We start from the raw sequence: 72,089 nt of genomic DNA on the forward strand, positions 1-72,089 counted from the left end.
CTTTTTACTTGTGATTCTGGGGATCAAACCTAGGGCCTTGCACATAGCACTTTAGCACTAAGCTACATTACTAGCCCAGTGTTTGCAAAAACTCCTTAACCTTACTATATACGAGGATGTATACTCAAAGCTCCTCTTCACTTCTATTAAGCAATTTTATTTAACACAAAGTATTAACATGCATGGCATTTTCTCCATTCAGTAGCAAGAATTCACTTTAGAATGCTTAAGCAATTAACAAAAAGCATACTCTAGAAAAATTTCTCCTTTTAGTATTACCACAAAAAGGTATAATTTATTATAAAATATACAAAGGATATTTTTATTTCTTCCTACCAATATGCATTGATTTTTTTTGAAGTAGGGTTTCATTACTTTAAGGCTGGCCTTGAATTTGCAATCTTCCTACCACAGCCTTCAAGTACTGGAATTACAGGTGGGTGTCCCCATACTGGGCCCATTGATTTCTTAATATAGGCTCAGTAACCAAAGAGTTTATCTACACGGTATTTTTAACTTTGAAATAAAGACAAGTTTTTTTTCAAGTTTTTCAACAACCCTAAACTTTTCACCCTGCTAGCATTTGATGCTGCTCTTCTGGCTGCCTTTTTTAAGTATTTTAATCATTTACACCCTTCTTTGTTTTTTTATGGCATTAGAAACATTCATGTTCTTTCATGTGCTATAGAAATGTTAGAGATAAATTTCCTTTTTAAAATTTTCTTTCAGCAGCATTACCTCATAAACAATGGCCTAATTTTATAAAGCATCCGTAGATCAGGGATCTGGCATATGTTGTTTTATTTTTAAAAACAAATTTCCAGCAAATGCAGTTTTCAGTTTACACTTATGAAGTCAAAATGTCAAGATGACTCAAAATAATATGCTAAATTGCAAGTGAACTTTACATATTTGATTTGGCAATGATGACACAAGAGTCAATGAGACGGCGTGTCTACAATATGGCTGAGTGAGCAATCAAAGATCATTCAGGAAGACAACGTCAAAAGCCAGACCCACACCACTTATGCAAATACCTTAGGGTGCAATTAACCCAATAGAATGAATATTTTTTCTCAAAAAAAAATGTCAAGGCATGTGGGAAATGTTACTGAAATGTATCCTCTGAAGAGAATTTCTGTAAGGCTTAGTATGGAAAGCACACACACATAGAGGGACAGCAGTGAACATAAGGTCCCTCTCCTACTTCTACCCAAAGGCAACATTGCTTATGCACCTCCCACCCCCAGGCAGAGGAATGGAAGTTTCAAACACCAAGATAAAGTTTTGTCAAGCAACACATTTGCCCTTGACATGTATCACATTAGAGCATCTCCTCATTTCAAAGTATTTTGGAAAGGGGATGAAACAGTAAGTTCTACATTTTGTCCAGGAGAAATGGGTTTAGCAAATATAGAGGTTTATTCTTAAGTGTTGGAGGACTGAAATCCTTGAAATGATGTGGTCCAGATTTTGAAATGGGAGAGAATGTGGCGACTTTTTAACCATTGGCACAATAGTTCTACAGTCCGATTTCACAAGACATTCCTGGTTGAGGAAGAATATGCCCTTAAAGCCCATCAAAACATGGTCTTGGTTCCCATGTGCCATTTTACATCCTAAGAAAAGCAGAGCCAGGAGAAATCATCCCTGTCTTTTAGTGAAGGATTGACAAATGCTGGTTCTAATTTTAGCACTTTTTGCTCCAGTACATTTTAAAAACAAGTTTGTCTGAATACCAAAATGTCAATAAACAGAGGCACTCCTGAAGGGATCGACTGAGACCTCTGAAAACTTTCTCCTCCTTAAGAAACTGTGGAAATGCTGGTGACATTCCTCTGGAAGTCAGTGATTTGCAACAATAAGCATTTATTCCAGAAAAATGACTGAATCTTGGTGAGAACTATGAGTTTTATGACATTTTTAACGTGCCTATTCTCAGCAACTTCCTGCCAGGTGCATGGTAAATTTGAAAATCAACAAGCTTATGCATGCATGTAAATATCACAAATTGTAAACCCCTTTTTGGGGGGAGTTGGGGAGACTGGGGTTTGAACTCAGGGCTTCTTGCTTTCAAAGCAAATGCTCTACCACTTAGGCCATGCCTCCAGTTCATATTGCTCTGGTTATTTTGGAGTTGAGGTCTTGAAAACTATTGGCCTATGCTGGCCTCAAACTGTGATCCTCCTGACCTCAGCCTCCCAAGTAGCTAGGATTACAGGCATGAGCCATCAGTACCTGGCTTATACAACCCTTTGTACAATTAATTTATGCTATTATAAAAGAAAGAAAATCGGCAGGCTTTACACCATAGTGTCTGTAAAAAACTGTCACCGCTAACAGTCACTAGGAAAGTCAAAATAGGTTGGAGCATCTCAAAAAGACCTATACCCCAGAAAAGTCATACTTTGACCTGAAAGACAGCTCTTTAACACCTCATTCATGGGGCTTATCCTTACAGAATTTCATTCAGACCTCACTAGGTATGTGACTCTCTTTCCTCAACGCATTTGTTGAAAAAACAATCAACGGTAATTGTTTAATTTTTCAACTGCCCACTCCAGAATTGCTATGTGGACTAAACAGAGACTGGCCAGAAATGATTATAAAGAAAATATGGGGAATGATGTGTCCACAGGGTGCTTGAAAAAGCTCCAGCGTACTACTAGACTCTAGAAATTTGCACACACAGAGGAAGGCTGTGCACATAACCAAAAAGGATCAGAGAAGGCTCTAAAGGCTCACTTCGAGCTCACTTTGAGGTTCTGCTAAGAGGGTCCATTTTCAGGGACTGTGGCTGCTGGCATTCTTCGGTTGGTGGCTGCATTGCTCCTGCCTTTGAGGCCAGCATTTTCAAATCTCTCTCTATTTTGTCATCACATCATCTCTTCTATGCAGCTCTTTCCTTTCTTATAAGAACACAGAAATAATCCAAGAGAATCTCCTCACTTCAAAATCCTTAATACAACCACAGCTGCACACTTCTTTTTTGGGTAAGGGGACTGAACTAGGGATTGAACTCAGAGCCTAGTTAAACCATGCCCACACTACTACACAAAGCAATTCTTCAAATAAGATTACATTTATGTGTTTTATAGATGAGAACCTGGTATTTTGCGGGAACCATTATTCTGCCTACCACAGGCGTGTTTAAAGATTTCCATGCAATGGTTTGTAGAAATTTTATTCAAAATAGCCCCAAACTGGAGTTAGGTGTCTGTCAATAGGTTAATAAATATAGAAGTGGTACTATATCCATTCAGTGAGATTCAATGGGATTATTCAGCTATAAAACCGGATGAATTATTTAAACATGTAACAGCAATGATAAATCTCAAGACACTTATCTTGAATGAAAGAAGCCAGCAACAGACTATTACATATGATACAATTGAATCCATTTCTGAAAACTAGGTGAATCTAATCTGTAATGGAAGAAAGCAGATTCATTTGGCCCAAGACTGGGAGTTAAGAGTGGGATTGACTGGGAAGGGGTGCCAGGGAAATTTTGTGATGATGAAAGTATTAAATAACTTGATTTTGGTATGGTAGCGAGATCGTGTGTGTACTTGAATCTGTCAACTCTGTGCTTAAATGTATACAGTTTATTACACATAAACTAACTTCCAGGAAAGCTTTCAAATATAGCTTTAAAACAACTAGTATTTTCTCATCTTTGAAAAACAAGCCTTCAAATAAAATAGTCTGAAATCATATAATCCAAAGTATCACTTCAAAAAGCTTTTTATCATGTAAATATTTTGAAATCTTTATCTATTCTTACTGCATCTAATTATTTACTTTTAATTTCACATTCCTCATTCATTTTGAGCTTATTTTGAGATGGATAAGAGATTTTTTTTTTCTCTAGGACTCTCCATTTTCTCCAAAACATTAACTCAATAATCAACTTTTCTCACTTATTGGAAATGATACCCTCTTCATAACTAATTTCCCATGTATGCCTTGTTCTATTTCTATTTCTGTCTGAAAAACATCGAATGCAAAAATTAATTGAAAAATTAATGAAAATCTTAAAATACTGAGCTATCATGTTCATAAATAAAGCAAATGTGTTGAAACAGGCTTTTTCATTCCTCACTCTACATGCAATTTGTTTTATATAGAGATGTGTGCTCTGCTGCTTACCACTTAAGACTTGTAGCTATTTATAACTTCTTGGGTTACATTCTTTAATAGTATAAAATAATATTCTTTGTCATATTTCATCATGACCAACTTTTCCTGGTAGTCACACTTTGTCTATCCTTTTACTTTCAATTTTTCTGAGCTACTTCATCTTAGACAAGATTTATGATTGGCTTACAGTCGGAAATTTTTGATGCAATGGAAGCCTGTTGCTTTTCTCTCTTCCTCTCTTTATCTTATCATATTTAATTTTTTATAAGGAACGTAATTCATTTTATTTTAACTGATTTCTTGTACTTTCCCTTTTTATTTTCATTACTGTTTTCTACCATTTTCTATATGATCTGTGATTTTTCTATATACCCATTTTCCTAAAATAAGTAATTTCACTAGAATTTGATAGTATAATCCTACATAATATGCTTTATATACATATTTCTCAATTTATCAGCTTTAGAAATAAAGCAGTATATATTAAATCTCTATATTGGAAACTTTTTGGCAAGATATTGTAATCCAACCTAATATTACTTATATAAAAATGGGAACTTGATAGAAAGTTATGGAGGTATCTAGTGGATTCCAAGGATGGTGGTTTCATTACCCATCCCATAGGAAGAAGAGAGATGTAACAAGACTTCAGGAATTACAGGGACTAAGTATTTCAATGTGATTGGTACTTCATTTTCATTTCTTCTCTCTGTGGGTTATCTTAATTCCTGTCTCTTCGTGTTACTGAAGAAAAGGGCCCTTAAATTACTTCTTACAATTTTAGCCATCTGGAAGATACTGGTCTTACTCTATCCAGATCCCTACTCCCAAACACTTCACAAAAGCCAGTCCATCTGCTTGGTCAGGAGCCTTCTCTGGACTAACGGATGAGATTACATTCACTGTAGTGGTTGTAGGTTAGTTACGTTGGTAAAGAGCATTTGCACTTGATATCAGAGTGAGCTGATTCTTAAAGTTTTGCACATTGGTTTCGTGTGTGTGTGTGTGTGTATGTGTGTATGTGTGTGAGAGAGAGAGAGAGAGAGAAAGAAGGAGAAAGGGAGAGAGGGAGACTTTCATATGTGGCTGGCGCTCTTTTTCTTAATTCAAGAAATTTTACTCCTGATTGCTTCAAAACATGAATATCTCTCTAGACTAGGTATTCAGATATGTAAGAAATATTCCCACAGTATCAATATTGCATCCCTAAGCTACACAGGGTATGTTGTTCTTTCTGCCCCTTATCAATCATCAAAATTGTACAGCACCTTGTTATTTTTCATGAATTCTTAATAAGGGTTTTAAGTTTTCCTTCCTTTGGGTGCAGTCAGTGGTTTGTTTGCATTTTTTTATATTTAGGATTCTTTCTGCTCATTTTTACCATTATCTTTCCTAATTTCTCCTTCGTAATGCCCACTGATCTTATGAGCTCTTTATCTAAACAGTATTGACTCTGTCAATTTGCTCTTTATCTTTGAACAAACATTTTTGGATTGCTCTGTCCTTCCGTGCACAACTTCACTCTCAGGTTCCCATTGACCTTTTGACTATTAACCTGCTGACCTTCTCTCTTTTTTTTAAAGCATTTTTATTACCATATATTAGTTGTACAGGGATTTCATTGTCACACTTCCATACATCCTTTCAAATGTACCTTGGTTAGATTCATTCTCTCCATCATTCTCCCCTAACACCCTCCCCAATTGAAAACAATCTCAGCAAGTTTCATTGTTCTATTTTTATAAAGTATATAAACTGCATTGACCTTACTCATCCCCCTTCACCCTCTCCATTAACTCTCGCACTAGTACTCACCCCCAATAAGACCTGTTTTTTATTCTGGTCTTTCACTTTTCAAGTGTATATTCCTTGTTCAACAGGGTTTCCCCATAGTATTTCACCCATTAATAGATTGTACTTTAATCGGATTAACCCCTTTATTATTCTTCCTTACCTTTTCCTCCTATGCCTTATTATCCAACAGTCTTCAGTGTATTTAATTATGCATCTTCATACACAGATGAAATGTATCTCAATGTTACTCATTCATTGTCATTCTCTCTTCCTCTCCTGAGTCCCCTCAAACAGTTCCTCTATTACAGACATGTTATGTCTATCTATCTATCTATCTATATATGTATATGTGTATAATCGTATTTGTCTTTTGGATCTGTCTTTTACATGTGAGAGAAAAGATGGAACCTTTGTCTTTCTGAATCTGGCTTACTTTGCTTAACATGATGATCTCCATTTCTATCCACTTACCTGCAAAATGATATAACTTCATTTTTCTTTATGACTGAATAATACTTCACTGTGTCTATGTCTGACCTTTCTTAATTCATTGATCTGTTGTAGGGCATCTGGGCTGTTTTTATAACATGGCTATCGTGAGGAATGGTGCAAAAAACATGATATACAAGTGTATCCTGACTTACATTTATTTGGATAGATGCCTGGGAGTGGTATGGTTGGGTTGTATAATAGATCTAGTTTTAGTTTTTTGAGGAACCTCCAGACAACTTTCCATAGTTGTTCTACTAAGACTGAAGAGATAACCTGGAAAATTTTTGCCAGCTATACATTTAACAAGGGATTAATATTTAGAATTTACAGGAAGCTCAAAAAACTTAACTCCCAAGGAATTAGCAACTCATTGAATAAATGGGCAAATGAACAGAACAATTTTCAAAGGAAGAAGTACAAATAGTCAATAAATACATGAAGAAATGGCCTTAAAATAAATATAAATTAAAACAACATTGATATGTCACCTCACTTCAATCAGAATGGCTATCATGAAGAACACAACCAAGAAGTGTTGGTGAAGATGCAGTGGGGTGGGGGGGTTATCCACTGCTGGTGGGAGTGAAAATTAGTACAACCTTCTGTTCCTTAATGGCAGCCCCAGCTCCTCTTGCCTTTATTGCAGTTGACAATCCAAATTAACTTGCAGCATTCCCACTGTCTGTGTATCCAAGCAGAGTCTTACCTCCCAAGCTTAATTTTTCAATAAAAATCCTCCAAAACCCTGGCACTCTGGGAATCCCATAGTTCATAACTGTATTCCTTTCCATGGTTTCTTTTTCAGTAGATTTAGAGCTTAGGGTACAACTAGCAATAACTTGTGGCTATAATGTGTCTTATGGTCAAGCATCTTGGAACAGGACCTATCTTTTTCCCAACATACCTTGCAAAGGCTGCCATGTACATTAGTACACTGCCATGGCTACTTCCTCTTTCACTTGCCCTATAAGAAAGATTCAATTAAATCTCTGCCTCTTCATGACCTCACCTCTTGGATTCATTCAAAATCTATACTAATATTCACAGGTCTTCAGTAAACACACTGTACCTTAAGGATCAGAGATAACACACATTTTACGTAAGAAATCATGAACTGCTTGCTTTCCAGATCACGTCGGGAAAAGGCTGTAAACCTCTCCACATTATCTCAGTACAGGGACACACCTAGGGTGTGTGAGGCCCTGGACAAATACTTTTTGCAGAGTCCTATCCTAGATGGAAAAAAAAATGATTAAAATGTTCTATAAAATTTGTGGGCACATGTAAGGAATAGTGATCTTTCCATGCTATTTTAAATGGGAAGAGAAAAATATTTACATCGTTGTTTAACGTCCTATAAGTGCACATGAAAATTCATTATAAGTAAAGAAACCCCAAATCAGCATGTCAGCCCCTTCTGGTGCTCCAATATCATGCAGTTTGATGAAAGAAATAGAGATACTTTTCAGAACTGGTATTCTACCATGGAGTTGAAAGTCATTGGGCTCCTGAGACATTTAGTCATCTCTGCCTGCAAGGTGGCAGTGAGGGGGTGGGCGGGGGGAGAGTCTAGAGAATCAAAGGACACCTGAAAGGGGAGAAGTGGGGGCTCAGGTCCACACAGGTCTTGATGAAAGCTCAGGTTTCCTGTCCCAATAGTGCTGCCCTGGCTGCCCTGGTCAGTCTTGCACACTGGATTCAGATTTCCATTTAAAAGGAAATGCTCCCAAGTAAGGGTCCCTGAGAGGCCCCAGCTTGCCTGGGTTGGGGCATGCATAGTTTCTAAGGGCCTACTTCTCATCACCTGTTGCTTGGATTGGCTTAGGGGTTGAATCTCTTTCAAGTTGTGGAGTCATAAAAATATAAATCTTATGTTATAGAAGTTGGAATAAAGGATACTGCTGCCTTTTTACTCCAGTTTCTGCTTTTCCACTATCTCCTTGTCCCTGGAGGTCACCCTGGTGACAATTCTCCTGCTCTCTCCCTTCACCTAACTTTCTCACTGCAAAACAGGACAGAGTTACTTTAGCCAGTTGCTTCTCCTCTGTTAAGGAATGCTTTATTTCCATCACGCATGGTCAGTAGAGCAGGATTGATCTCCCTAAAATGCACTGCCACTTGTCACAAAGAAAACTGCATACCTGGTTGGTGTCTTGAAATGTTGTGGTCTAGCCATAGCAAGCCTCATGGTGCATTTTATCAAGTTCTCTTCCAAAACTTCAGCAGAAACACATGTGTGCCTCTCTTGCTTAATTGTTTGCCAACAGTGAGGTCATTCAGGCTTTTACAAATGATTAACTAATGTGATAGACAAAAATGCTAGAGTGTTGTCTAAATGAACGCGGGTATTTTCTCAGAAGGAGCATTGGATATTTTAGCAATAGCCAATCAATTAAATTTAATTACCTTTTTAGGTCCTTTACTTACTCATCTATTTTGAACTAAGTATTTTAATATATTTGTGAAAGCTATCATAACCTTAACGATCTTGGCTCTTTTTTTGTCACTACTGATAGGACAAGTTATTTTCTTGCTCCCTGTCTTTTTTTTTATTTTTTACCTTCTTTGAAAGTTTGGATAATTTTATTTTTTCTAAATTCTTTTTTTGGGGGGAGAGGGGAGCAGTACTAGGGTCTGAACTCAGGACCTTGTGGCTTATCAGGCAGGGCTCTGCCATTTGAGCCTCACCCCAAGCCCTAAATTTATTTTTTGACAAACAAATTGCAGAATTTTTTAAATAATCAAAGCCATTAATATTTTCCTTTGTAGGTTATTTAATCTTTTTTGCTCTTATAAAGTGCCATTTTATTATGTCATTGATTTGCTAAACAAAAGTTAAATAATTCAGAAATCTAAATTTGTCTTTTAAACAAATAACTTAGTAAATTCTTTCTTCAGCATTAATTCATTAAAAACTATTGAATTTATTTGTGAGAGAAGACATAGATAGGAATTTTAAAGAACAGCCTGCAAAAGAAAAGTAGTAGGCTCCAGGCAAATGGCTCAGGAGCTAAAAAGTCCACCAAGCTTTGGCTTTGTCAGAGGGGCATGTGGGAGGGGGGTCCTGAACAGTGGATGGGTCAATGTACCTACAAAGTAACCTACCCCTAGGATATGGTTTTTCTTCCTGTGACTTTTTGTAGTTATTGTTTCAGGATATTGATGTTGACACATCATATGGTGGATAACTTAAAAATCTCTTGTGATTTCCCGTGACCTTGGTGAGTTATTTTGACACTTATGGAGGCTGCGAAGTGTTTTTCCTCTCAGAGACCTTAAAGAATCCTCCATTTTTCGGTTGTCTTTGCATATCTCCATTGCTTTTTTGAGGTGGGACAAAGAGGAGTTTCTAGCCTTCCTTACTCCTACCTTTGACTTCCTAGTGCTGGGTTTATAGGCTTAATGAATTTTAATAAGTGCAAAACTCTATAGCACAATATTTGTTCATTAAAAGTATTTTTCTGTGTCCAGGCATTGTGGTACACACCTGTAGTCCCAGCACTCAGGAGGCTGAGGCAGGAGAATTGTGAGTTCCAGGCCAGCCTGGACTACATAGTGAAGCCCTGTCTCAAGAAAAACAAAACAAACAAAACCAAAAAAAAAGGAAAAAAAGGAAAGTGTTTTTCTGATTCATATCTTAGCTTTATATTTTCTTTACTTCTTGCTGTTTAGAAGTGTTTTTATAACTCAGTGAAGAAACTATGATAACTCAATAAAGAAAAATTGATATTTTATTTTATAATCAACAAAACATTTCAAATAAAACAAATGCAACTAAAAACCTCTCTAGTTTTCACTTTAACTTCACATTTCATACACTGCACAATATTTATAAGATGGTTATTTTGATTATTTTGATTATTTTCTAACTAGGGCTGAGGAGCAGGCAACAAGCCTGCCAAACAGTTAAATGCACCATGAGGGTTCTGCTCTCATTTACCTCGTGTGAGAGATCAAAAGCAGTTCTAACTCCCAATACAAATCCTAGAAAACACAGGGTTTACTTACTTCTCATGTTAAGCATTAAGAATGACATGCAAGTTAAAATTAGCCTTGTTACTAAGTTAAAACGCTCTTGAAATCTTAACTTGGCTGTATTACAATATTTAAATCACCATATTTAAAAGCCAGCTTACAAACAATGGCTTATCCTGTTGGCTGTTTTTTTTTTTAAGTTCAACTTTTCTTCTTCCGTCTTTCTTTCTTCTTTCTTTTCTTGCATATTAATTAGAGAGCATCTTTCTATAGACATTGTGAAGAATAATTTCCCTTGAGGAGCATCAATGGATAAGACAAGCTATACAAAATTAACAGAGAAAATGCTGTATGGTTCACCTTATTATGTAAAAAAAAAAATTACATTCTTGAGCTATGTTTAGATATTACCTGTGACCACTGTGCTGTAAAAACTACAATGAAAGTACGTTTTTTCACTGAAAATCCCAGTGTTCAGATGAACAAGCAGATAGCAACATAAGCTAAATACTTGCTATCAGAAATGAACGACGAGTTTTCTGAACAATTCTCCAGTGAATGTCTGTCCATAAAAGAAAGGGCAGTCAGTGACATCTGCCGACTGACACTCTCTGTTGCTACCATCTAGGGACGTCTCCTCCTTGATGGGTGGCCACCTGTGAACCTGGACACCTTAAATAACTATCTGCACCAGTGACCATATATCCTGATTTAGTCACTGTGCAAAGACTCTTCAAAGAGGTTGGGACTGAAATTCTTAGAGAAGCAAATGAGGGAGGTGCCTGGTGGCTGTCAATCGAGAGGAAGGATTCATGACCACACCATCTATTTCCACAGCAGACTAGCTCCCCCTAGTGACGCATTCTTATTTGTCTGCAAAGTTATCAGAGAAGATAAAGCAATTTCCCAGTCAAGATCCAAGTCTAGGAAAGAAAATTATCTCTTAAGAAAAATGTGAACTTGATGTTAAACTCAAAGTATGTTTTTAGCACAAATGATTTGGAGGTGTTATTGCTTTTGTAACAACATCACAAGGGTAAAAATGTTAAACCTGCACTTAGTATATCCAAGAATTTTCCTTCAATGATGTGGATATTTTGGGAAAAGGAATGTGTCTGGGAAAACAAAGCAAGTGTCAGAATTGAGCCATTCCAGTACATCAAGAGTTAAGCATTTTTTGTGTGTGGTCCTGGGGCTTAAACTCGAGGCCTACACCTTGATCCACTCCACCAGCCCTTTTTTGTGATGGGTTGGGTTTTTTTGAGATAGGGTCTCAAGAACTATTTGCCTAGGTTGGCTTTGAACCATGATCCTCCTGATCTCTGCCTCCTGAGTAGCTAAGATTTCAGGCATCAAGCTTTTTTGTTTGTTTGTTTGTTTTGGCAATACTAGGGTTTGAACTCAAGGCCTTGTGCTTGTGCTGTACCACTTAAGCCATGACTGCAGTCATTTTTTGCTTTGGATATTTTTGAAATAGGGTCTCACATTTATGCTCTAGCCAGCCTTTATTCCATTCCTCCTATTTTCGCTTCCCCATACCTGGGATGACAGGTGTGCACCAACATACCTCATCGGTTGAGAGGGGTTCTCACAAACTTTTTGCAGGGGCTGGTCTCAACCTCAATCTTCCTGATTTCCACCTCCTGGGTAGTAAGGATTACAGGTGTAATTTACCATGCCCAGCTCTCACACTTTTTACAATGAATGAATGAAGGGGCTTTATGTGCCCATATGGATCCATTAAAAAAAATCCAAGATGGTAGAATACCGATATGATCCACATGTCATTTCTAAAGAAAGTAAAATTAAAATTCCTAGAAGAATTTTCTGAAAAGTGACACAGTGATTTTTTCCTCTTTACAATCACATTGCAAAGTGAACGAGGATTGTAAACCACCAATGTCTAACGTTTTTATTTTAATCTAAAACACATAGACTGCATCATAGCAGATCCCTAGGTTGGAATCACTGTCTTTAATAAGCCTCATATTGAACTTGAAATACATACACACGAAACTATTTGAGAGAAGACTATTTGTGAGGCATAACTGCAAATAACTGTGTCCCCAAAAAAATGTGTCTTCCGTAGTAATGTCCAATTGGCAAGAGCACATTGGGCCATTCCCTTAAAATTCCTTTCCATAAAAGACAAAGATAGATCACGAAAAAATGTAAGAACGGAAGCACCCTCCTCAGGAGTCCGGAAACGCCTTGATGATGGACTCATAGGCCGGTGGCGGTGGGGTGGCCAGGCCAGCCCGGAGGCTGTGGCTGGACCAGCGCAGGTCGGGCCGGCTCAGGCTGTGCGCGTTGGTGATGGGGGAACCAGCGCTGCAGGTGGACAGAGTCATCAATTGACTCTCTGTCTCCACGGGAAGGGGTGGACATTGCAGAAAAGGGTGGAAAGTGGAAGCCCTGAAGCTTGACTTTCTCGGGAAGGAATTTGCCAGTTCCAGGGACGCTTGTCGCTGGAAGGTCAGACTGGCCAGGCTGAGGTTGCTCCGACGTTCACAGCCACTGTGACGGTAAAAGCCAGTTCTGTTGAGGCCATGGGAGTAGGAAGACCTCGATCGCCTACTGGAACTCCATTGGGAGATGGGAGCACTGGCTCTTCTTCTAGACAGACAAACGAACAGCGCCCAAATAAATCCTCCAATTACCAGCCCAATTGCCATGGATACCGTGAAGGATATTATAAGGTCCTCTGAAACAAAGAAAACCAATGACTAAATCAATTTTTAAACAGACATTCAATTAAAAACACAGGGCAAGGTATAAACTGTAATTCATGGAAAGCTTGATGAAACACAGTTTGATTTGGGAACTAGGAAATGTGCTGGGTGGAAATGAATTTATGATACAAGCTAATCATGCATCCTAAATAATCTTATTAGCTGCAGACTTCCAGGTTGCTTATGCTATTTGATCATCTTTAAGAAATAAGAAGTAAAAATAGTCTCACTGGGTTCATATCTTATTATCTCAATTATTCTGATAGCTCTGAAAATGTTGTTCAAAGATCATTTCCTTTTGAGTTACAATTGTAACCAGTGTTCTAAAGTTGATAGAGAATCTGGTCCTGGCTTTGTGCCTGCCTTTTCCTCTGCCATAATTGATCACACTGATTCTCCCACCTGCAGGCCCCCTGATGCCTCACTCCTGCGCTCATTCTAAGATAGGAAGTGCTGGTATAGCACCATCTGGAGAGCAGACTGATTTATGTAGTGTTTCCTGAACTCCCAGACCGTCATTCATAACCCTGACTCCAGGATGGTGTGAGCTGGGTTCTTATTCCCCAAGTTCCAGCTCATCCTGCTGTCATGCCCTTGCTATGATAACGAAATTCCTGCCACCTGAATCTCCAGAGAGTTGCCCCTACATCCTACACACCGGTATCCTCCAATTCTTAGAACTTTCATCTGTTCAGATTTCCTGTTCTGGCAAATGTATGTGTGTATACCTTCCCCAAATGGAAACACTACCCTAGTACCTCTTGCAAAGTAAACACATGTTCTTGAATATCCCTTCCCTTGCGTGGTAAACCTCTCTGGATATTACAAGACCCCACCAGTCTCACCACCCACCACATTTCCTATCTTCTACCCATTGTAAGATGAAGCCCACAAGTCATGCTGATTTTCTTTCTGTCCCAAAGCCTGTCATTTCCTCTAAAACTCTGTAGTTTCCCACATATTTTTCCTTATATCTTGACACAGTTTCTATTTATTTGGCAGTACTGGAATTTGAACTCAGGAACTCCTGCTTACTAGGCAAGCACTCTACCACTTGACCCATGCCCCCAGACCTTTTTGATTTAGTTTGCTTGTAGATAGTGTCTCACACTTTTTCTGGGGTCAGCCTCAGACTGACATCCTCTCACCTCTGCCTCCCCAGTAGTTGGGATAACAGGCATGATCCACCATACACTACCTTCTGGATACAGTTTTTTCACCTGTCTAGAAAATTCATTCTTCAAAATCTATTCCAAGTATTGTCTCTTCAATAAAAATTTCTACATTTCTGAGACAAAAAGTGAGTTACTATTAGGTAGAGAGGTAAGCTATATATTTAAGTGCTCATTGGGAGATTCTGTATTGAATCTCCCATATATTGATCCATAGACTGGAAATTAGCTGATTGGGGTAGTAAGATTGGGAAGGGGGCACAAATTCTTTGCTGTTCTTCCCATCAACAAGTGAGTCTATTTCCTTTCCCTCTGAGTTGGGGTAGCAACGTGACTGACTTCAAACAATTGAATGCAGTAGAGTCAAAGCCTTGTAAGTTCAGGCCTAAGCTACAAGAGGCTTTCAACTTAAAGCCAACATAAGACAGCACACTTTGCTGCAATGAGGAGAATTGGAACCTGGTATCTCGGGATGGTGGTATAGGCACACAGGATCCTAGTTTCATTCACCCGGAGAGGAAAGGTCAGAGGGCGAGACGAGAGTGAAGTTAATATTAAAAGGTGTTGAATTTGAATATATCTGGGGTATTCATTTGGGAATAAAAGGTTAAATTCATATAGATTTCAATGGAGAAACTAACAGTGGCAATCTTAAAGCCATCAGAGTTTCCTCCATCTATAGAAAGCCCTGACACTAAAAATAAGAGTGTGCTTAAAGAAATGAGTTGAGAATAGACTTCCAGAAAAAAATAGGATTTGCAAGGTGGCAGAAATAAACAAGGAAAGGAAGCAGAACTAATCAGAGAGGAATGAGGTGACAAGAATGATCACTAGTATTAAATCAATGTGAGGAATAGTAAGGTAATAATTAGATTAAATCTCTGTTTCTGATCACTTCATGATCACATATTTTAATTGTATTACAATCACTAATATTAACTTTTTTGCCACTTGTAATCATGATATCAATTCTTATTTCATTGGAAATTCTCTAGAAAAGAGCTAAATAAAAATCACAAACTGCTCAAGTATGTCATAGAACCAAATCCTTTGTTTCTTCTTCTGAATAAGTACATAAGTAGAGGCATTTCACTAAATACCTAATTTTACTTTATTTGAGAGAAGTTTTGGCAGGCTTTATTTTTGTGAGATTCCTTGCGTGTAAGTTGGGTAACTTGTTATTTCACATCATTAAGTAATCAGTTGTCTATCCTTGGCCATAAAGAAATGCAAATTAAAATAACATTGAGATTTTGCCTTGCTCTAGTCAGGATGGCTATCACCAATAACACACACACAACCACAAATGCTGGTGAAGAAGTGTGAAAAAAAGGAACTCTTGCTCATGGAAATGTAAATCTGTGCAAGCACTATGGAAAAACAGTATGGAAGTTCCTCAAAATACTAAAAATAGAGCAGCTATATGATCCAGCCATACCACTCCTGGACACGTACCCAAAAGAATGTAAGCCAGGAGACAATAGAGCCACTTGCACACCCATGTTAATTGCAGCACTATTCACAATAGCCAAGCTGTGAAAGAGCCCAGATGCCCTACAACTGCTGAATGGATTAATAAAATGTAGTGTTTATATACACAATGGAGTTTTATTCAGCCATAAAGGAGAATGAAATTACGCTGTTTGCAGGTAAATGGATGGAACAGAGAACATCATGTTAAGCAAAGTAAGTCAAGCTCAAAAGATCAAAGGTTACATGTTTTCTCTCATGTGGAAGCTAGGCCTATAAGATAAATGTACAGATTTGATTATATATCTCTATACGTTTCTATTATATATCCTTAAATATGATTATACATATATATATAGAGAGAGAGAGAGAGAGAACATGATTACATTAGTAGATCTGTCTGAGGGGACTACTGGGAGGTGGGGGATAGGGAGTAAAAAATAGTGAAACATTGCATCTGTGTAGGAAGATACTATAATGCATACCACTCCACTGTAAGCTGTTGAATAATATGAGAATGGGGCGATAGAGAAAGAGTAAGTAATGAGGGGTTAATCTGATTAAGTCACAATACATACATTGTGAAATACCAAGACAAAAGCCCCCTGAACTATCAATATACACTTAAAAACATGAATGACAGGAAGGTAAAACTGATCCTGTTTGAGGGTGGGTACCAGTGGGAGGAAAGATGGCATAAGGAGAGAGTGAGGGAGGGTGAATATGGTACATGTATTTTGTATTCATGTATGAACACAGTACAAGGAAACCTGTTGAAATTGTTCTAAGAAGCAGGGGAGGAAGGACTAAGGAGAATGATGAAGGGGTGAATCTAATTAAGATGTATTGTAAACACATATGTAAATGTTATAATGTATCCCTCTGTACAACTAACATATGCTAATTAAAAAAAGAAAATGAGGGGAAAAGTGATCAGTTGTCCCTGGAAAGGAATTTTCTCATTCACAGATGAGTTTATGACCTGGAGAATCCATCAGTTAATTATCTTGAAAAAAATTTTAATTAAGAGAATATGAACAAAGCCATTCATGAATTCTGTCTTCTTCCTGTTTAGGATAAATGAATGAGTGATGCCCATGGTCCATCTTAATGTTGTGTTTCTCAATAGGAAAATCATACCTTGGGTTGGGAACCAGTGGATAAACTGAGAGCTCTTTCTACATGTGAACCCAGAAAAGTTTCACTAAAACTCTGATTTTTAAAATTTGATGTTTGGTGTAATAGTTTATAAAATGCAACCCTCATTTTTAAATCCATTTTGCTATTAAATAGCAGTCTCTAACTTCTAATTTAACCTTCCTAGTGCTCTGTTAATATAACTAGTCATGACATGGATTCATAGGTCACATGAACTGATTTAACGGCATATATGACTTGATCTTCAAGCACACCCATAAAGGGAACATGGGTGTTATTACTATTGAACTGTTACTTGGGTCACTAAGAGACGTAATTAACAAGTCCATAGTCACACACCTGGCAGTGGTCAAGTGAAGATTTGAGCCTGTGGTATTAATAGCTAAATTGCTTATTGATTTCTTAGGTGTAAGATAAAAAAAAATTAATCTAAAGTGAAAGTGAAGAACATAAAATACCTTAAAATTGCATCAATTTAATTCCAGAATCTCTGCTAGCCTTTTACAAACATAAATACTTGGGGAAATGGTGATTTAAAAAAAAATAGCATGTTCTACAGTTCTAATTTTCTGAATCAATAGCATCCAGTGGAGTATTTTACATATAAAGAACTTTAAATATGGAATCAAACAATGGGGTTTCATCCAATACAAACTCTTATAAAACACCTTGGTTCAAACTTCTCATTTTATGGGTAGTGAAACAAAAACTAAGCACTATGTGGTAGAAATAATGCTTGATTTATTTTAATAATTTCTTGACATCTATCACTGGTCATGGGATTATTACTTAAACTCACGTATGACATAAAATGAGGAGACAAATACTCAAATTCACGAAGTGTATGCCCTTGTTTTTGTGTATAAACCAACTTAATCATTACTAGGGTATGATTAAAGACTCCATTTCAAGATATAAAGAGGGATAATACATTAAAGGGATATATCTGTTTTATTTCAGCACAATGGAGTAAAACCAGAATCCGAAAGGAGAGAACAGACTCAGTTACCCAATACAAGCATGTCAAAGCTCTGGGAGCTATTAAAGTGATTGACGACATTAGCAAAACAACCAAAGTACATTGAGTGAAGATATATATATATATATATATATATATATATATATACGTATATATATATTTCATTTCAGAAATATATTGTTGTTTTTGTGTAAGAAAATTAAGGTAATACCAAGCTCCAGTATGTAAATTATTAAAGGATACGCTGGACTATCATGATCGTCTTAAATGGCAAATTTGAGTTTTTGTGAATAAAAAGATTATTTTGGTGATGCTAAAACTAGAATAATATTTCCAGGAAAGCAATTTGGCAATCTGTTTATTTAAATGAATCATTATCTGTAACTTGATAACATTTCTATTTGACACTATACAGCTTTTTTCTGTGCTCAAAACTTTAGGGAATGACCCCAAATATCATCAAATATGGGGTGATATAGATATCTAAAGAGAACTAAATAATATACTAAAAAAATATAAGAATCATGAGAGTAATAAATGTACCTCAATAATGATCAATTTAAATTGTGAATAAATATAAGGATAAGATGAAGTTATAAAACTCATAAAAATGACATTGAAACACATATTCATGTAGTAGATGGATTTGCTTAGTATTTGCTCAGTTGAGTATACAAACCAGGAAAACTACCTCCTAACCCAAAAGTGAACCAATTGTATCTTAGAAACCATTGTACTAATTTTACAAATTGCTGTATGTGCAGTTTTAAAAACAGTTACAAATGATAATGTGGACAAAAGAACTTCCAAGATTGCACAATATATATAGTTGAAAGCTTTATCTAGCATGTGAAACCTCGGTAAGTCCAAACTGCAAAAGAAGATGTAGAAATACAGAAAAGCAATAAGAAAGAAATGCGAGAGTCTTAATTGAAACACAACCTGTTCCAAGGTAGTCTTCTGTAAGGATTCTTTCCATTTAACTAAAGTTAGTGTTTTCTATGACCTGCCTACACTGCAAAATTCAGAAAATATGTAATGAGAGCTGTATTTATTGGTCATACAACTTTAGCCTTTTTGTACATGGAATTTCATTCTGGTAGGCTTTTCACAACAACTTTTAGGAACCTTTTTAAAAACCTAATAGAAAAGAAAATGTACCGACCTAAAATAAAGACACTGGCACAGATAATGTTTGTTTGACAAATGTCTGTCTTCTTATTTCTCAACAACCTTGGGGAAAGAAAATGGAGCAATAATTTTACTTCTTATAACTTTAATGTACTGAAATTAATAAGACCAAACAATTACCCTTAAAAGTGTAGTTCTCTCTTGGGAGGAAAAAGGAACAAACTGTAAATTAGTAAGTCATGTCATATAAACTAAGCACTGATACTCTAATTTGTAATTTGTGACTACACAATTAGCAAGTGTACCCTGGCTATACTAGAAGTAGCTGTGTAACTTACCCAAGTCATTTCTCCTTCTTGGACTAATAATAACAACAGCCATGACAAGATCTTCCAACTCTAAGATCCTGAAATCGACTCTTGTTTTCAATAAATATATCCTTTCAAAGTCCATTCATTGGTATTAAAAATTAGCAGAGGCCACCATCTAGTGGCCTCCAGTTGAACCAGTCCAAACATCTGAAAATGATTTTATCAATGACAGTAGAATGGAACATGGATTAAAACATTCCAAACTCTTTGTAGTTCTGAGGATCATCAGCTCACCTTTTACCAAAGTAGGTCCTGCAGTTCTTGGTTTCTTAAAATGAATTAGAGGATAGTTCTGGCAATAGTAAGTGACTTGGTGGAAGGATTTTTAGGGAGAATAATATTTAGGGCACACAAATTTGATTAATCATATTTAATTAGTTAAAGAATAAATATTTTTTCTACATTTATGCTATCTGCTGGAAAATCCTAATGTATCTGACTGTCTACTCTGCTACTTTTATGGTCCAAACCATTTGGATCTGGAATATTGTGACACTTCCAACCATCTTCCTGTTTCTATCCTTGCTTCCTCTTCCACCTCTACACAGAACTACACTTGGTTCTCGGAGCAGTCAGAGTGAACCTTTTTAAATGTAAGTCAAATCATATCATTCTTCTGTTCTAAAATATTCATTCTTCCCAGAGTAAAAGTAAACTAAACATGGCCCAAAAGTCCCTAGCTGCGAGGTCCCCAGTGATCCGAGCTCATCTCTTCCATGCCACCTCTAGGTCACTGGGTTCCATTCACTCTTCCTTCCTCACCATTCCTTAAAAACACCAGATGTGCTCCTGATTTGGGGCTTTGCATTGGTTGTGATGTCTTTTTTAAAATATTTCAGCACTTATTCACACAGTTTATTTCAGGTTTTTTTGTTGTTGTTCTTAATCTAACCTTCTCATTGAAACGTACCCTTGCTTCTCTATTCAAAATTATATCCTATGTCATCTCTAATGTTGAACTGACATTCCTCATTTTCTCTTCTTTTTTCCTGGTTACTGAAAGTTAGACCCATTAATTTATACTCTTAGAAAAGAAGTAAATGAGATGTATAGATACATTTGAAAACCAGGAAGATAGCTTATATTTGGTATGGCTAGTTAGAGCTTCATGAAAGACATAAAATTTGAGGTGCTTCTTTGTACAGAGGTCATGGCAAAACACACAAATTATTGGAAGTAGTTTTGATGAAAAGCATAAGGCATAGTAATATTATGAATGACTTTAGTCAACAACATTACAAGAAAAAGGATAAAATAAAAAGGGACAAGGTACATCCCTTTCTGTGTATGATTGGATAGCCTCTGAAAACAACATAAAATAGAAATTCAAATATTTTTGAAGTCTCTTTGTTACCACCAGAGACCTACCAAAATGCTAGCTTGAGGGAACAAATTCTAGGAGAAAAGAAAATCTCTCATCACAATAATTTCTAAAAAGAGTAAAAAAATCTGAGTAGTAATATCATTAAGTTTAGAAAACAAAAATTGGAATTCAGAGGCTGCCATGGAAGATGGACCCTAGGAAACATTCTGGACTCTGAACAGGAAAAAAATCAGACCTCGGAAGATAGATATACAGTGATCATAGATCACACTCAGGTGACTTGTCCCTAACTAACTGCCAAAAGAAAAATAAATGATAGATTAAAAGGCATTCTAAGACAGAAAATCCAACAGCTATTAGACAATGGGAAAAGACCAATTACCAAGCTATTAGAATTATCAGACATAAATGTTAAAATAACTGTAAATTAAAATGTTCAAAAATAAACAGCAACTTGAAAATTTGGGGCAGAGGCAAAACCCCTTGTTCCTTCCTATTAATGCTTATACTCTCTCTACAACAAAATTAGAGATAAGGGCAAAATAGTTTCTGCTGGGTATTGAGGGAGGGGAGCGGGAGGGGGCGGAGTGGGTGGTAAGGGAGGGGGCGGGGGCAGGGGGGAGAAATGAACCAAGCCTTGTATGCACATATGAATAATAAAAGAAAAACGAAAGAAAAAAAAATTTGGGGCAGAGACTGAGAATCTTTAAAAAATTACCATGTAAAAATATCTGATGGAAAATTAGAAAATGTTTAACTGAATGGTATTTAAAATATGAAATATCAAAACATGTGAGAGACACCTAAAGTCACATTTGGGGGAAAATTTATAGTCATAGAGGCAAACAATTAAAAATAAGAAAAGTTAAAAATCAATATTTTAAATAAATATCCATACAAAGAGTCAAACAAAAGACCACTAAATTTAAATTAAATAGGACTGAGAAGTGACTCAAGTCATAGAGCACTTCCCTAAGAGGCATGACTCTCTGAGTTCAATACCCAGTACTGCAAAATGGAAAACAAACCAAAAACCTAGAAGTTCCCAGATTTCAAAGCACCAGGCATGGAGGTGCACACCTGTAATTCCAGCTGTTTCAAAGGCAGTGATAGGAAGATTATAGTCTGAGGCTGGCCTGGGCAAAAGCTCCAGACTGTATCTGAAAACCAAACTAAAAAAAATTAAAAACACAGAAGAACTTGGAACCTGGCTCAAGTGGTAGAGTGCATGGCCAGCAAGCAAGAGGCCCTGAGTTCAATCCCCAGTACAATAAATAAATAAGTTAATTAATTAATTAACTAATTAATTAATAAAAGAAAATAATGAAAGCAGCACTTAATGAAAGACCAAAAAAGTGAAATGAAAAGAGACACAGAAATAAATAGATGTGATTCCCATGGAAAAAAGAACAAATAAAAATTCACCAATTACTAATAAGAATAACCTAGATGGAAAGAGAAGTAGACAGAGAGAGACAGAGATAGAGATGACGGACTTACAGAGAGCAATAAAGAAATAGACTATAAACATTGAAAACAATACAAGAAAAGGAGCCTACAAAATAGCACTGAAGAATGATCAAGGTCTGTTATCAACCATAACAACAAAAACCCTGAAGTAAAATCTGCAGCTATTTATGAACAGCTGCAGAAATAATTTCATTGAAAATACTCCAAGTTTTCACTTTGAATTTTACCTGTCACACATAATTCAAAGTGAGCCTGACCCAGTTTAGAAACTTTGAACCACAGGAAACATGCCTAGTGCTCACTATTGCTCTCTTGAGAAACAGGACAAAGGTTGTGTCAAACAAAGCTGCCAGAACCTGGGTGGAAATTTCTGGAAAAGAGAAAACCAGTGAGCAAGAGCCTCAAATATTTTTAAAGATACTTCCCATACCCATGGCAGGTATGGGACATATTCCAAACAGCACAGATAGAGATAAACACAAACTAAGTAAACTGAGATTTGAGCTGGTGTTCAAGAGACAGGCTTTCCAGGTTTGGAGGCTGAGATTCCACTAAGTTATCGAGGGTAGGGGAAAAGTGAAACACTCTTAAGGGAAATATAGTAGAATCCATTCAAAATGTCCCGAATACAATATAAAGTGATTTGACACACAAAGAAGCAGGAAAATGTGACCTACTCTCAGTAGAAAAAACACCAACACAGACTCTAGTATGACTCAGAATTAATGAAGATGCTAAAGCAACCAATGTATCTATTTATGCTTCATGATTAAAAGTGAAGTGCTCATAATGAATAGAGAGGTTGAACTCTCAGCAGTGAAATGGAAACTAAGAAACAACCAAAGGATAGTCAAGAATTAAAAAGAATACTAAAACTCAAAAAATTTACACCATGAGTTTAATAGTGAGATTAAGATGGCAGAGGAGTCAATAAACTTAAAGATAAAATACTGATAGAACTCATCCAGCTTAAATAATAGAGAAAAATACTTGAGAAAAAAAGAAGAAAGTTTCTAAGGTTTATAAAAATACGTAACATATAGTCCCCAAAACAGAGAAAAGACAGAATGGAACTGAAAATGTTAATAAATAAGGCTGAAAATTTTCATCATTGTGAGAAAAATTAACCTATAGATCTAGCCTCTTGGTAACACAGGCAGAAAATATGTAAAGAACCATGTTAATGTGGTAGGTGAACAGATGAAGATCAAATGTAAAATAAGTCATCAAAAATAATGATAAATTACATACTACATTCACTGAAATAGTTATTTGAGTAACGCTTCTCTAATAAGGAACAGTATCTCAAAGTGACACTAAAATAGTGAGGTAAATACTCTCAGGTGAAAGGGAACTCAGGATCTTCAGTAGCACACTTACTTAAAGTTCTGCTAAAGAACATTCTTATGCTGAGGGTGATGACATCAGACTAACACTTGAAGAAATTAAGGACATCAAGGGCTGGCTGAGTGGCTCAAGTGGTACAGTGCTTGCCTAGCAAGTGTGAGGCCCTGAGTTCAAACCCTAGTACTGCCAAGAAAGAAACAAATGTTTAAATTTAAAAAAAAATCAGAAACAGTATTATGGTAAACAAAAGACTCTTTTCCCTTAGTCTTTAATATATATGTGTGTGTGTGTATTTATACTCACGTGTGTGTGTGTGTGTGTGTGTGTGTGTGTGTGTGTGACCATAAGACTACTAGAAGAAAATATAAGGAAAATTCTTGACAGTGGTTTGGGCAATGTTTTTGGATATACAGAAAAGCAAAGGTAACAAAAGAAAAAATAGACAAATTGGATTTCAACAAACTATAAAGCTTCTGCACAGCTGTAGCAAGAAAAGGGAAGCCAGAAAAGAAACAGACAGGCTGTGTTCTGACAATGAGACAAGGGGAGGGGATGGCAAAGCAGAGAGATGAAACAAAGAATTGAAACATGAAGGTCACGTAGCACTGGGAAAATGAAATAGCCAATGAAGTCACATGCAGCCATACGTGGGTTGACCTTTGCTTTTTGCTTCTGTAATCTGCCTGCAAGGGTATATAAGGTGAGACCCCTTTGTTTTGGCAGCTCAGCCTTTGGATATGAGTCCATTGGGTCTGTGCTGGCACAATAAATGTTGCTTCTTGCTAATCTGCCTCAGACACTCGTATCTCAGCTAGCAAACTCCACAACATTTCTTGGGGACTCATTATCTGCGATTGCGGAGATGGTGAGTTATCACCTCCCTTGTCACCCGGGTGCATCCCCCAGACCACCAGGAGGAGATCCAACCAGGCACAAACGGACAGCTTGATCCAGAAGGAGATTCATCCTTCCAGCAAGTCGGGATGAGGGCCTCACAAAGGAACCCACTGAGGCACAGGAACCAACTTAGGAGCGCTGCTCTTCATACTGGTAAGAAACTGGGTTCAAATTCAGGCCTGCCTTAGGAGGCAGAAGGGGAGACTGATCACCTCCCAGAGACCACAAGTAACTGCCTGTTGGGATGAAACTGTGTCTCTCAGGTTTACAGAGCAGGGTGGAAGAATTGTGCCTCATGAGAGTGTATAAAAGTGCAAGCCCGAGACACAGCCCAGCTGCGAAGTGATGGAGGAGTCCAGATCCTCAGCTCTGTAGTGAACTCATAGGGTCGAGGGTGAGACCTAGTGGGGCCTCTGGTCTGGAGTTTATACGGACTCACTAGAGCCAAAGAATCACCTAAGTTCCCATGAGGGGAGCAGCAGGAGATGGAGAAAGCAAGTGCTTTTCCAAACCCCTCCCCCTCTGTGTCTGTCTTGCCATCTGGTAACAGGAGGGGATGGGTGGAAATAAGAGTAAAAACACTCCCTCAGAGTGTGTGATTAAAAACTTCAAAAGGGATTTAATGGAGACTATGGAGTTAACTCCTAACAAGCTAAATATCCTTTGTAAAGAAGATTGGCCTGCTTTAGGCATAGGATGGCCCCCAGAAGGGTCACTAGATAAAACTGTGATTAATAAAGTTTACAGAGTAATTGTAAAAATAAATAAGTAAATAAATAAATAACCTTAACACCCAGGAGAATGGGAAAAGCCAAGAGGCTAAAACTGGTCTTCAAAAACCGGACTCTGTTGTCTATTTAAGTTCAGGTAGCAATTTATTGGGTGGACTGAGAAGAAATCAGAGTCTTTCAGTCTTGATGGGTAGCTTTGATTTTGCACATCTTCTCTCAAAATGGGCATCCTGAAGGAGGACTGAGGCTCAGCAGTAACTGAGCTCTTATAAAAATTAGCACATGAAGGATGAACTTGCACTGATACATAAGATCTGGTCAGACTTGAAAGAAAAGGAATGTTGCAGAAGAGTTGTGAATGTAGAGAGGGGAAAATGGAGGAATGGGAACAAAATTGGGATGAGGTCTTTATGGATGAAGTGAGGATAAAGAGAGAAAAAAAAATGAAATGTCGTAAGATGTTTGGAGACAGAAAACGATGAAAGGTTTAATATACGCCTTCAGTTGAGTTTTTATGTCTTAAAAATAAAACATAAATAGAAAACAATTTAGGATTATTAAAATATGCTAGAAATACTGAACTTGCCAGCACCTTTACTTCTAGGGAGCATAAATAGGGAGAACCTACTTAAAAGAGTGAAAAAAAGACCAACTTTGACTGTTGCTAGCAGAAAAAAAAAGCTGTTCCAAAAGGTTGGTGCAGTAGGCTTGGTCTGTACGGAGACAGTCGCGAGATGCTTATGTTTCCCTTGCTAATGGCTGGTTGGATTATGCTCACAGTGTGTGTGCATGTAATCTTCTTGAGAACGGTTCTTATTATAGAGTCAAAGTAAAAATTACACCTCTGTTCTATTGCTACTTTTAAGAAATCAGGTGATTGAACTTATTTCAATCAGGTCTCACTAAGATGCAGGCATTCAGGGGTTCACACTCCAGCTCAGACCAGAGGAGAGAGAAGAAGAAAAGCAAAGGGGGGGCCACGGCCCGCAACAAACATCTTGGAGTTTGGGTACTTAAAGAAGTGACCGTCTCATGCTTCATTCTGCCATGAATACAATCTGGAATGGAATTCTCTCTTATAATATACGGGTCTTGTTAACAAATGAGCTTTCTATAAATTGCTTTTATATAAAAGTAACTTCAAGGTTGCTTTCTTTCTTGTTTTTCATGCAAACGTAAGGCTCTAAGGTAAAGGTTTTATGAGTTGTTTTCAACAAATAACAAAAATATATAAAAGATATTAAGGACATGGTTTTTAAAAAATAAAAGGTAAAAAAAAAAAAAAAACTTTTGGACAAAGAAAGGATAATGACAAGCTCCCCCAGAGGGGTCAGATTAACTTGTCACAAAGATATAGATGCTTATGGAAGTGACTAAGTTAACTAAAATCTAGGTGTTACATTAAAGGTTTCATAAGGTAAAAATTTCATATTAAACTGAAACTTAATTCTCTAAGCTTATAACAAGGCTATCCTTAAAATCTTGTATTGTTCCTAATAACGTTTACAAAAAAATTATCTTAAAAACGGATTTTGTTTTGTCAAGATAACTGTCAAGAATTTTTGGTGCTACACCCTCCAGATAGGATAAATAAATAAATAAATAAATAAAAACCTCAAAAGGAGCACTACACTAAAAGTCAAGACCTCCAATTTTTATTGGACTCAACAGAATAACGATATTAGTCCGACTCTTTCCACATGTTGGGTGGAGGGAATTTTTGGCCTGGGATGACCACATCGGGCCTGTTATTTTAGGGGGGGCTCCATTGACTACAGGGGGTGGGATCCTGCTTTATGTCATGAGCCATGTGTTAATGTCAACAATCTGGGATGTGATCTCTTATCAACATCTGGGCCATGATTCTTGGCCACTGTGTTTCCTAACTCCACACTTAGTCCCCATGAATATTTACCTGTGTTCTCTGGTGATTTTGTTGGGGTTTTGACTACTAAGGTAACTGAGTCATGTTCATTTAAGAGTTGGTTTATGTTGGGGTTAACAATGAGGACAGCCATGTTAGGACTAGACCCCCTTCCCCTTGCTGATGGCTTACCTTTATCTCCCTGGATAGATGCCAAGGACAGTTGGACAGACAGTGACCTAACTACAACTTGTCTTTCTTGGTTGCCCAGCAACAGTATCCCTTAGTGACCTTCCTGATACTTTTCCACTAGCCCCATATCTAGCCCAAGCCTGTGTGTGGAAATGGGCTCTAGCTCTCTTGCTGGGTTCCCCCTCCACAGGGCTCCTGCCTAAACAATAAACCCTGTACTGATGTTTGAGCCATCTCTCTGCCTCTTCCATGCCTCTTATTTTCTAACAGTTTATATAAAACTTTCTAGATGACCTCATGGTTAAACAACTGTTGTCTTGGGTGAGTCTAATACAGTTGGTACCCTACATGTGTCTGTGACTGGGTTATTTGGGGTCACTGACACTGTTCCTCCCCACAACTGATAAAAATCTAAGGTTTTACTTCAAAAACAACTAAACTAATATGCATATATAACCTCTATAGAGTTGTGACGCTGTTGCTGCTTCCTATATTTATGTTTTTCAAGTATATCAAGCCTTCTAAAATACAAAATTTAGATAAACATGATAACAAAAAGTTAGTGGTACTGATATACTGTTCTGTTAGTTGATAAATTTTCCATCAGAATTTTAACCTGAGTCTTAAGTTTTTGTCATTCCAGTTCTGATCCTTCTGGGGCATTTACAATCAAGTCCATAAAAAATGATTCTAATAACTGCTTATGTCAACCAGTTTAGCTTTTTAAACGTCTGCTTTTGTTGGATTTTGTTTTGCATTGTCCTTGTTTAGAAGCCCACTGCCTAAGAGTCACTCCTTCTAAGCCTCTTTGCTGCTTAAATTTGGCCAAAAGGGTCTAGTTGGACTGACTCCTGCCTGATCTGTTCATTATTTACCCCCCCCACACACACATGGGACCAAAACCAACCAAACAAACGAAATCCAGAAAAGTATGACCAATCAAGAAAGATCTACAGTCTATGGCCCTGCAACCCTGAACGCACCCTGGTCTTGGAAGCTAAGCAGGGTCGGGCCTGGTTAGTACTTGGATGGAAGAAAGATCTTCAGAGGAGACTGCTCAGAGACAAGCAGTTTGGAGACAAAGGGGGAATGCCACAAAGTTCAAATGGAGTCACTGGTGCCAGACCTCTCAAAAATAACCAAGGCCAAGAGGATTAAAGAAACGGTTCTTATGCATTTGTGGCTACCTGGCGTTAAAGCCCTTCTAGACACAAACTCACATTTTTAGATAGGGTCTGCTACTTAAATAGAGACAAAATAACTATTTTTACTGGCTCTAAACATGTCCTTTGTTACTTAAAGATAGTGGTTTTAACTTTTTTTAAAACAACAGGTTTTCTTGGACATATACACTGATAATATATTGTTGCCATGGTAATTCTACTCAGTTTAAAAAAAAAGACATTGTCTACATAAATATATATACATATATATATATATAAAATGTCAACCCATTAAAACCCCATTGGAAGGGCCCTTTTGTTTTTATCTTGTCTACTCCCACCACAGTTAAAGTAGCAGAGATTGCTCCTTGGATCCACTACAGTTGAGTCAAGCCAGCTGATCTCGAGTGGGAGTACATCCCTGATCCAGCTTCACCATGCAGGATCACCCTCGGGGACCTGAGCAACCTCCCTTGCAGGACTCCACTTCCCAGGAAACAACAGGGAACCAAAAACAGTGGGATGACAGCTCTGCTCTAGTCACTCTCAGGAAGCTGACTAGTCAACACACGTTAGAAGCTTGAGGAGTTGACTCTCCAACAGGACAACTGGACTGTTTTTACACCAGTTATCTCACTGTGATGCATTGTCTGCCCTTGTTTGTATCTGTTGAATAATTCTCACGATAATCTTTGCCATAGGCAGAAACCACCCCCTCTGATTGGACTCACAGTGAAAGGTTTTTATTTGCTCTCTTCTCTCTCTTTTGGGAATTACTATTTATTGTTATTGATGAGGTTTCCCTTCGTGGTCTCAGAGCCCTCCTCCTGTGACCGATGTATGCACACTACTTGGTCAGGAAGTATTGTCGCTAGGACTTTGCTACTATTCCGTACTTACTATTCTTGTGCAGGCACTGTTATTGGGTCATGCACTCACAACTATACCATATATTCAGTGTGTTCCCATGGTAATCAGTATATGTGCTTCAACCCCCCTTATTGCCCTCAGGAACAATGGTTAGAGATCAGGAGCGTCCGCAATCCTGGGAACCTTGTCAGCCACACCCAGGAGTATAGCCCTGACAAACCAGTGTCAATGCTCATTGTCTCTGCATGTGCGGCCAGAGACAAAGGTGGACATGGAGGTACAGGCTGTAGCTGTGGAGGCCTAGCTTGAGAGCCTGTACATCAAATGATAAGTGTATGTGCCTGGGAGACAACCCTTGGCCATGTGATGATGTGAGTTCTTATTATTGTCCTTATTGGAATTGTGTTCCATGGGCCTCATGGCAGAGGGCTGAGCACGCAGGCCTCCTTCACAAGGGGACAGCTGCTCCTGACTGCACCATGGCACCTGTAACCCTATAAATTTCACTGTACTTAAGCCATCAGATTGGACATGGGGTGCCTTACAAATTGGCAATTGAAAGGGTAACAAATGGCCTCCTGAGCAAATTATCCAATACTATGGTCCTGCCACATGGGCAGAAGACGGGTCCTGGGGCTATCACACCCCTATATTGATGATTTTAAAAAGAAAAGGTCATAAAAGAGATAACAGACAAAATAAAAAAGCTCACCCATGTCCCCATGTAGACTTGGAGAGGATGGATCCCAATGTGTTTGGAGGGTGGTTTTCTGCCTTAGGTGGATTCAAAATGCTGATAGGGGCAATGGGCCTAATCCTAAGAGTACGCTTAATACTGCCCTGTCTGGCTCCCCTGATGCTACGGTCTATCAAGACTATTATGGAGGCCAATATAGAAAGGAAAATGGCCACACATGTAATGATGCTATGGAAATACAAACCCCTAGATCAGGGCTCTTTGACCCCGGGTGGGTCCGAGCATCAAAGAGGGGAGTAATGTAGCAAGAGAGGGGAGGCCGGAAAAGAAACAGACAGGCTGTGTTCCGATGATGAGACAGGGGGAGGGGATGGCAAAGCAGAGAGATAAAACTTAAAGAATTGAAACATGAAGGTCACATAGCACTGGGGAAATGAAATAGCCAATGAAGTCACATGCAGCCATATGTGGGTTGACCTTTGCTTTTTGCTTCTGCAACCTGCCTGCAAAGGAGGTGAGAGTCCTTTGTTCTCAGGGCTCAGCCTTTGGATACAAGTCCACTGGGTCGGTGCTGGCAGACCCAGTTGCTTCCTGCTAACCTGCCTCAGAAACTCGTATCTCAGCTAGCAAACTCCCACAATGCAGCAAAGGAAAAAGCCAACAGAGTGGAGAGATAACCTACAAAATGGGAGAAAATACTTGCAAGTTGTATATCTGGTGAAAGGTTAATATTCAAAACATATAAGGAAATCATACAACTCAATAGTAAGAAAACAAATTTAATATGGGCAGAGGATCTGAGTAGAATTTCTCTAAAGAAGACAATAAAAATGGCCAAAACAAAGATGTGAAAAAATGTTCAACAACACTAATCAGGGAAATGCAAATGAAAAACCACGATAAGATATCACTCACATGTGCTAGAATGGCTGTTCTCAAAAAGATAGAAAGTAACAAGTGTTAGTGAGGCTGTGGAGAGAGGAAACCTTTATACACTGTTGATGGGAATGTAAATTGGCACAGTCATTATGAAAACAGTCAAAAAATTAAAAAGAGAACTACCACATGACTCATCTATTCCTCTGGATGTATTTCCAAAGGAAATGAAATCAGTATCCCTAAGCGACATCTGGACTCTCATGTTTACTGCAGTATTATTACAGGAGCCAAAATATGGAGTCAACCTAAATGTCCCTCACCAGATGAATGGATAAACACTAAGTGACATACATACGATCATGAGATGCATGATGATGTTTGGGTCAGTGATGGATCACATATATGACAATGGTCCCATAAGATTGTATCACGTGGGGTCCATACACTGTGATGTTTGCTCAACAATGAAATTGTCAAATAATGCATTTCTCAGAATGTATACCAGTCATTAAACAGCACATGACTGGGTATATCTATATATTAAAGAGCATGGTATAATAATAGGATATTATTATCCAGCCTTAAAATATAAAAAAAGGAAACCCTACTATTGAAAACAATGTGGTTGAATTTGGAGGATACTATGGCAAGTGAATAGGCCAGGCACAGAATTGATGAGTGTTTGGTGAAGGATTCATCAAATGTTTTTTATGCCCAAATATTTTTATATGAATGTATTAGAAAAACATGACAGAATTTAATTTCCAAATATATTAAGGTAAAGTTGTTTACGATGTTCTGTCATTTTTTCTAATACCTCATTATGGAAATGTTTGGACAAATTCTTAGAAAATGCAAAGTACCATAACTAACAGAAAATCAGTACAAAATCTGAGTGTTCCACATTCTTAAAGAAATTGAACGTGTTATTTGCAAATTTCCATTTCGAAATGTACCAGTGCATTTTCTCTAATATTTAAATAATAAGCAAAGTTAATCTTACACAAACTTGTCCAGATAATAGAAAAATAATGAATACTTCCCAACTTGTTTTATGGGGCTTATATAATAACGTTGATACCAAAACCTAACAAGGCTATAACAAGAAAATATAACTCTTATGAATTTTAATACGGTGATTCTATGGCTAGGGAGGCATTAAAGATACAACCTTGTAGGCCCAAATTCACATCTGTTATCATAATCTCAGCTCGTGGAGCCCCAAGAGAGATGACTTTTCATAATTCTTTCTCAGAAATTCAGATGCAATCATTTTAAGATCAGCAGTTGTAAACACTTGTTTTGAAAACTTTCTAAGTAACAGATAAAGATATAATAGGCTGTTTTCATGAAATGATGCATAATTGTTGAAGATGGTTTAAAAATACAAATGGTAGAAATGAGTTTGAAATAAACAGTATTTGTTTACTACTTTGGGAGGATCCAGAGAACATCTTTGAGGCACATGAATAGCCCCTAAGTCTTCCTCACCACACTTCACACCCAACTTCTCTAAGAACATCCTACTCCCATCTGAGCACAGGCTGAGCAGTCCACAGACATCAGTTCACAGGCACCTCTTTAGTTACCCCAGAGAGGATTAAGACTGTCAGCCAGGATGCACTGAGAAAGTCAGTGTTTCACTTTTAAATTACTAAATGAATTGTTAAATCTAGAGAGTAGAGAATCACTTTGAAAAGCAACATTTTTACTGTAAATAGCTAGATATATTCAGAGGGAAAAGAATGATTAGGCCTTTTTTGTTTGTTTCCTTAGATCAGCTTCAAAATGCTAGTAGCCTAAAGGACTCAAATAAAACATGGCTTGGATTAGTTTTCACGAGCAGTGTAAGGAAGCGTTTCAAAGAGAGAAAGAGAAAAGCTCTGTGATGTAGGACCAGTGAAGGCTTCAGAGAAGGGGCCTCTGACTTTGTCCTGCCCTGTGATGAGCTACCTAAACCTTCAGGGAATCTTGGCTTCCTGGGGAAGATAACAAGTGGAGAAACCATGAGTGCCTGCAGACAGAACAGGAAGCCAGACTCCTGAGGCTCTAGGATTATGGAAGTATTAGTAATTGTTCTGTACTGTTGAGACAGATGGAAAAGTAGTTGAATGAGGGTCAGTAGATCGAGGGCTTCCTTAAATCATGCCTTTAGCAATGTCGCACACTTAGTAGAAGCCAGGTTTTATAGTAAGAGACTTCAGCCCTGAAGATAGGAAGAGAAAGAGTGATGCTCCCAAAACAAATGAGAAATACTTGTCAGTAGATGTCAGCAGAGGACAGAACTTGATGGAGAACCAGCGGTTCTCCTCCAATACCCACGTTAGACTATTAACCCTGTGCCTCCCACACCTCCTTTCTGACCTTAGAGAAAAACCCTAGGAAGGTGGAAGCGGAGAAGGTGCAAGTGATTGGGTTCAATTAGGTCACACTTTTATACTGACATTTAAAATCTTACAGAAATCTGCCTCCAACTTGCCTTTCCAGCTTTGTCCCTGAATTTCCATATGCAAAAGTTTGAGTCAGCCCTTCACTTCCTCACTAGTATGTCTGAAGGTTTTTACTTTGCATATTTCTCCTGAGTTCCCTGAAATTCTCCAGAGATGTGTTATTTATGTCTTAACACATTGTCAAATGTGGTGAGCCCATGCTTCTTAGTGAACTATGAGCTGAATGCAGACAGGTTAATGAGTGAAAAATGAATGACTAGAACATCCTTTTTGAATAACTCTATGTGGAACTTTTATCTGACTTTCTAGGAAGAGGTAATGTCCCATTTTTTCTCTAAGGATTCAGGGACCATTTCAGCATAATTTTGACTCCTATAATATATTTCATTTATTGTTATTTTATAAAGATAATAAAGGATAAAAGGCAATGATTGATAACATGTTATCATATACATGATATTTGCATATATATGAATGCATAATCACTTCCAAGAATATAATCCTCTTGAAAGAGACACTGTACTTTTGATGAAGATCAAATTAGGTGACTAAATTCAAGCTTCTATACCAATACCTTCCCCATTTTTTCACAATGCTAGTCAAAGAGATAGACAAAACAATGATAATATAGCAGACATAAACAAAACTGTCTTGTCTGGGACTCTCGGTACTAACAGAATAACTGAATTCATTTGGTTCCTATTTCATGAGAGTAAGGCTCAGCAAACTTCACAGGCAATGCTTCCTACAGTCTTTATGGGGAAGGTTTACAGAGAAGGGAGTTGTCTTAAACAATGCTAAGGTGCAGATACCTTAAAAGCAACTGAGGCCAATAGGAGAAGGGGACCAGGAACTAGAGAAAAGGTGAGATCAAAAAGAATTAACCTAGAAGGTAACACACACGCACAGGAAATTAATGTGAGGCAACTGCCTGTATAGCTATCCTTATCTCAACCAGCAAAAACCCTTGTTCCTTCCTATTATTGCTTATACTCTCTCTTCAACAAAATTAGAAATAAGGGCAAAATAGTTTCTTCCGGGTATCGAAGGGGTTGGGGGGGGAGGGAGGGACGGAGTGGGTGGTAAGGGAGGGGGTGGGGGCAGGGGGGAGAAATGACCCAAGCATTGTATGCACATATGAATAATAAAAAAATAAAAATTAAAAAAAAAAGAATGCTAAGGTGGGACATACAAGGGGTAGTAAGCTTCTGTGTTGTCATTCTCAGGCTAAGTTTGTAGCCAATTCACACTAATGACTTTACTGCTTGCAAACGCAACATTTAGTTAAATTTTAATGGGTGACACTATTGAAAATGCAAGTTAGTCTTATTAATAATCACCTAGTATCATTATTTTTGCATTCATTAAAGTAAACCAGGAAAGTTGAATTCAAAAAACAACTTTTTATGTATCTTAAGTGTATTAAGTCTGGGAAGTTTCTTAGGTTACATGTACAAGTTATGACTGTCTATTTTTCTTTTTCTCTATTCTTTAATCTTTTAATTCAAAATGACAAACGGGCAACTGACTTTGGAAGCAAGAGACAAAATAATATTTTGAGAGAGTCAGTGATTAAAATAGATATCAATTTAGACACAAAAAAAGAAATAAAAAGGAAAAGATTGACATTTGCCCCTCAGGAAATATTTACATTTTGTAAATTTAATATATATTTACATTATGTACTTAATGTTTTTTTTCCTAGAAGCAGTAATGCAATGTTTTCCCTATTTTACCCGAATTAGTGAACATTGTATCTGTTCACCATTTTTACATCAGTTTCAAAACTTTTCATTGTAATACTTTTAGTTTTTATCATTCCTATCTATTTTTCCTCTATAGTGACATGGCAAGAGAAAAGAATGTTAGGACCTAGCTTTAGCATAGTAAGTTTGAATTCCTTCTTAAGCGCTGATTCTTTTATTAAAAATATCTAAATTTTAATACCAATGGAGAGACTCCAGTTAAACATTCTCTTACTGGAATCAGATTTCCTTTAATGATTATCACTGTGATAAGTGGATAATGAATTATTTTCCTCTGGAAGCCTGAAATTTAATTTTGAATGGCTTGAAAAAATACATCTGGCTTTTTACATATTAAATTTTGCAATCTGATTTATTTTTCTTTTGAGTAATTTACATACTCATTTTATAATGATGAATTTAGTTTAGACACATTCTACTTGTTTTCAGCAGGTGTTTCGTGTATTTAGTTTTTCTATGGACAACAAATAATATTTGTGTAAAGATATAACTAGATCTCCAGAATTCAAATGCTTATTGTAAGTTGCTATCTACCTAGAATAATCTTTACCAAATCTATTCTCTATAATATGCAAGCATAATTTATTTTTTTCAATAATTTTACTACATAATTTTATTAAGATGTTCATTAATAAACCTTCTCTTTCAGCTTAAAGCAAAGAGAAATAGTTATTGATTAAGAAAAAGAATGAATCAATTCCTTTCATGTACATTTCTGTGATGACAAGACAGGTAGGTCACTTTGTGAGGATCAAGAGCCCACTGCTGCTCACTTTTTACCTGGTGGTCCCCACACTTCACTTTCAATCACAGTTGAAGGCTTGACAGTTTTCTGACGGAATTAAAAATTTGTTCTGGACATGTAAAGAGTGTTATAGTTCTCTTGATAAACTGCATTCCCGTAAAGGTTTTTTTTCTGGATTTAAGTCAAATTTTCCCCTTTATTTTTAGATTTCTCTGAACAGATAGACATGTCAACATCACCTCTGCCCTTCTTCCCTGAGCCTCCAGCCTAAAGTGGCTGGTGGTTTTGACCTCAGCACCTTCCTGCTCTTAGCATCAGCAACAGGGGACTACTAACTGTGACAGAACTTAGCCAAAAAACACTTTGGTATTGTTCCTCTACTCTCTGTGGCAGCCTTGTACTATAACATTGTATATGACTTCCGCTTAATCTCTTCTAACTTCATAACTTTATTCCATGTTTTATCTGTGTCATCATGCTCTAGACTCATTTAATTACAGATATGTTATTTATGCTGCTTTCCAATGTTTGAAATACAGTAAATGGAAGGCACTAGTCATAATTTCATGTTCTGTACAGCTACAATTAACTTCAGCTGATAGTCTTTGTTTGAAAATCTTAGTTATTTATTAAAATTTGGAAATTAAACAGTATAACCTTGACAACATAAGTATAATAACCTCTGTAGAACATCCTCATTTCATTAAATAAGATAGATAATCCATAACCTACAGACAAATAAAATATAATTTTTCCAACAAAATTTATCTCGCCATATTTCTAACACCAATTACTTCCACCTTATATTTTGACATTTTGTTTTTATTCTGTTTTAAATTCTCATTTTTTTCTAATTATATTTTATAACACAAGTCAAAATCTATACCCCAGATTCTTCTTTAATGTCTCTGAAACCCACCCTAAAGATATTTTATATGAATATATTTCTTATATTAAATCTATGAAAACTTCCAGTAATCAGTTTGCAGTAACCAAAATGTCTCAGAGATTGCCAGTTATTTTATAACATGCAGCTCCTTTCTTTACATTTTAATTAAATTAAAAGTAATTAAAGAAAACACCTTACCCCAAAAGTTTTCTGGCCATGGACTCCCTAAACTTGTTGTGTTATTTGCCATAATATCCACAAGAAAGAGAAGACAGAAAGAAAAGACAGTATGTCCAAAAGAAGCAGTTTGATTCTATGCCTTTGCGGTTCACCCAAAGAAAAACAATTTTCACACAACCCTTCATATACTTGTGTTTGCATAAAAGGAAATAAGTGTATCATGTTTCCTGCTTTTATACTCAAATTAGCAACTGTTTTTCTTATCTTGGAATTCCACATGGTTCCTGAGACACAAAACAATTTCCTTCTCGTCATTTCCTCAGCTAAGTACCCTCCTTTCAGCCACATCCAAAGCTGTTTTGGACCAAGAGCCTCCTTGGTTCCTCATCCCCTTCTAACATACAGAGGGATGCCCGTCGCAGCTACAGCGCTTTGAATTAAATCTATATAGGATGAGAAATAGACTGTTTTCCAATGTTTGAAAGTTACCTTCAGACAGTAACTTTCAAAAAAAGGGGCTATTCAGAATTCCATGGTACATTCAACTACAATTAATTTCAGCTAATATCCTTTGTCTATAAATCTGAGCTACTTATTAAAATTCTTACCATATATCTTCCACTAGTTTATATGTTCATTTTGAAAGTTATTTCATAAATGTTTAAGCATAATTTATATGTCATTTTATTACTCTTAATTGCTATCTAAATATGAAAAAGATAGCTTCTACATTGAAGGAACCTATTCCTTCAATAAATGAGAAACTGTCAGAATGTTAAATGCTACAGGCAGACACAATGATGGCGGGAATTTGTTTCTCAGGGAGAGGTCCAAGAGAGCTACACAGGAAAGAATTATAGGAAAGCTTTCAGGAGATGTAGGTTAGTTAAAATTGTAGTGATCTTTGTCCTTCAGCTTTGGCAGTCTCAACTAGATCCTCTGGGCACTGGAGCCACTGGAAGCTGGACAAGTAGTGCCACCTTGCAGGGGGGAAGCTGGTTGTCTCCATCCTCAAATAACTCTGCATGAACTCTTATAAAACTCTCGCATTAACGCCAAGTCTCCAGAATATGATTTGGTGTGAGGCAGCAATCATCTTTATGAAGTCTAATACATTCCTGAGAAGTTCTAGGAATATCAGAAAAAAAATGACACGTATTAATTTGTACATTCCTAATTCTCCCAAAATGCTGTTGTTTCTATTCATTTTCTCTGTTTTTGTGAATTTAAAGCAACTATAAATTTATCGGTAAAATGTACACATCAACAATCTAAAAGGATGTTATAGAACATTCAGAGAATGCACTAAATAAATGAAAAATTCACCTTTGAGATATTTTTGCTGAAGTTTATTTCCACATAATTCAGTAAATAATTATATTATTGCCTCAGAAATGCTCACATTTCAAGAGCAACATTTACTTTTTTACTATTACTGGCAAAAATTAATAAAAGAGAAAATTGAAAGAACATGCTATTTCTGAAAAAATATAACCTGGATAAAAGTAAATTGAAAAACTGTCCACAATTCTTAAGTATAAAGCAGAATTCTTCAATTACTATGCATATTTTTAAATATATATTGTACGATTAAGGTCCACCTAATTTTGATACATCCTAATTTAAAAAATATCTATAACTTCAAGAAGGGCTGTTCATACTGTGCTTATGAGTGGAGTGGATGGCTGGCTAGCTTTCAACCACCTTCTGTGCTGACCCTGGGCTCATTCCACCTCAGGGCTGGGATGTAGGTTGAGGTTTCCTGTCATTGTTTTAGACTTAGCCATGAGGATTTTCTAGCAATAAATTTTCACTTTTGCAGATGGTCAGAACCTAGTCAAAACCCCAAAGGAAATTCGGTTTCTGTCGATTTATAACCTAGAAATATTTCTCTCTGTTGGTAAAGTTTGTTGAGAGCATTAGCTCTTATCTGTGCATTTGACTTGCTTGGTAAGGATTCCTACTTTTCCCTGGCACAGATCCACAGCAGTGGGTGTTTATGTCTGTGTGATTTTTGAGTCCCATGACTTGTCATGCCAAAACAGGAAGTTGATTTTTATCTTTCAAAAATGTTAAGTCTGCTTTTGTCCTGCTCATTATTTCACAAGTTGTGTCTTTACACCAGAGTTCTCCAGTCATTATAAAATGCATTTGGAAGATTGTTCTCACCTGGGATCCTCCCAAGACTCACTCACTCTCTTTGCTCACATTTCTGGCCAGCAGTCAGCTCTTCAATGACATTCATTGACCACCTTGTCTAAAGTGTTTGCACTTAACGAATCAATTCAGGATACAATACATATATATATGTACATATATACATGGAAAGTCATAATAAAACTCTCTGAGTAGATATCTTAAACAAAAAAAAAATGTCTTTTTTCAAAAACAGGAAGGTAAAACAGATCCTGTCTGAGGGGTTGGTACCAGTGGGAGGGAGAGGATGTAAGGAAAGGGTTTAGGAAAGTGTATGTGGTGGAAATGTACTTGTGTATGAAAATGGAAAAATGAGACCTGTTGAAACTGTTCTAAGAGTGGGGGGAGGAGGGTAAAGGAGAATGATGGAGGGGGTGAATTCAGCTATGATATATTGTAAGCACTTTTGTAAATGTCACGGTGTACCCCAGTACAACAATAATATAATAAAATAAAAAAATAAAATAAAATATACAATAAAATACATAGAAAAAAATAAAACATTCCCACTCAAACCATGCTCCCATGGCCCTACATTATTATGTATTCAGAGCACTTACCACTTTCTGACGTTATGCTACAGGTGTGTCTTAGTCACTTCCAGTTGCTATAACAAAATAATATAAACTGAATGGCTTTAAAACAACAGAAACTTCTTTCTCGTCGCTCTGGAGGCTGGGAAGTCCCAGCTCCAGGCGTTGGCCAGTTGTGTGACTGTTGATGGCTGACTTCCTCACAGAGTCTGTTCTTCCTCTGCCTCACATGGTAGAAGGTAGGAAGATTTGCTGTTAGCCTCCCATGCATCAAGGCTTTGCCCCCTCACCTGAGGTCCCTCCTCCTAGTGCCACCACATTTTTGGGGAGGATTTCAACATATGAATTGAGGCAGGGCATACATATTAAGACTGTATCAGTAAATTTTGCTTTGGGGACATTGTTTTTAATTTTTTTCTTAATTTTGTTTTTGTCTTTTTAATGAGAAATAAGTCTCATGACAATGGGAAGTGCTATGGTGTGTGTATGGTTTCAGTGTGTCCCCCAAATTTAGTGTTCTGGAAGCCTGGTCTCCAAGGAGGTGTCATGAGGGCTCCACTCTCACAAATGGATTACTGCTAATCTCACAGAGTAAGCACTATGGCACAGGAGCAAATTCCTTACCCTAAGAATAGATTATTATTTAAAAAATTCCAGCTTTTTGTCTCACCATGTGACATCTGCATTTGCTTCTGCTGCTGCAAGGCCATCTGCAATGAGACTCTCACCGGAGCCAAGTGGATGCTGGTGTGATGGCTTTATAAACCTCTTTTCTTTATAATGGACCCAACCTTGGATATTTTGTTATAGCAACACAAAATGGAGCAAGACAGAGACTTCATTGATCTTACTCATATCTGTATCTTTACTGGCTAAAATAGCACCTTGAAGACAAATAGGATCTTAATAAATATTTATCAAATTAGGGAAACCAAGTAGTTTGAAGTTTTCTTAAGGTGAAAGTACTTTGCACATTTCCCAGTCAGATAATAACAAAATGTCACTTAACACTTAAAAACAAGTTAAAAATATTTATGCACAGACATTTCATTATTTTTAAATTTTGACTTAAAACTTGATAGAATCAAATAATACCAAAGAACATTGTCATATTTAAGAGAAGACTCACAACTGACTTGCAATTCCTTTTATAGCATTGTCTTTTAAAGTTATCATGGGTTTTATTTCTTCCACATTAACCTGCTCCAATTTCTCTGAACTGAGAATACTCTTAAAACATACAAGAACCACCTACAAAAATTTAAAATTTAAATCTATTTGAAAAACTTCAAGGTTTTAAAAGGTAACCTGAAGGATGAGATAAAATGTAAACATTATTTTGATATATTTAATATATTTATGCCCTGAGACCGGTGGCAGTGGATGACAGCTTCCTAGCAGGAGCCTCATAGCAAGAGCAGTGGCAGAGAGGCTGCCACCAGTGGGAGTGGCCTCTGGCTCCTCACTGCCCTTGGGTCCTGTCAGCAGCAGTGTCATGGTGGCTAGAGCCACCAAAAAGTCAAATTGATACTGGCTAATCGGGACAGGTGGCAGAGAGACACCTCCTACTGTGGGTCCTGGCCCAAGGAGCAAAAGAGCTGTAATGCTTCACACTTTGGCTGACCCAGGATCTAGAACCCCAAGCAACTGCCCTAGCTTTAAAGGCCTCTGAAACCACCACTGTCTGCTGTCATCCACTGCTGTGACTTATAAACACCTGCCCTGAATAACTGAAGGAGGTCCTCCTCACCTACCCACATTCTCTAGCTAAGTAGAGCCAGTTGGTATGTGACAAAGTCACACACAGTACATGAAAACTGAACTGCTGAGTTTTAAGGTCTTCCAGATTGCAGTAGATAAAGATAATTTCCCAGGCAGGGGTGGCATTTTTTTCCCAGTAAATATGTTTTCAGGAGTACCTGGGTGAGGCAATGCTTAGTGAAGGTCAAATTAAAGAGAGGAATTGGCTCAAAACTAAACTGTGAAGAACAAAGCTTGAGCCCCAGGTGTTAGATCCAACAGGTTTTGGGTTGTGTCTTTAGGATTTTCTACATATGTGATTATGTTTTCTGCAAACACATAATGTTGACACTACTTCCTTTCTAACTGGGATGCTTTTTCTTTCTTTTTCTTCTCTAATTGCTCTGGCTGAGACTTCTAATACTGTGTTGTCTAGAATGGGCATCCTTGTCTTGTGTCTGATCTTAGAGGAAAAGTTTTCAGTTTTTTCTCATGGATTACAGTGTTAGTTGTGCAACTTTTATATGTGGTCTTGATCATGTTGAGGTCATTTCTTTCTATGTCTATTTAGTTGGGTTTTTTTAAAATCATGAATGGACATTGAATTCTGTCAATGATTTTTTCTGCATCTATCCACGTGATACTATGGTTTTGTTTTTTTTCTTTTTTTTATTGTGCTGGGTGGGGTACATTGTGGCATTTACAAAAGTTCTTACAATATAACAAATATATCGTATTTGATTTTTTTTCTGCCATAGTGACATAACTTATTGATTAATTGCCATATGTTAAACCATTCTTATATCCCAGGAAAAAAATCACACCTGCTTATGGTATGTATCTAAGGTTTATAATCTTGAATTTGTTTGCTAGTATTTTATCAAGGGGTTTTGCATCAATGCTAACTAAAATGAGATATTAAGCTGTATTTTTCTTGTGGCATTTTTTTTCTGGCTTTTGTATCAGGGTGATGATGCTGGCCCCATAAAATGAGTTTTGGAAGTATTCTTTCATCTTCTGTCTTTTGGAAAAAATTAAGAAGAATCAGTAGTAATTTTTGTCTAAATGTTTAAATTCAATAAAGAAGCAGCATATGAAACAACAGGCAACAGTCAGTGGCATTTCTGTGCATAAATGATAAACTATCCAAAAATGAAATGAAGAAAACAATTCCATTTATAATACCAATAAAAAAGAGATAAATGACTAGGTATAAATTTAACCAAAAGGTGAAATACTTATTACCGATCATTATGAAATGCTGATGGAAGAAACTGAAGAAGACACAGATACATGGAAAGACATTCTGTGTTCATGGATTGGAAGATGTTTGCTAAAAAGTTCATTTACTCAAGGTGACCTGTAGATTCAACGTAAACCCTATCACCTCTCAACTCACGTGTCTTAGAACTCTATGTCTGGGAACTTAAAGTACATTCCTTTAAGAAGGTTATTTTTCCAGACATGTTTGTCAGAGCAAATTGAGCTGCTACTTTAGCTTTTCATTTCAAACTCTTCTGGCACCACAAAAGCACAGTCCAAAACATAGCCTCCTGACACATGAGCATGGGCTTTCGGTTGAGAATTCACGGAGGAGTCTTACTTTCTTCCCCCATCTTCTGGAGTCATGGAAAGATAGAGAAATACTCCAAAGAACTACTTTTCTATATTGCATTTTATTGACAGCATGGTCTGACAGCCATCCTTAGGACAAAATAACAACTATAGACATTTCTGATTCAGCTTTAACACTATATAATTTGTCAAATTTATATATATTTCATGATGACTTAAATCAAGTAATTAATTTATCCTTCACTTCACAGTCACCATTTTGTTGTGTGTGTCAGGGCACATGTGTGGTAAGGAGAGGACTGTTAAGATCAGCCCTCAGCAAATTTAAGTTTGCAGTATTGTTACATCTCCAAAATCTATTCATCCTACACAACAGAAAACCTGCATCCTTCGGCCAGCCTCTCCCTATGTTCCCTCCTTCCCACCCCTGGAAACATTTTTATTCTCTGCTTCAAGAGCTGGATGTAAATGAAATCATGCAGTATTTGTCTTTCTGTATCTGATTTGTTTCATTTAGCATAGCATCTTCCAGTTTCACCCATGCTGTCTCAAGGTGACAGGATTTCCTTCTCTATTGTGGCTGAATATATACATTGATACTTACACTGTTCTTTAAGGATCTATTCCAAGGAAATATACACACAGTTTACTGCAGCATAAGTGTAATAATAAAGTTCAATATTTTTATGAGGTAAATAAATAATAGCAAAATTGGTGAACCAGCTTAATGTCTGTCCATAGGACGTTTCTTATGGTGCAATTCAATTCTGTAGATTTAGGTAAATTCATATGAAACAAACTAGGATAATTTCTAAAATGTATAGTTAGGTTAAAAAATTAGACTGCCAAATTAAGATGATAATATTTAAATTTGGTTAGAAAAGGAAGTTGAATGTGTGCACAGATATACATATTTTTATGTTATCCCATGGAACTGCATGGAAGAAAGCCTCAACATATTGCTAGTGGCTAAGTCTGCAGGGAAAATGGATATTGTTGGAGCTCAAAAAATGGTACTCCAAAGGGAGCCTCAGAAGCAAATTTTCTCCACCATCTTCTGCCCTCTGGTCTCTTACCCCTCGTTTTCCCTGAGAAAAAAACTCACAGAAACTGGAGTCCCTCTTCTCCAAGCAGGTCATGAAAGCTGGAAGGCCTTTTCCCCAAAGCAAACCATAAGGCCTACAAATATTGTTCTAATCTTCCCCTCCCCTTCTGTTTTGGAACTAGCCATAAAGACATTCTCTCATCTAACTCGAAAGACAGATTTTTAACAGATAGCCTCCCGAGTAAAGCCTGACTGTTCTCAGGTAACCAAGAGTGAACGGGCAGTTAAGTGCTGACGGATCAGATATGAAAAGAAGTGTCATAGCTCACTTCCTGGTTCTGACTTCAAGTTTGGGTGAATACCTCCTCTGCATTTTCCACCCCTTCCTGCTAAAATGCAGATGCTGCTGGGACAACCATTCAGGACCATGAAAGGAAAATCACAAGTTTGGAATGGTGGAACCAGAATAAAAGGATTCACGTTCCTCATCATTGGCATCGCTATACAGCTTCACCTGTGTTTTCACATAAGCAAGAAACAACTTCATTTTAAGTTCTACTGTGTTCTCTATGACAGTAAACAAAACTCTGTCTGTACTCACACAAGGAGCCTTACTGATGCTTCCATGTGACTGGGTAATACCAAACTTAGAAAAGTGCCTTCTTTATCTTAGCAAATCAAGCTTTCATGTGTTATGTCGATACTTCTTTTCAGTCTGAAGATTTTTATCTTAACCAGAAAGAAGAAAAAAGAGGAGCTGATGAGTTTTATGTACCACCTTGTTAGCCTTTTATTTCATTTTGCTCTTGCGACTCTGGTTATAAATTTTTATTTTACTATTATGATTGTTTTGCTGTTCTGGGAATCAAACCCAGGGTCTTAGGCATGCCAGGCACACCCTCTAGCTCAGCTCCACCCCCAGCCCTCTTGTGTTGTTGATGGTAAAAGGTTTTAAAGTTGTATCTTTTACATTCCGACAAAAGCGTAGCATATTCCCATATATTGTTTTTCTGTTCTGTATATTTCTCTTAAATATATGTATCTCAGTTCCATTTGCAATGCAAATTTCCCCACATACTGGCTTTTTGTTGGCTTAACTTCAGCTCCAGTTTTGTGAAATTTTTTTCTCATTCATTTCTGAATTTCTACTGAAGGTTCAGTAAATTACAAAACTCTGCAAATGATTATTCCCGAAATGTCTACCATATATTGAGTTTTTTTCCCTAGATCAAGATGCCTGTCGTGTGTCTCCCTCATATCTTTATTTTATGCCATCTCTTGAGCACAAAATAGGTACTTAAGAACTATAATAGTTACCTTGATTATTCAAAAATCAATGTAATGCATGATTTATTAACTATTTCAATTAATCATTAGCTATTAACCTAATAAAATTAAGTTTTTACTTTAAAATATTAGTAATTTGCTAATACATATTATAAATAACAAAATATTTCAAGCACTTTTTAATAACACACAAACTTTTTTTGGTGGTACTAGAGTTTGAACTCAGTACCTCATGCTTGCTAGGCTTGCTAGGTAGGTGCTCTACCAGTTGAGCCATGCCACCAGCCCTGTTTTGTATAGGGATTTTTTGAGATAGGGTCTTGTGAACTATTTGCCTGAGGTTGGCTTCAAACCAAGATCCTCCTGATCTCTGCCTCCTAAGTAGCTAGGATTACAGGCCTGAGCCATCAGAGCCAGGCTAGCACACAAGTTTGTTAATGGTTCTTAAGCATATCGTGCTTGGCCTTATTGACCATTTGAAGGCTTCTGAGTGAGAAAACAGAGCAAGTGCCTTGATCTTATGGAGCGAGCTTTTTCTCTTGCTTCTTTGTTAGAGTGAGCTGTCTCTAGCTCCTGGTTATTACTGAACCTAACTGGGCTTAACCGGGGGTGATTGGAGATTCAGAAAAGACACAGGATAGACAGACAGACAGAAAGTTGGGGCCAGGTGTGTTGGTTGCTTGGGTAGAGATGCACAACCCTCATTGCTTCTTTTCTGTATCTATATTCTTTAAGGACTTAACTCCTTTACAGTTCTTTAAAATCTTGCTTGTAAAGTCTTCTTTTCTGTTCTTTAACATCTTTTCTTAGACTCACACTGTCCCATGTTTTCTCTTAGCTATTTTTTAACATAATCTCTCTTAAAGTCTTTGCCCCCAGACTTGCACTGTCCCATGTTCTCTTTAGCTTTGCGTTAGCTTAGATTTTCTAAGCCTATGTATAAAGTTCTCAGTGCAGACTTTCTATCAACTTCTCTTTAGTAATTCCTTTCCCTTCAGCAGTCTCCCTCCAGCATTTTCCTTTCAGCAATTTATTTTCCCCCTTCAGCAATCCTTTCTCTTCAACAGTTCTTTCCCCTTCCAAAGCCTCCCATATCAAAAAGCCTCCCTTCACCCAAAAAGCAAAAAGCCCAAAAGCCAAAAGCCCCTAAAGCAAAAAACTGCATCCTCCTTTAGGGAGTCGTTTATACCCAGTGGTAAACAGGGTGGAACAGTGGTTCTTGGGGAGGGGTGTGACATTGTAACAGGAGATACCTGCATTCCTGCTTCTCTGAACAGAAACAACTTAGGAGAAGCAGCTGTTCTGTAGTTCCCTCTTCCATGGCCAGGGCTGTGCCAATCTCCGTCTACAGATAAACATTTTAGGAAAAGTTGTTGCGCTGTTTGCTTATGTCCAGTTCTCAAAGACTTCTCAATTATCCACTTTCCACAACCTTAGAAACAAAAAAATTGATTAAATTCACTTTATTTTGGAATTTATACTGCATTCTATTCTAAATGGAGTCATCAGCCAAGGATTGTTTATGTGACCCATTTCTCTAGATAAATGTACACTTTTTACAAAGTGAGAGCCAGTAATATGACCATTTCATGACCATTTGAAGGTTGTCCTATATTTGAGTGCTTTTTAAATGAGATTTTAGGTGTAGAGGATAGAGGTGACCAGTCTGATTCTTGCACTATATGTGTCACTAATCCACACTTTCTACACACTTCTGTGTTTGTTTTCACCTCTGTCATTTATTTATTTTATTTATTTACTCCTTGTCTCCCCTCACTCACCACTTGTATGTTCTTCCCTCCAACAACAACCTTTCTAATGCTACAGATCTACCAAATATTTGGGAGGGTCCTGGCAAAACTATGGTGTGTTTGAGTGTGCACATTTCCATAAGCAGCACTGTGTTCTGGGCCCTATGCTGTCTCTTATGTTTTCCCACAAAGCACTGATTTTCAGTTCTATTTGCTGTGTGAATATCTGGTGTCAAACAGATCTTTTTGTATAACTGTATTCTGAAACATCATCTTTTGTGCATTCATCAGGAAAATACTGTAAAGATCTCTCTCATAAACACAAATGAGGTCATATTTACAGTCATTTGTTCCCTGCTTAATATTTACTCTGCCTTTGACTCTACACATAATTACTTAATATTTTGAATCCGATTAATCTAAGTTCTTTGTTGGTCTTCCAGTAGTTTCACTTGTAGTTATTTATTTGCTCATGTATTTGGTAATGCTGTTATTATGTTTATATTTGAAGACCATCTAAGGAGATTTTGAGAGGCAGGACTGAGGCTGTTTTCTTCTAGAACAGAGTTGCATTTTTCTGTCTGCTGGGCAGTGGTGCACTTCTAACCTGGGATCAAGCAGTTAGTTTTCATGATGTGGAGTCCACTGGAGACTGCAAATTCAAATCCCAGGCTTACATGATGGCAGATCAATGATTACAAATTCTCAGGTGAAACCTCTCTCCAGAAGCCTAGGAGCTATGGCAGAGCAGACATTTTTCTCCTTATCTCTTGGCCTACTGGGAGAGTTTTGTTTTTTTTTTTTAAATTCACCTTTTCACTAAAGTGTATCCTTTTAAGAATCACAGGTTTATGCAAGAGTTTCAAGCTTGCTTCTTCCTGCTAAGTGGGCCCAAAGCCTTGTTTTCTTTCTCCTGTTAAATCCCAATCCCATAATTGCTATTCCTCCTCTCAACATTTGTATGCGAGCAACCCTAACTTCAGAGTTGTTTCCTTCTCCAGTTGTAATTCTATAGTTTGCTTTGTACGTGATTATGACTCATTTTTGTTTCTGCCTTTGGACATGCCTCTTACTTCCCAGAGTTCAGCTATTCATTTAAATGTATTGGTTTTACTTTTATACTAAGAGAAATGTTTATTGATGGGGGGGGGGGGCGGTGCAGAGAGCATGTGTGAGCATAAGTTTATTTCAGAGAGTTCTTTTTGTCCCTGTATTGGAAAATAGGTTGAGGAGGAGTGTAATTGAGGGGAGTGACTTCTAAGAGACCACTGCAGTGATATGGGAAAAGTATTGTAATTGTTCTAAAAAGTTGGCAGTGGAGCTGTAGAAAACTCTCAGATTCAATCAATGCTGAGAAGCTAAAAATAAGCAGGTGTTGCTGCTTAAGTTGAACAGGAATGAACAGGACACTGCAAATGCAAATGTCAGATAAACCTGAGTGAGAACAGATGAGAGGAAGGTCACTGGTTTAGTTTGGCGCAAGTTAACGTTGAAGTGTCTCTGAGATATTAGAGATTTCAGGTGAGAGATTAAGAGTCAGAAAAAGGCAGGCAGACAGGAGAAGTGTCCAGAAACTGAAAGACACACAATAAAACAAAAGAAGTCACAAAATGTTTTTCACAACTGTTTCACCATAATGCAAACAAATACAACATCAGGAGCTCTGGAGGGAAGCAGGAGGGCACATGAAGAGCATGCAAATCTGTAATTATCTCAAAATGAAAGCTAAGTTTTAACAAGGGAGCACAGGAATTAAAAAAGGAACACACCATTGGATGCAGTAAGGAATTTCATTAATTTCTGAAAGATTGAAATCAGTGACAAGTGATGAATAGGACAGAAGAAAACACAAGAAGAAACCACAAGGAACTGAATCCATCCACCTGCCTATCCTGCAGAGAATCTTGGAACATGAAAAGCCTTGGCTTAGTATGTGTGACATTTGAGAATGTAAACAAAGTGATTAACTGCAAGCTTGTCCATTGTATAGCCCACTGCCCATCTCCCCAACAGCCCCCCCCCCCCAACCTAAGAACAGCACCTGAGAGCCGGGTATCTAGGCAGTCCCCATCCACCTCCCTTCACCCATCACTCCCACTACTTCCCTCCACTCCCATTCCATGATAAAAAATGAAGTTCTTTGTACATTCTGGGGAGAACTAGGGCCTCTCGCCCAGGACTCCACGCTCAGAGTAAAGGCCCAGCATTTATGGAATTTCAAGAGCAACCACCATCTCCCCAGCTACTTCTCGTAAAGCAAAGGCCTGCTCTGTAAAATATGGGGGTTCTTACAATACCTGGCATGGATGGCTATGGTAAGACTTAAATAAGAGAATAGATAGGAATGTAACTTTGTAATATGTAATTGGCCTTGTGAGATTTGATTAATTTTTAAAAAGTGCAACAATAATAATAGTGTTAAAATCTAAGGACGAAGGAAGGAATAGAGGAGGAGGGCTGAAGCCTGGGAGGCAGGGTGGAGCATCAGGGGAGGGGGGCACATGCCTTCCTAACACAGCTGGGGGCCTCTGTTCTCCAAGAGGCCTGCATGCTCTGCCCTCCTACTCTGCTTCAGGTTCCTTAACTCTTAACTTGCTTAAAAATTCACTCACAATTGGTCAAAGATCTACATGGACGACCTAAAACTTTGCAACTACTTGATGAAAACATAGGAAACCCTGGAACATAGGTAATACTTTTCTGAATAGACTTCCAGTGGCTCAGGAAATCACAGCAAGAATTTAAAGGCTTGATCTTAGAAACAAGACATTAGTTAGATTCATTCTAGTTTGGAATTTAAACAGATTCCATTCTTCTCTGAAGGACATCCATAGTCAAGGATTGTTTACATGACCTATTTTTTAGGTAAATGTACACTTTTTACGAAGTGTGCATTTCTCCTGAGCACTCCATGATGTCACTTCCCGCGGGAACTCACAACAGATTGCTTGCTGCAGTTCTTGCTGCTCCTGTCTGCCTGTGACATTAGAGCTACAATCAGAAGTTTCCTGCTTTCAAGTAGTCACAGGCTGCATTGGGATGTTTCTGATGGCATACATAAGGTTACAATGGAGCAGAAAAATTCCTGACACCTTGTGACAACAGTCATTGCACAAGGTGGAACAACACATCCCTCAGGTGTTTGTGCAAACAAACCTATAAAAGTGCACAGTGCATAAGACTTAACAATGGTAATAGTTGCCTATTTCCTGGCTTAGTACTTACCATGCTTTTTATTGTTATCTTACAGTGAACCGCTACTTATAAAGAAAAGCAAGCATACTGTAAAACCGTATGGTGGGTTAGGGCACACCAGCCACACCCAATTCCTGTTCACTGCATCTCTGGATTGCATCAAGAGGCCACATGAGGTTATGGGCCAGTGCCATCTAGGTTTGTGTGAGTGCACTCTGTAATGGTCACCAATGACATAGTCACCAAAAAACGTTCCCAGGAACAGATTCCCACCAGTAAGTTGCATGTGACTTTAACTGGAATGTTGTGACTACAAAACCTTTTCTTTTCTTTTCCCCTTCATACTCTCCTCCTGCAAGACCCCAGGCTTGGCCTGCACCTTCCCCTAAATATTCAGGCACTAAAGGAGTCACTGTGTGTGTGACCTTGGCCAAGCCATTCAATGAGACTTTCTCCTAAACTGTAAGACGGATTTAGACAATTCACCTGAAAGCAAGTAAACCTAAATTCTGTAGGTCTCTGTTTGCTATAGATATTTCACCTACTTGAACATCTTATCTTTCTTTCACTTACATATTTATTTATGTTTATTTGGGGGTTCTGGGAATTGGCTCCAGGGTCTTGCATACGCCAGGCAAGTGCAGTACTATTAAATGTCAAGATCAGTATTTTTGTAAAAGTTACATTTGTGTAAAATAACTGCAAAGTCACATGACTAGTAGAAACAGAGAAAAGGGAAACAGTAAAACAAAGGTAGAAAAAAAATTTTGGTGACTATTATCCCTGTGTCTTATATTGTAATAGTGACATGATTTTATAATTTTGAGTAATTTAAAATAAATTTTAACTGGTAGAAATATACCTAAACGATGAAGATTGGGCTGGATGTGATGGTGTACACTTGTAGTCCCAGCTACTCTGGAAGTGGAGATCAGGAAGATCTCGGTTCAAGGCCAGCCCAGGCGAAAAGTTAGCAAGACCTCATCTCAACCAACAAGCAAGGCATGCTGGTTCATGCCTGAAACTCCAGCTACTTAAGAGGCATATGTAGGAGGATCCCAGCCTAAGGCTGGCACAGCAAAAACTCACGACCCTATCCAAAAAATACTTACAGCAAAAAAAGGGCTGGTGGAGTGGCTCAGGTGGTAGAGCTCCTGCCCAGCAAGCATTAGGCCTTGAGTTCAAATTCCAGTAGGCCCAATGAAAAAGAGTTTGTATTTTTCCATAGATGAGGAAAATATCTTTATCATACCAACTTATCTCAAAGGAATTCATAGTGCACAGAACTTATCACTAGCTCATATAAATTAGCCAGATACAAAAATATTGCCAGTAGTATTTTCTACCAAATGTACTTTTTTTGATGTAAATGAAAATGCTTTCTGAGCTTTAGAAAGAAATTATTATATTTAGAGAACTATAACACTCTAAATAATTGCTTTTCTCTTTTTTTTCTATCGTCCCCACCACCACCACCACCATCTCTAACAATTCAGGAAAATTTTGAAAGCTGCTAACCAGCTAGCACTGGAACAGTTTTTTTTTAAGTCATTAAAAGCTCATTTCCTCTCACTTGGGTCGCACCCTAAAAGAAGAATTCCAGAGGAGGACACACAGAGAAACGCCTTTGAAACTCTGTAATCTATAGAATTGTGTTCCACTGGGTAGGTGGGGGGATTACTATTATTTTTATCACACACAGATTACATTAACAGATAACAAACCCCATCCATCCAAAGTTGTCAGTGCTTTGACGCTTTCTATCTTGTAACTGAGGTTGTGTTACGTATTTTTGAAATACAACTGGTTAGTTTATTATTATAACCTGAATTGGCTCTTATCAAAATAATTGTAGATGTATCATGCGTAAGTAGTAGGTATGCTTCCCAAAGAAAAATTATAATCTATTTTTAGTAAGATAGTGAGTTCAAAATTTAAAGGAGACTATAGAAGCTTATTTTGGTAAAATAGTGACTCATTTTACACAAAATCCAGCCATAAATGATACTTTAAAATAATGTAGAGCTGTATTGTGTGGATTTCTATTTTTACATAACTTTTTCAGTTTTTATTGATTTCAGATTTCATTGTATGTTTTAGCTTGCTAGCTAGAACTTTGTAGAACATGTGAAAAATTGTGACTAACAGCTTACCTCCGATACGTTAGGAATACCTTCCTTCTATTTTTAATGTTTTGGAGTGTAAGTTACATATCAAGAGTGATTTTTGACGTAGCAATGATGCTTCATAGTGCACAGGGTAAAACTTCATCCTCTTTGCCCCTTAAATACTGAAGGTATCAACAGGAGGCACCCAAAGAATTGGAAATGACGCTCTACAGCAAAGAAAACCAGCTGTGAATTCGTGGTGCGAAAAGAAAACCTGCATATTCCACATTAAAGCTAACTGGGTCCCAATTAAAGACAAAAGTGTTACGTTTTTAACATTAAGCAAAAAGAAGCTGAGTAAGAACAAAGATACACCATGATGCCATCACATTGTGATTACAAATTGACATTTAAAAGTGCCCTCAGGGTTGATTTACCAGTCACACTCAAGGACTCAATTATTTCCTTTGTACTTCTCTTGGTGACTTCAAAGTGACTGAATGGAACAGAAGACCAGAAAGTAGTCAGGTGATGCTGTAATGCTGGTGTAATAGGAAGGAATTGTGGGAAAACTACTCAATATGGTATCCACATGTGGCTACTTTCACTTAAATTAATCAACAACAAATTCAAAGTTCAGTTTTTTAATCACCCATCCACGTTTCAGGTGTTTAGTAAACGCATGTAGCTAGCAGTTGTTACAGGGATATCATGGATAAAGCCTTCCTCATCAGCCACTGCTGTTTTTATAATCACCACATTTTGAAAAGGCATCTAGGAAATAATAGCTCAGTCTTTGGGGTTATCCAAATTTTATAAAATAGTGAATATGATAGTAGAGATATGATCCAATAGTATTAAAAACCCGTGCAATGTTAAGAGAAGAACATAAAATTCGGTCTGAGACAATTCTAGATACTAACTTTAACTATGCTGAGTGACCTGGGACATGCTACTTTTCTGAGCCTTTGTTCTTATACTTGTAAAATGAATTGACGTAATGCTGCTCTCCTAAGTTTAGACATGATGTATGGAAAATGCTTTCTACAGTGCCTGACACATATTAGGAATTGTTTTTATTAACAAATGGGAAGACAGTAAAGCTGTTAAGGATCCCACAACACACACACACACACACACACACACACACACACACACCATGCTTTTGAATAAGGTATGGATCTTTATTTGCTAGAAAAAAAGAATCTTATAAGGCCTCAAAAGTATCATATCATTTCAGATGTATCATATCAAAAATGTCTGTAACCATGGTAATCACAGAATAGTGAGGAAATGACCAAGCTAGGACAGGAAAATACAACCATAGAGGGTCGGTGAGTCGGGAAAGGATACAGACAACTTAAAATGGTATGAGCAGGGAAAAATATGGATGATAAAGAAGGACCCAGATATAAACAGTAGAGGAGGAAGAACTAATCTCAGACAAATTTCCTCTTGGAAATAATCCAGAAAATGTGTGACAGCACAATGATGTAATCAAACCCCTGTTTGATTTTTCACAAGGCTAGAGGAAACAGCATTTCTATAAAGTTATTTTTCCTGTGCTAGAGAGGTGAACATGTCTAAGAGATTCAAGAGAAAAAAGAGCCACACTGCTAAAGAAGATCTACTCCTGGTGTACTTTAGAGCTTACAGAAATTGATTCAAAACATGTGCCACTATCTGATGGCATTCAAACAAATTGGGTGACTAGCTGATATTCAATCCCTCCAGATTTACTAAGCATTTTGGTAACTAGTTTGGTTCTGGCAACCAAATGTAATTTTTCTGAGATGTTTGATCAGATAGAGGCAGCAAGTAAAGACACATGACCGAATAACCAGGGGCAGCATTACGTATGAGGGATGACAGAACTGGAGACCAGACAAAGCACATGTCACCACGGCCAAGCCTGCCATCATGGAGAATTAAGGAGTCAATATGATAGCACTACAGCTGGGCAGGACCTCACACATAGCCTTGGTATTCCATCAGCTGCTGGAAGTTAACCTAACTGCTGGACAAGATGAAGATGTCTGGAAAAGAAAGCAATCACCCTTTTCAAAACACAGGGGATTCTTAATATTCAGAAGCAAGTTAGAACAAATTATGAAACAGGAAACAGGGTGAAGAATTTAGGCAGAAAATTTTGAGGTAACCGTGAGGCCCCAAACTCAGGAAGCAATTGTTCTATGATCCTGAAGTAAAGTCAAGATCTTAAAATGACAGTGACAAAGCCCATGGTTATTACCCAGCAGATGTATATTGTGCAATACACAATGTTAGGTATAAGAATAAAATGAATGAAACAATCCCAAACCCAGCCTTTTGGAAGTTAACAGCTGTATCTAAAAACAAGATATTTCGTTTCAGTTACTATTTATATTAATTTAATCAACACATATATTCTTATTGATAAGGACATTAGTTTGGAAAACTCCACCATGTAAAAAGATTCTATTGTAAAGACTTACCCACCATCCGAATCTGGCAGGGGGTTAAGGAAAGTCGCCAGCAGATGGCGGTACATAACTCCGGATCTCTGAGAGACTGCTGCAGTCGTCTGTGTTAGGCACGCTATGTATATTTTGATCACCAGACATTCTAGACATGTTCAGATTTATAAGCTGTTATCAATGACCGCAAAGGTAAAATAGGCAGTGTTATGCAAACATCAAATGTGAAGGCTCAGGAACACACTCATTTGAGTTCTTGCTTTTTCCCATTTTCAATAATGCACAAGATTCATGAATGTAAAATGCAACTATCCGAACAATATTAGCAGTTCATTCAACTTAAAACTTTTGAAATATAATATGCTTGTGTATTTATCATATTATAAAAACATTCAAGTATGTCTTGTTTTTTGAAAGTAAATTAAAGCTTTTAACTCTTATTAGTTATACAGTGTGGTTTTGTTCCCTAGGTTTAAACTCAAGATAAAAATATTTAAAGCGCATTGTTTGCCTAATTTAATAGAGTCAGCTAAACTTTCAACTATACGTTTTTAAGCAAATTGGTTTATCCTTAACATAGCAATAATAATTTTAGCTTATGAAGAATCAATTGCAGTCATCAAACATGAGAGAAACATGCCATCTGTTCAAACAGAATTAGTATTACTTACGATCCTAGACATCTACACGTGGTTGAGTAATAAAGATTTAAGACTACTTCCCATTGGTGCTGTACTTACTTGGAGTTAAGCTTCTTAAATAAAGGAAAGCATAATAGAAACCATAAAATATTATTCTTTGTAGAAATGAATAATGCATGATAGCTTCCCATAATAACAACTCAAGCATGCTGTTTACCAAAAGTAAAACACTAATGTTTAGATTTAGGAACATTTTTTTGGCAGTACCGGTGCAGACATACCATAGTGAAACTTAATAGGATGCAGAAGTAGCAACATTAAAGGGAACTTTATAGTGATAAACAACCTGTTTTTGCACCTCAAGGAGTCAGAAGAACTAAGAACAAAGTTAGCAGAAGGAAGGAAATTATAAATGCACACGCAAACAAGATGAACAAGCTCTTTTGGTACAATGAAGATTAAACACATCTTTCCTATCAAGAAATACAAGTTGTCTTATTAGTGAGAGGAAAACTCAAATATAATCTCAAAAAAAATTTACTCTCTTCTATGGACAAAAGATATATCTAAAATAGGATGACAGAAAATTTGAAATATTTTTTAAGTAAGAAAATATCGACAATAATAACAAAAATAACAAATTCACAATCTCAGTATCAGAGAGGGTAAAAACAAAATGCATTGAATAAGATGGGAAAACATTTATTTATTTATTTTTAATTTTTTTTTTTTATTATTCATATGTGCATACAATGCTTGGCTCATTTCTCCCCCTTGCCCCTACCCCCTCCCTTACCACCCATCCCATCCCCTCTCTGTCCTCCCTACCCCCTCGATACCCAGCAGAAACTATTTTGCCCTTATCTCTAATTTTGTTGAAGAGAGAGTATAGACAATAATAGGAAGGTTTTTGCTGGTTGAGATAAGGATAGCTATACAGGGAGTTGACTCACATTAATTTCCTGTGCATGTGTGTTACCTTCTAGGTTAATTCTTCTTGATCTCACCTTTTCTCTAGTTCCTGGTCCTCTTTTCCTATTGGCCTCAGTTGCTTTTAAGGTATCTGCCTTAGTTTCTCTGCGTTGAGGGCAACAAATGCTAGCAAATTTTTTAGGTGTCTTACCTATCCTCCTATCTCCCTTGTGTGCACTCACTTTTATCTTATGATCAAAGTTCAATCCCCTCGTTGTGTTTGCCCTTGACCTAATGTCCGCATATGAGGGAGAACATATGATTTTTGGTGTTTTGGGCCAGGCTAACCTCACTTAGAATGAGGGAAAACATTTAATTAAAAACAGAGAACACACAAAGAAATTCTAATAGCGATGGATTTATCAACTAACATGGCATCAAAATTCATTCAGCAAAATGTAAACTTCAGGAAATACATAGACAATAGAAATGCAGTAAAAACAGAAGTTTTGATACTGTATTGGTTTGACTCTAGCCAAGAGTCAGGAAGCCATACGTTATTTATAAAAAGTTATTTGTAAAGAATTCTTAATAGGTATTCACTGTGATCATTTCTCAGAAATGGAAGAGACCCTCACCCAAAATTTGGTTTGCGTATCAAGACTGATGATGACCCCCACACAGCAAGAGGGAATGAAAGGTTTATTACTTCCATTATGACATTTCTACAGAGCAAGAGCAAGCTTCCAAAGTAGCTTAGAAAAGGTCTTGAGAGAACAGGGGAGAGGTAGGTGTTTTTATCGTGGCTGGGGTTCATATGGTTTGACCCTCCCACCAGAACCAAAGGCAGAGCACCTAGGCTTTCTTATCAGCTTACAGAGATGTGAGAAGAGGGAGAGATAATGAACATCACAGTACAGGGAGTTAGGTTGTTTATTAAAGAATTCAAAATCTGAAAGGCCAAATAGAACACCAAGAAATCATGGAGACAGCACCTCTCCACCGAGGAAGACAAAGGGAAGAGCTGGGAATGAGTAAACTCAGAAGCTTCAGAGAGAGTCCTCAGAGCTAGAACACAGCCTGAGAAGGGGGGCCCTGCTTGGTTGTTGCTGGTAATTATAGGTTTGCTGGAGGAGTCCTGTGGGGATAGTACCAAGACCTCTGAAAAGTAAACAGGGGCATGCTAGGGTATGGAAATCTTGGCTTTCTCAGATCTGATAGCACAGTGCAGAGGACCGCAGAATTTATTGCTGTGATTAAAAAAAGGAAGTTTCCAGACATAGGGAATTAACCAAGTGATGAACCAATGCACCCCTGCCATTCAAGCTTGGATCGAGACTCATTTCCCACCTATCCACTATCACTCACTCTGACTAATGAAACAGGATAACAATACTGCCAAAAACAAAATAAAATAACATAACCAATTTATTCTCCCACAGTTCTCAGTCCCAAGAGTCCAAAATCAAGGTATCACCAGGTTTGGTTCCTTTTTAATTCTCGGAAGGAGAGTCCATTCCATGCCTGTCCATCACCTTCTGGTAGCTGCCAGCAATCCTTGGTATGCTTTGGTATGTAGTTACATTATTCCAACTTCTGAGTCCATCATTAACCACATTCTCCTCTGTGTCTCTGTCTTTCCACTTCTTTATAGGAATAGTCATCACTGGATTTAGGGCACATCTGGACAATGATGATTCAATTGAAGTCATAATCCCAGGTTCAGGTGTGCATGCTTGTGTAGAGGAAGGGCAGGTGGTCACTTTCAATCCACTATGTAGTAGTGGAGCTATTTATCAGGTAGGGTAACTCTAACCCTTTTCGAACAGACCCCAACTCTCCTTTTATTTCTCATTCCTCCTGCAGTTCCGTACACATCACTGGTGTAGAAAAAGACTGTTTCATGTGGCCACTCAGTGATCTGTGTTCTTTCATATTGTCCCACCATCATCTGGAAACTTGATCTCTTCACTCAAATGCAGAGTTTGAATGATTTTATGGCGGGTCTTAGAGTTCAGGCCTGGAAGTGGGCACATTACCTTTTTTCACATCACTTTCCATTGGTCCAAACTATCGCATAAGTTCCAGGTAACTGCAGGAGTGGAGGGCTTCTCAGTTGAGTGTGGAAAGAGAGAGGAAACAGTTTTGATGGGCAGTTTCTGTCACCATTTATAAATAAAATAATAGAAATCTAGCTTATATATAGTTCTGTATGCATAGAAAACTAGACTTTAAAAGTGGAGAATAACTCTTTTTAGAATTTATAAAACACTAAAGGAATTTGTTTGCTATTAAGTAGAAACAAAAACCTCAGTAATTAAATAAATTAGAACTAATATTCTAACCTTTGAACATAATCAGAGAATTCCAGTTCTTTTACAGGGATGTAAGTCCAGTTCTTCCTGCTAGTTACAACTAAAATCTCTGAGAAAATACTCTCCCTCCCCAAAAAAGAGCAACTACCTATGGGCAATTAAAAATACAGAAGGGAAATTAAAAATGGAAACAAAAAGAAAATAAACATAAAACAGCAATCCAAGGATATCAACAACTTCATTGAATGCTCTAAAGCAACAATGCCAATGGAAATGTAATGCAAGTCATTTTTTCCACTTAATTTTTCTATCAAACAAATAAAGGACATTCATATATCCAGTGTTATCACTTAATATAAAAATTAATGAAATACATGCATTTTGGTCTATCTTTGAAATTCAGCATATATTTACATGTAAGGACATGTAAACTGGGTGTAGTGTGTCAAGTTCTTAATGGCTACATACAGCTAGTAACTACTACATGCACACAAAGCTCTAAATATTTGAAGCAAAAGATTGAAATTAAGCCTGACCTGGTGATACATGCCTGTAATCCAGGTATTTGTGGGGCTGAGACAGCAGACTTGTAAGTCTGAAGTCAGCCTGGGCAACATAGGAATATGCTGTCTCAAAGAAACAAACAAACAAGCAAACCAAAAAAAAAAAGCAAAAAAAAGAAAAGAAAAAAAAAGTAAAAGAAAAAAGAGAGGCTGAGATCCAGAGAAGATTAAAAAAAAAAAAAGACCCTGCTAATTGACAGTTTCATTAAAAACTTAAATACATATGTAAAATATGACAAAAATTCTACTCCCTGGTATTTACACAATGTGAAGGATATATATCATCTGTGATATATATCCAGATGGAATACTTGTAGCAGCTTTATTTGTAGTGGAGAATGACTGAACAAATTCTGATATATACATATAATAGGATCCTACTAGGTTATAAAAATGGTACAACTATTGAGACAAGCAATAATGTAACAGAATCTCAAGACCACTATGTTGCGTAAAAGAAGCCAGACAATAAAGTATATAAAACATACAATTCTATTTCTATAAAATTCTAGAAAATGCAAACTAACTTATGGTAATGAAGTAGAACAGTGATTGTCTGAGGATCAATGGAGAGAGGGGTGAATGACAAAGAGGTACCACGAATCTTTGAAGGGTACTTCCAAATATTTTTATCTCAATTATAGTGATTGTTTCAAGTGTGCATGTGTCAAAACTCATTAAATTGAACACTTAAATATGTGTGGCTTATCATATCTCAATTATTTCTAAACAAAGCTTTTTAAATCAATAAGAAATGAACGTAGAAATGATCAACAAGCCAGAAATCAACATGCCTTACCATTTGACAGCTTTAACACTCCCTAAATCATGACTCTATCAGAGAGAAAATTTGACATGGCAATTGCAGAAATGTAGAGACCAGTAGTCACCAAGGCAACCGTCACTCCCATTGAAACTACCTAGAATGTCAAGTACTCTGAAAATTGTGAGCCAAGAGGAAGGAAGTAGGGAATTGGTCTCTTTCTTAAATGAACTGTATTTCTGGGTTATCCTAGATGAAGCAAAAGTTTTCTTACAGATTGCTAACTATTATCTGTGGAAGAAATGATCAAATTTTTTTAAATCACATTTGTAACACTTAATGAAATAATTCAGCAAAGGTCATCATTGAGTATACCCACCAAAAGAAAGGCTAAAATAGAAAATTACAATATAGGTGCTGGGCTATTGTCACCTAAAATCATAACCAGAAAACCTTGTAATATGAGGTGATGTCACACACCCTATAGCTCTAATGTAAGAAAGCATATCTGAACTGAATTGAAACTTTAGATCTAACTCCTATTTACATGAACTATGACACCAAGAAGAAACAAAGATAAATCAAGAATGTCTGTGTGGTGGTTAATTTTATGTGTCAGTTTGCCACGCCAAGGGGTAGCCAGATTAAATGTTATTTCCAGAGGTGTCTGTGAGGGTAATCATGATGAGATTAAGGCTTGAATCAGTACCTTCAGCAACGTAGAATTCCTTCCTCAGTGTGGCACCATCCAGTCCAGTGAAGGTTTTCACAGAACAAAAGGTAAATGAGAAATATGCCTCTTTTGATTACTGTCTTCTTGTATGAGCTAGAGAACCTATCTTCTTGCCCTTATATTGGGATTAACATTATTGGATCCCCTGGTTCTTAAATCTTCAGATGCAGACTAGAATTACCTAGAAGCAATCCTGAGTCTAAACTTGCAGACAGCAGATGTGGGATTTCTAGCCTCCAAAATCACATGAACCAATTCCCTATAATAAGTTTCTTCCTATATGTATTTTGTTGTCTTTGTTTCTCTCAGGAGCTCTGACTAAATGCAATCAGTCAATGTGTAAGATAATTGACAGTTTCAGTAAAAAATCAATAGCAGGAGAAATAAAAGGGGGAGTAGGAGGCATTGCTCTAGATACAAACTTAAGAGATTTAATAAAACCAAATACAACATTGGACCATATTTAAATTCCAGGTTTAAAATGAAATGAGAAATCACTGTAAAAAGGATTTGGGGACCAACTGTGAATGTTTAAATATAGATCAAATATTAGATTAATAAATAAATATTGATAATTTTGTTACTGATAGTGGTACTGCAATTGTGTAAAACATTATGTTTAAGAGATGCATACTGATGTATCTAAGTATGAAATAACTTGATGTCTAAGATTTTCCTTAAAGTTCAAATAAAGCAAATATAGCAAAATCTTGAAGATTGTTAATTAGATGTCAGGTATATGAGAGTTCTCCCTACTTCTGTGGGTGTTTACAATTTTCTCATAAGAAAATGTATAAAGCTATAAGCAATATCTTGTTAATAATATAAAAGAAGCACCTGGCTCAAGACAGCAAACACCAGGTTCATTTACCTCTTATCCATTCTGACATCCCAGTGAAATAAAGTAGAAGCACAAACAGTAAATCACAAAATGAGGCAGAAAATAGGAATGAATACTTTTGGTAGGGAAGAGACTCCCAGAGGCTTCTGAAAGACTGAAGGAGGGGTGTGTGTATGTGTGTGTGTGTGTGTGTGTGTGTGTGTGTGTGTAACCAGCAAAGAAAGTCACAACCAAGAACATAGAGCAAAATGGGAACCACCCAGGGCCTTCTAGCTCAAACTCAGGAAGGCAAGCAAAGTGGGATTGAGAAGCAGGACGGAGGGGGGAAGCTAAGGTCTGTATATGCACAAACTAACCGTGTGGTACTTCTATACCTCTTTCTCACCCAATGTGCTAAATTAGGTAGCCATATTTCATAGTGCCTTCTAAGAATTTTAGTGGACTTTCTGAAGAAGCTAAGGCTTCTATTGCAATTTGTGTCCAAGAACAAAGTTTTCCTCAATCTGATAACTGAGTGACCTGCAAATGGATAATTATGGACCAACAGTGATGCCCAGTAAGTGACACACAGGCCCCTCCATCCCCACCTCCCAGTGACAATTCTTAGTGGAGGAAAAAGAGTGGAAGAAAAGAGACATTTACATGCAACAGAAAGGGAATCCATACCATCTCTTCTGCCCTTTTTAAAAATTTAAACCAATATCCAAGAATCACCAGCTCTACAAGAAGACCTGTCGTTGTGAAGGAGAAGGAGCAATAGCAAAAACTGTTCTCAGAGGAAACTGAGTCAATTCAGGGAGACAGAATAGTATTCTGAGAGATATTTAAGAAGTTATTATATCAGTAAATAAAAACAAAAAGCTATAAAAATAATGCAATAGAAACACTTAAACATATGATTGCTGAAATAAAAAAAACGAAAATAAAGATAATCCTCTGGAATGTATAATAGAGATGTGAAAAGAAAATGAAAATAAGAAGGTAAGAGAGAGGACTGATCAGAAATTCCAATATTCAGTAAATATTCTCCCAAAGAGAAGAAAGATAGGGTAGATCAGAAAATTTTAAATAAAAAAAAAGTCTCAGAGATGAGAAAGACACAATAGATTTTTAAAAATCAAAAATAGCCACAACTATACAGATCCTACCAAAAATTCAGAATATTAAAGGAAAAGGTTTTAAATGCTATTTAAAAGGAAAAATAATCACCTACGAAGAAGCAGGTGCAAACTAAGACCCAAGTTTTATCAGATTTCTCTTACATGGTATCAAAATCTTTTAGACAGGTGCTATGATTTGGACATGGTTGAGTTGTCGTCCATGAGTTCATGTGTTAGAGGCTTCGTCCTTTTGTGGGATGTTGGATGGCAGTGGGACCTTTAAGAGGTGGGTGTGATGTGAGAACCTTAAGTCATTAAGAACGCTCCCTGTGGAGCGTTCTGAAGAGTTGTTATAGGAGCAGTCTAGACTTCTTGAACCCAGCTGTTATTATGCTCTGGTTTCTTGTTTTTCAGTGGACTCACTTCCTCTCACACATACTCCCACCTTTGTGTTATCATCACCGTGAAATCATCACCAGAGCCAAGCTTTGAAGCTTCAGAACTGTGAATAAAATGAGCCTCTTTTCTTTATAAAGTTATTCAGCCTCACCACATATTTCATCATAGCAATGAAAAAAGGATTAATATAACAACTAAACAGTCTCAAAAAGCTATTTGGACGAATATCAAGGGGATAATGACAAATATAGGATGAGAATTCTAGGTGTATTTGCCAGAAACATAATTCAAATAGCCAAAGTTGGGATTCACAGCCTTTTAGTTCTCAAATCTAAACCACATGACAAACTCTACATCTTTTTCAAGGAGAATAAAAGGGTCTCTTTGAGGAAGGGTCCTGTAAATTGGCCATAGGTGGAAACAGGAAGTCTTTCCTAGAGCCTTCTCCAGAAAACCTAGGGCTATTACCAAGCTTGCTTGGGAAAGTAAAATTCCCAATACTTCCAGAAGTGATTTGAGTCTGTCCTGATTCTGGGAGACCCTGAAACACACAGGCATAGTCAGAGCAGGGGATTGTGAAATCTGTCCCCTTTATTCAAGTGTTCTGTTGTCTCTCTCAGCTTCTGTATATGTTTAAAATATTTCAGCTTGCATATTTAAACTACAAGGATTATCCCATGGTTATTTTCCCAGCTCTCAAATGTCTAGTGGAAATAGTTACAATGAATACCTGGTAGAAGCTCTACACTGGTTCCCTGATACACAAAATGAGGGACATTCTGTTAGAAAGGGCAGATTGTAAAGCAATCCCTGAATCAAAACTCTCCCTCTAGCCCCACCCTCTCCCAAGAGAGCAGACAACATGCAACCTGGCATACCTGGGGAGTTGTAGGGATAAGTACCATCATGTAAGACTTGAGAGAAATCCTTACCATGTCCTCATTTAATTCATGTGCTGTAGCTGGGCACAAGCCACATGGGTTTCAGAGATTAACAGAAGACTATAGCAAGTTTATCAAAATATTGAAACCAATCACTCCTGCATCTCCAGATGTGGTGTTTCTTCTGGGTCAAATGCAAACAGGCCTTCAGGCTTAGTATGCAGCTACCAGCATGGTAACTTCTGTTCTCATTAGTAAGGGAAATTTGAAATAATGCTCACTTATATGTGAGATTGTAAAGGACAATTTTGATGGATTAGATCAATTCTCTTACTATCATAAGGTAATATGATAGTATTGATACTTTTGATATTACACAGGACACCACACTGACCCATTATGTTGATAACATTATTCTAATTGAACGGGGTGAGCAGGAAGTAGCAAACACCTTAAATTCCTTTGTAATACATATTAATTACCCTGAGATAAAAAATAAATATGCTCCTTGTTTGGGAGCATAGTGTACTACATTTCTAGGAGTCCAGAATATGAGCTACAGCAGGATATCCCTTCAAGCACAGACTTCTTGCTGTGCCCTGCACAGTCCACCCCTGAATAAAAACTGCAACATATGTTGAACTTCCTTGCATTTTAGAGATAACATTTACCAAACTTGGTCAAGATGCACCAGTCTATAGACTGTAATGCCTAAAGTCACTAGTTTTGAATGGGTCAAGAAAGAAAGGGTTGTGTAGCAGGTCCAGGCTATGGGAGCTGTAATAATGAGCAGAACTGCTACTTAGGTCAACACAGATGCTCTGATAAGAGCATGATAGTGCAGACTTGCAGAGCTCAGGAGTTAGGTCATGACCTTCTCTACAAATAATCATTCTTGATGGTATGAAAGAGTTTTCTTTGTGCTTGGTAGAGACTGAACTCCTGACCATGGGACCACAAGTACATGGGGTTGAATTGTGCCCTCCCCTCAAGTTTATGTTCTTCTAGGAACCTCATATTCTGACCTTATTTAGAAATAAGATCTCTTCAGATGTAATTTGTTATGATGAAGTTACCTGAAGTATGTTTGGCCTTTAATTCAAAATGACAAGTATCCTTATAAGAAGAGAAGACACAATGCACTCTTGGAGAATATCATGTGACAACAGAGGCAGAAATTGGTGTGATGTGTCTATAAGCCAAGGATTGACGAAGCATCAGAAGCTAAGGGAGAGTCCAGGAACAGATTTTCCTCTGGAGCCTTTTGAGAGAACCCAGTCCTACCAACACCTTGACTTAGAGCTCATAGCCTTCAGATTGTGAGAGAGAATGTGTCTTCTTGTTTCAAGTCTTTGTGACACTGTCACGTGTATCTCAGACCCTCATTTTGCTGCTCTGCTGCCTAGTCCTCATTCCACACTAGTGTCCTCAAGCAGTGTTTCCTATGGCCAGGTAAAGGAAAACCTGCACCTAGATGAAGGTGAATTCCTGCTGTACCAGCATAGGTGAAAGTGAACAGTGCTGTTCTAAAACACACAGTGATTTCTCTGGGAAAGAGCAGTGATGGAAAATCCTATCAGATGGGGAACTTTGGAGTCCATTTTGTATTGAAAGAGAGATGGCCTGGATTTACAATGATTCATTGTTAGCTAGAGTAACTTGGAAAGGACAGAATGGGAAAATTTATTACAATTTTAGTAGTTCTGAAGAACAATATAGAGCACTTAGAAGAGGAAGAGAATGTGAATGTGTTCGTTTTCTTCCTAAATGTTTACCTGATACAACTAGGCGAAGAAGATTCTTGATGACCAAATGGAAAAGACTCCTTTCCTGTGGTTTTCAGTCATACTCTTCCATGGGCCATGTGCTTCCTTAAGGAGTCCATGTACAAAGTGACCATGGTATCATGGATATCATGTCTTCTCTAATCACAGAGTTCAATTTACTCTTTTTTTTCTCTTGTTTTTGGGGATCAAACCCAGGGCCTCACACAAGCTAGGCAAGTATTCTGCTACCCAGTGACGTCCCTAACTGAGGGGGACACAACTTATAGAAAAGAGTATTGGACAATCAGTTCATAGTCTTAAAATACAATGGTCTTACATTGTTCCTATTTACCCAAATGTCATATAGTCTTTGAACAGTGAAATACAATGTCAAAGTCCCAGAGCCATGTGACTGTGTGGGTAATACCTCATGAGACTGAGTTCTTATCTTACAGAGTGTGGTCTTTAAACTAAGATCAGTATATGGTACTTTCCCCCCATAGCACAGCCACGATGTACAGGTCTGGGACACAGGGCTAGAGATGAGAGCAGATCCCTGTACTGTAACATCTAATTGTCCTCTGGAGGTATTTTTTCATTTAAAGTCCTCATAACCTCAGACACTGCGGATTTGAAGTCCTATAGCTTAGAAGAGGAATGCTTCTACCAGGAAACCTGGTAATGACTGCAGTTAGTTGGAAATGGATTCTATCTGATGGCCATTGTGGGTTCCTCATGCCTTTGAAGTAAGAACAAATAAGAAGGAATGTTGTAATTGTTCTATTCCTAGGTCATCAAGAATCTTCTTCGCCTAGTTGTATCAGGTAAACATTTAAGAAGAAAACAAACACATTCACATTAAACTCCAAGGAATATAAGGAATTGTTAAGGAATGATGAAAAGTCATAGTATGACTCATGGATCCATTGTGTACACCATTTCCCTGGTCATAAAGTAAATGCTAGATATTTCTCAAACTAGAATTATGATAAACCCTAATAGAAACATGGGGAACAGGGAGTGTGTGTGCACAGAAGAAGCAGGAGTGCTGGAATATAGTTAAATACTCATTTTCAAAGTGAGAAGTCAGTAGGTAATGCCTGAGATATCAAAATCAACATTAGCAGTATAACCATATTGTTTTAAGATATGAAGGTAAACTAAACATTGTCAAATGTGTTCCAGTGTGATGTCTCTGGGGAAGGAGAAAAGGAGGGAATCAGGATGAAGGACTGCTATTTGCAGTAGTAAAACCTGTTGAATTATTTGACTTTAAAGGATTCATGCATACATTTTAAATTCTTTGAAAAAATATAATAATTAAAAAGGAAAATAATTTAGAAATATATGAGTGGAGGAGGCTAAATAAAAATAGGTGAAGAGTATGTTTCTTGGCCACATGTAGTGGCTCATGCTTATAATCCCAGCTAATCAAGAAGCAAAGATCAGAAGGATCTAGGTTTGAGGCCAGACAGAACAAAATGTTTGTGAGACCCCCATCTCAACAAATAAGCTAAGTTTGGTGGTTCATGCCTATCATCCCAGCTATGCAGGAAACATAAGCAGGAGGACACAGTCAGAGGCCATCTAGGCAAAAAGTGTAAGACCCTATCTGAAAAATAACTAAAAGCAGAAAAGGGATGGGGGTGTGGTTAAAGTGGAAAAATGCTTGCCTAGCAAACAGAGGCTCTGAGCTCAAACCTCAGTACCAAAACCAAAACTAAAATAAAAAAAAGAATCCATTTTTTTTTAACCTTCTATGCTAAGAAAAATTAACTTTTAGGATAAACTTTTCCAAAGGTAGGACTACAACTGTATTTTTGCCAAAAAGGTTTTTGCTTTTTGTTCCTTTAACTTTTTGCCTTTTTGGTCTGCTTTAAGGAGAAAGGACATTAAGCAGGAGATAAACATATTTTCTGATTATAATGTGATTTTGGTGGTTTCCTGGGCTTTCAAGAGAATCAAACTTCCTGGCTGTATTCTGTGCAGCTGGAATAACTTGTCAGGTGAGTGGTAATTATTTGACTTTTTGTGACTGCTCACTATTGCAAGTTTTCTATAAATCAGCAGAACAGTAATCATCCATAAGCTTTGTTTTTATTTTGCTAAGTATTAATAGGCTGGCTTGTATTGTGTAATAAACAAAGAGAAATTAAAATTACTTGTAAGATTTATTATCAGTATAAACATCTAGCCATAAATCCTGTGAGGGGTATCTTAGAAGTAAGATTATTTAGAAGTGGAGATTTATCATTTTTTATTTTCAATGCCTCACAAGCAGTTAGGAAAATAACTTTTTGTATATCTGCTATGACTAGAATCTTCAAAATAAGATATAAGACATTTTTACTCACATTTAATAGTTCTTAATTTTTTATTATTTTACTTCGTATTTTTTGTTTGTTTGGTGGGGAGGCAAAAATTCTCAATTTTAACACTGTTTACATGATATTTCTTTCTAAAACTACCGATAAAATCATCCCATTCTTCAACTTCAAAGGGAAAGTCAAGAGAATATCTCACCTCCCATTTTTTAGGAACAGTTACAATAACTGCTAAACTTGTCAGATCACAACTCACCTTACCAGTTTTCCACTCTCAATCTTGACCACAGGGGATTCAGTAGTCCCCTTTGAAACTGGTTCCTGAATTGGGTCTGGATTACCTGCAGAGTCTACTTAGAATATAAATTCTTAAGCCTCATCTCAGATCAGGAGAACCAGAGGCAGGATGTTGGTGTGTAGGAAAAAAAAATGTATTTTTAGCCAACTCCCTAGATAATTCAGATCTAGTATATTGAAAATGTTAGTATTATATAAACTTCACAAACTTGGCAAAATATCTTCAAATAAACAATGTCCATCTACTTTCTAACAACTGTTCATACAGTTATCTAAACATGCTTTTCCATGATCCCCTATATGGATTCCTTCATTCTTGAGTTTATATTAATTTATTCATATTTTAGTCAATAACACCTTGGGAGACTGAGTTCCCAAAGCACAAAAGTTCATAGTGATACATCTTTATTTATATTGTGTTTCCTTACTTCAAACTAAGTTGCTTTTAAAATTATTTCTCTCTATATATATATAAACCATCAAGCAAAAACTTGGACATAGGATTCTTCAGCACAGTAATGACAACAGAAATGGGAGGGAGGAAGCTTAACGAATTAAAAAAAAAAACCAGAAGAACCAGTAAACAAATAAAGCAATCAAAAAACAACTCCAAAGCTTGAAAGTGTAGGAAGGGAGACAGAAAAGGGTATGGTAGTGACATAAAGGATTTGTTTCCTGGGATTGTTCTAAGGAAGATTAACCACACATAGGAGGTCAGAATTCTCTGCTGGGGTCGCAATTTGGAGATGAGGGAGACAGAATATCTAGAGAAAATAAACGAAGGACAAAGGGAAAGAGGCAAATATACAGAAGGCCTAGTTTTGTTTAAAGACCGTACCAGTCTTCTTATTATCCAGGCTCATTGATGCCTCTTTCTTAGCCTCTGTATTCAATCACTGCTTGGTCATTGCAGCCTTTTCCTATGAAATCTCTTTCATAGACATCTTTTTTCTTTTCCACTGTGATCAGCTCAGCTCACTTCTCTCACCTCCCACCTAGAGACTTACATTGGTATTTTTGCCTTCAATTTCACATCCCTCTTTTATGTACTAAACCCCACCCCTCTATTCATATGTTGAAGCTCTAACCTCCAAGTGGTTGTGAAGGCTTTAAAGAGATCATTAAAACTAACCAAGAGCAGAAGACTGGGGACCTAATCCAATATGATCCGTGCCTTTATAAGAAGAGGAAGGGGCACCATAATGTGTGTGCACAGAGAAAAGGCCGTGTGAGGACACAGCAAGAAGGACACCATCTGCAGGGGAAGGCTCACTGGAAACCAACTCTGCTGGCCTCTTGATCTTGGACTTCCAGGCTCCTGAAATGTGAAACAATAATTTTCTCTTACTTCGGCCCCAAGTCTATGGTAGTTTGCTATGGAAATGTAGCAGACTGATATACCCTCACACTGATGGCAATGAAGCCATCCTGTCACTGTCCTCACAAAACCCTAATGACTCAATATAGAGTAGCATCCTGGTCTTTAAAGGCATTCTTTATTGCTCTATCTTTTACCACTACTAGGATTCAACAACGTATGAATCTACCATTTCTACATGAGCTAAATACTGTCATATGTTATTTAACGACAAGGATGTGTTTTGAGAAATGTGTCTTTAAGTGATATTGTGGCTATGAGAACATCATTGAATTGATGGACACAAACTTGGATGGCATAGTTCAAACACTAGACAATCAGGAGAGGCAGTACACATGGCGTGTAAGAAGCTACTGCCAGCTAACACATCATATTGTTTTATAGTAAACTTTTTTTCTTTGTAAGTAGAATGAATGCATTGTAAAGTAATAGTAAAAAGAACCTAGCGCTGGTGTTTCACACCTGCAATCCTAGCTACTCAGGAGGCAGAGATAAGGAGCATCATGGTTCAAAGCCAACCCAGGCAAACAGTTCCCAAGATCTTATCTTGAAAAATCCCATCATAAAAAATGACTGGCGGAGTGGCTCAAGGTGTAGGCCCTGAGTTCAAGCCCCAGTATCACAAAAAAATAATAGTAATAGTAAAATGTATTGCAAATACATAGGCCAGGCACATAGTCATTTATTATCACGATCAAGTATTATGTACTATACAAGCCATGCATCATGTTTTTACACCAGAATCACCACAAATATGTAAGTAATCCAGTGCACTAAGAAATCAAATCACAAAGGCTAAATTGTCACTAAGTGATAGAAATTGTTCAATTCCAACATGGTCTTATGAGGTCATACATGTGTTGTGTATTATTGTTATGTGGTAAGTGACTGCAATTTCTTACTCCCACACCCTTCACAGTCTATGAATCTCAATCTGGGAATATACTTCTCTTAGACCACAATAATAGCCAGGAGCAGCAGAATTCTGCCTAAAGAAGTCCCAGGTTATATGTAGTGAAAAGTCTGAATGTACCATCAGAAAGTTGTGGGTACCACTGCTGCTGATGCAGGACAGGCCCTAGAAGGATAAAAATGTCATGTGTAGTTCTTAGTAAACTTCATGCTCTGTTAGCATTTGAATCTTCAAGATAGATAGGGCTTAAGGGTGCATTGTTTTGAGTCTTAACTCACCTGGTCTGCAGTCCTGCTACACTTCTTATTAGGTTTCAGCCAAGGCAGACCTGTGATATCAGCCTGGCTCTCAGCGATAAAATAAAGAGCCTTAGGACAGCAACTTAGGAGCCAAGGGGCAGGCTGGTTATGCTGCAGATCTGGCCCCAGGGTGGGGGCCTTAGTAATGTGCTGGTGCCTGATTATCTGAAACTAGATCACGTTCTGAACCAGCAAGTAGCTGCTTTGTTACCCCTGATCAAATTATTGCCTAATACCCAAATCCACTACAGCCAAAAGCACCATGATGTACTCTTAAAAGGATGCCTTCCTGCCTAAATATACTGATCACCTGATTAGGTCTTGATTTATTTTCTCAGCCATTCTTACATCACCTTGCTTCACTCTGGATCTCTTCTTGGGTTTAGAATCTTTGTGATTCTATCCATCCTGATCGGTCCACTTGTAACTTGCCCTGTGAGAATGACACACTTCTAATTTCAGAGCTGCTAAAATTGAATGCAAATATTTTCATGGTAAGCCTTTGGAAACAGTCCACTGGTCTTAATATGCTCATGGTTTTTCCATCTCTCCACACTGTCAACAAATCTTATAAGCTTCAAAAATATATTGACGATTTGATCACTTCTCACCATCCACATTGACAACCATACTGGTAAAAAGCCTCCAGTGTCTCTTGCCATTGTATAGCCATGGACTTCTAACTGGTTTCTATCTCAATCTGTTTTCTTTTTCTATCACAGAATACCATAGATGGGGTGATTTATAAAGCAGAGAGGGGCTGGAAAGTCCAACAGTCTTAACAGCATTTGGCAAGGACCTCAGGCTGCATCATAATAAGGCAAACAATTATACAGAAGACAGTGAGAAAAATTGGGCCAAATTCATCCTTCTTATCAGGAGCCCACTCCCCCTGTTAGTAAACACCTACTAAGATAATTGCATTATTCCATTCATGAAGGCAGAGTTCTCATAACCTAGCCATCTTGTAAAGGTCTCACCTCTTAATAATGTTAAAATATCAATTAATTTCAATATGAGCCTTGGAGGTGATACTCAAACTAAGTTTCCTTCAATTCTGCGGTCTATTATCAACACAGTAGAAAGTTATCTTCTTGGAATATAAGTTACATAACACCATTCTTGTGCTCAGGACCTTCCAATGCATTCATTCCCACATCACTCAAAATATCAGAAAAACTCCCTGCAATGACATACCAG

At 37.4% G+C, this 72,089-nt stretch overlaps 1 protein-coding gene across 2 annotated transcripts; it reads right to left on the reverse strand.

The window, feature by feature from the left end:
• Window positions 1-10,139: 10,139 nt before the first annotated feature.
• Myct1 (MYC target 1) lies at window positions 10,140-37,114 on the reverse strand. Of its 2 annotated transcripts, XM_074072121.1 has the most exons (3): window positions 36,897-37,114; window positions 19,078-19,145; window positions 10,140-13,105 (listed from the first exon to the last, which is right to left on the reverse strand). In XM_074072121.1, exons 1-3 carry the CDS (start codon window positions 36,914-36,916, stop codon window positions 12,594-12,596), a joined length of 600 nt encoding a protein of 199 aa, XP_073928222.1. In that variant the 5' UTR covers window positions 36,917-37,114; the 3' UTR covers window positions 10,140-12,593. The 2 variants fall into 2 exon arrangements, with proteins under 2 accessions (XP_073928222.1, XP_020030525.1); XM_020174936.2 differs by lacking the exon at window positions 19,078-19,145 and having other exon boundaries at window positions 36,897-37,098.
• Window positions 37,115-72,089: the final 34,975 nt, after the last annotated feature.

This window comes from Castor canadensis, chromosome 1 (genome assembly GCF_047511655.1).
Source record: "Castor canadensis chromosome 1, mCasCan1.hap1v2, whole genome shotgun sequence".
Classification (NCBI taxonomy): domain Eukaryota; kingdom Metazoa; phylum Chordata; class Mammalia; order Rodentia; family Castoridae; genus Castor; species Castor canadensis.

What these genes read in the sequence shown, in the direction of transcription:
- Myct1 (XM_074072121.1), bottom strand. Translation starts at nt 36,916, where the DNA reads ATGGCCAGAAAACTTTTGGG. An exon ending in ATGGCCAGAAAACTTTTGGG is followed by an intron (nt 19,146 to 36,896) that starts GTAAGGTGTTTT and finishes TCTTTCCCCAAG; the next exon opens with GTTGTTGAGAAATAAGAAGA. An exon ending in TGCCAGTGTCTTTATTTTAG is followed by an intron (nt 13,106 to 19,077) that starts GTCGGTACATTT and finishes TCTTTGTTTCAG; the next exon opens with AGGACCTTATAATATCCTTC.